The sequence below is a fragment of the Ochotona princeps genome, chromosome 33 (assembly GCF_030435755.1).
Source record: "Ochotona princeps isolate mOchPri1 chromosome 33, mOchPri1.hap1, whole genome shotgun sequence".
NCBI lineage: Eukaryota > Metazoa > Chordata > Mammalia > Lagomorpha > Ochotonidae > Ochotona > Ochotona princeps.
In genome coordinates, this window is record NC_080864.1 from 4432527 (window position 1) to 4493474 (window position 60948).

General features: G+C 64.9%; 8 protein-coding genes across 14 annotated transcripts; 4 read left to right on the top strand and 4 right to left on the bottom strand.

The window, feature by feature from the left end:
* Window positions 1–4348: 4348 nt before the first annotated feature.
* On the top strand, window positions 4349–29431 carry DOT1L (DOT1 like histone lysine methyltransferase). Of its 3 annotated transcripts, none has more exons than XM_058657596.1 (29): window positions 4349–4653; window positions 9191–9234; window positions 11517–11591; window positions 12541–12594; window positions 14194–14257; window positions 15187–15415; window positions 15902–15996; window positions 16275–16337; window positions 18342–18397; window positions 18744–18823; window positions 19317–19385; window positions 19512–19618; window positions 19742–19783; window positions 20399–20542; window positions 20653–20887; window positions 21475–21588; window positions 21856–21947; window positions 22058–22159; window positions 22256–22393; window positions 22482–22607; window positions 23115–23599; window positions 23689–23824; window positions 24082–24225; window positions 24544–24631; window positions 25084–25661; window positions 25783–25988; window positions 26598–26662; window positions 26808–27704; window positions 28029–29431. In XM_058657596.1, the coding sequence occupies exons 1-29, from the start codon at window positions 4573–4575 to the stop codon at window positions 28544–28546; spliced, it is 5127 nt and encodes a 1708-aa protein (XP_058513579.1). In that variant the 5' UTR covers window positions 4349–4572; the 3' UTR covers window positions 28547–29431. The 3 variants fall into 3 exon arrangements, with proteins under 3 accessions (XP_058513579.1, XP_058513581.1, XP_058513580.1); XM_058657598.1 differs by having other exon boundaries at window positions 4350–4653; window positions 26808–27497; window positions 28029–29430; XM_058657597.1 differs by lacking the exon at window positions 12541–12594 and having other exon boundaries at window positions 4350–4653.
* Window positions 29432–30682: 1251 nt separating this feature from the next.
* On the bottom strand, window positions 30683–32278 carry PLEKHJ1 (pleckstrin homology domain containing J1). 2 transcript variants are annotated; one of them, XM_058657601.1, is made up of 6 exons: window positions 32028–32278; window positions 31870–31937; window positions 31708–31774; window positions 31510–31600; window positions 31097–31124; window positions 30683–30991 (listed from the first exon to the last, which is right to left on the bottom strand). In XM_058657601.1, exons 1-6 carry the CDS (start codon window positions 32119–32121, stop codon window positions 30881–30883), a joined length of 459 nt encoding a protein of 152 aa, XP_058513584.1. In that variant the 5' UTR covers window positions 32122–32278; the 3' UTR covers window positions 30683–30880. The 2 variants fall into 2 exon arrangements, with proteins under 2 accessions (XP_058513584.1, XP_004595987.1); XM_004595930.2 differs by having other exon boundaries at window positions 31097–31160; window positions 32028–32271.
* A 166-nt stretch (window positions 32279–32444) lies between these two features.
* SF3A2 (splicing factor 3a subunit 2) lies at window positions 32445–36268 on the top strand. Of its 3 annotated transcripts, none has more exons than XM_058657600.1 (9): window positions 32445–32604; window positions 33886–34054; window positions 34137–34208; window positions 34455–34501; window positions 34712–34821; window positions 34928–34977; window positions 35051–35191; window positions 35268–35336; window positions 35458–36268. In XM_058657600.1, the coding sequence occupies exons 2-9, from the start codon at window positions 33929–33931 to the stop codon at window positions 36196–36198; spliced, it is 1356 nt and encodes a 451-aa protein (XP_058513583.1). In that variant the 5' UTR covers window positions 32445–32604; window positions 33886–33928; the 3' UTR covers window positions 36199–36268. The 3 variants fall into 3 exon arrangements, with proteins under 3 accessions (XP_058513583.1, XP_004595988.2, XP_058513582.1); XM_004595931.2 differs by having other exon boundaries at window positions 32446–32578; XM_058657599.1 differs by lacking the exon at window positions 32445–32604 and adding an exon at window positions 32652–32697.
* Window positions 36269–36593: 325 nt separating this feature from the next.
* AMH (anti-Mullerian hormone) lies at window positions 36594–38845 on the top strand. The gene is made up of 5 exons (XM_004595932.2): window positions 36594–37097; window positions 37192–37331; window positions 37425–37533; window positions 37625–37781; window positions 37874–38845. Exons 1-5 carry the CDS (start codon window positions 36698–36700, stop codon window positions 38742–38744), a joined length of 1677 nt encoding a protein of 558 aa, XP_004595989.2. The 5' UTR covers window positions 36594–36697; the 3' UTR covers window positions 38745–38845.
* Window positions 38846–38988: 143 nt separating this feature from the next.
* On the bottom strand, window positions 38989–41949 carry JSRP1 (junctional sarcoplasmic reticulum protein 1). Of its 2 annotated transcripts, XM_058657777.1 has the most exons (7): window positions 41861–41949; window positions 40676–40827; window positions 40437–40474; window positions 40156–40273; window positions 39905–40075; window positions 39552–39643; window positions 38989–39450 (listed from the first exon to the last, which is right to left on the bottom strand). In XM_058657777.1, the coding sequence occupies exons 2-7, from the start codon at window positions 40791–40793 to the stop codon at window positions 39067–39069; spliced, it is 921 nt and encodes a 306-aa protein (XP_058513760.1). In that variant the 5' UTR covers window positions 40794–40827; window positions 41861–41949; the 3' UTR covers window positions 38989–39066. The 2 variants fall into 2 exon arrangements, with proteins under 2 accessions (XP_058513760.1, XP_058513759.1); XM_058657776.1 differs by lacking the exon at window positions 41861–41949 and having other exon boundaries at window positions 40676–40883.
* Window positions 41950–43826: 1877 nt separating this feature from the next.
* On the top strand, window positions 43827–45513 carry OAZ1 (ornithine decarboxylase antizyme 1). The gene is given in 5 exon segments (NM_001289825.1): window positions 43827–44023; window positions 44514–44653; window positions 44835–45010; window positions 45093–45178; window positions 45294–45513. Coding segments are annotated over 5 exon segments (669 nt in total). The 5' UTR covers window positions 43827–43883; the 3' UTR covers window positions 45422–45513.
* A 311-nt stretch (window positions 45514–45824) lies between these two features.
* On the bottom strand, window positions 45825–48650 carry PEAK3 (PEAK family member 3). The gene is made up of 4 exons (XM_004595935.2): window positions 48501–48650; window positions 48301–48371; window positions 47675–48204; window positions 45825–46652 (listed from the first exon to the last, which is right to left on the bottom strand). Exons 2-4 carry the CDS (start codon window positions 48368–48370, stop codon window positions 45825–45827), a joined length of 1428 nt encoding a protein of 475 aa, XP_004595992.2. The 5' UTR covers window position 48371; window positions 48501–48650.
* A 1834-nt stretch (window positions 48651–50484) lies between these two features.
* Window positions 50485–57807, bottom strand: LINGO3 (leucine rich repeat and Ig domain containing 3). Its single transcript, XM_004595660.2, has 2 exons — window positions 57705–57807; window positions 50485–52591 (listed from the first exon to the last, which is right to left on the bottom strand). The coding sequence occupies exon 2, from the start codon at window positions 52543–52545 to the stop codon at window positions 50761–50763; it is 1785 nt and encodes a 594-aa protein (XP_004595717.2). The 5' UTR covers window positions 52546–52591; window positions 57705–57807; the 3' UTR covers window positions 50485–50760.
* Between the last annotated feature and the right edge of the window lie 3141 nt (window positions 57808–60948).

A 60948-nucleotide genomic window follows, 5' to 3' on the forward strand; every position in this document is an offset into this window, starting at 1 on the left:
GTTAGCAGGGGCTTAAGCTGCCGAGCCGAAGGAGTGTCCCTGTGTGCCTGTGTTAGACAGCCGCCGCCTGAGGTCACTTGTGTAGGTCATGGCGGGCAGGCTGGCCACCCAGAACTCTGCACGGGGATGCAGACCCTCTGTCTGGTGAGGACACAGAGCAGGCAGCAGCGTTGGTCTCCCAGTGTCCCGCCCTTAGGCTTGCTAATTCATTGTTTGCTGAAAGCGCCTGCCTGCCTGAATGGAGGAAGTGGTCCCTTTGGACCAGTTCTGAATGACCGCCATCCTGGAACCTCAGGGCCAGCCAGGAGCTCTGGGAGATTTAGATCATGGGGACTGCAGATTTCCTTGGATTAGCACTGGGAGGGTAGTACCTCCTGTGCCAGCAGGAGCACTGGACAAGAGCTGAAAAACCAGCCCGGACTGCCACTGCCTTCAATCCTCCTGGGATCCCTGCGCTGCCCTTAGCAACCAAAGCCTGCTTGCTCTCTTCTTCCCAGAGCTGGTTGGCTTTCTGCTGTTGGTCTGGTGAGCAGGCCTGGCCCTGGGGTGAAGTGGCAACTCCCCCAACTAGTTCTAGGGTTGTTCTACAGCACTGCCACACCTCCAGCCTCACCAAGATGTTCTCCTTGCCTTCCACGGTGTGAGTGACCGCACAGGAGGGCAAGCAGGGCAGGTGCCAGGGTCCTGGAATTCATTTTTTAAACAAGGTTTATTTATTTCTTTATTTATTTATATTGGAAAGGCAGATTACAGAGAGACAAAGAGAAAGAGAGAAATATCTTCGATTCCCTGGTTCACTCTCCAAGTGGCCGCCACGGCCAGAGCTGAGCTGATCCGAAGCTAGGAGCCAGGAGCCTCTTCCGGGTCTCCCACGCGGGTGCAGGGTCCCAAGGCTTTGGGCCATCCTCCACTGCTTTCCCAGGCCACAAGCAGGGAGCTGGATGGGAAGTGGGGCTTCCAGGAATAGAACCGGCGCCCATATGGGATCCTGGCACGTTCAAGGTGAGGATTTTAGCTACTAGGCCACTGTGCCAGGCCCAAAATAAATCTTAAAAAAAAAAAATTTAGGGGTAAAAGCAGCAGGTGGAAGACCTCTCTCCATGTCTCTTTGGCTTTTAAGCAAATAAAAGATAATAATGAATGACAAATAATTGGAAGAACTATTACCCTATTTTGCTGCAGGGAGGTTGCCTGGATTTATGAATCGTATAAACAAAACCCAATTAGATCTATTTTTAAACCTGAAAAGAAGTCATGACGTGCGAGCCTGGAGCCTCCCAGCATCCCACGTGGTGGGCCGGCTGACTGTGGGAGGAGGCTGCCATGGATTCAGGAAGAACCGGATTCGTTCTCCTACATTTGATCCCTCCCCCGGCGTTTCCTCTGCCAGCCCAGCCAGCTGGCGTCACTCAGGGAACCTGGGCTCCTGGGTCCCAGCAGGAGGAGGAAGTCTGGGAGGAATTTCCCACTGCAGTTCCCGCGGTCGAAATCTCCCGGAGCTCCTGGCTGGCCCTGGGGGTCCAGGATGGCGGTCATTCAGAACTGGATGGAAAGGACACATGGCAGAGGTGGAGGGAGCTGGACGCCACGGTCACCCCGGCGGTGGCCAGGAATGGCCAGTGCGTGCCGTTTCAGCACCAGGGACAGCTCCCCCACTGGGGCCCACACTGCACAACTAGGAAGAGCCAGGGCCACCCCAGGAGGGGGGCCACTTTAAGCTCTTCCACAGGGTCCTCACAGAGGATGTGTCTCCTGCCCACCGCGCCTTCCTCAGCTCCACCGGCTCCACAGCTTTCCCATGTACACAGCTGGCTGTCTATGGACCCTGTCTGTGCCCCAGCCATGGCTGCCCCTTTAAGTTTCTAGGACTTGATTTGAATCTCTGCAAAGCCAGTTCAACCACTGATCACATACTGGAATCCGGGAGCCTCTTCCGGGTCTCCCACGCAGGTGCAAGCTTCTAAGGATGTGGGCTGTCCTCTACTGCTTTCTCAGACCACAGGCAGGGAGTTAAATGGGAAATGGAGCAGCCAGGACGCGAACCAGCACCCATATGGGATCCAGGAGGACTTAGCCATTGAGCCGTCACACGGGGGCTCATTCAGGGGTTTTTAAGCAATCAATTACGAGAACACTGGTATACGACAGGAACCATCGAATCAGCCAAGCTTACGTCAGCACACAATACAAATTATCCAACTAACTGCAGTGTCTAGAAACACAGTCAGGGAGTCATTTTTCAGCACCACACAGTGTATTCAATCTGTAAGAATTACATTTCCTGGGCCCGGTGCAGTGGCCTAGAGGCAAGTCTTCAGCTTGAATGTGCCGTCTTCCTCTCTCTGTCTCTCCTTCTCTCTGTATTCCTGACTTTGCGATTACAGAAAACGATACGTCTTTAAAAAATAAATTTTAAAAGGCAAAAAGCAAAGATGGAGCTGCTGGCTTTGACCTGGCTGGGAACAAGGGCTGTTGCTACCACGTGGGCAGTGAGGCAGTGGCTGGGAGACCTTTTTGCTCTTGCTGGGTTTGAGTAGACCACACCCTTGCTTGTCCCCCAACCCACCCCCCGCCAAGCTGCAAACCCTTCCTCCTTTTCCCAGTGCAGTGTGCCACCCCAGCTTCTCGGGGCCCTTTGTGCCAGCCCCCAACTGGCCCTTCCAGGGCGCTGTGTTTGCCCCCTCCCCTCAAGCCTTCCACTCTGTGCCAAGCCTTCCACTCTGAGCTGCCAGCAAGCTGGTGAGGGGCTCTGAGCTGTCAGGAGGTGGGCAGGCCAGTGAGGGATTCTGCATTTTTGGGGTTCAGCATGACCGCCCACCCCCACAGCACAAGGACACAGCTGCCTCCCAGCCCAGTGCGGATTCTGTGTATTTTGGAACTCCAGCGGTGCCCCCCAGTCACAGCCCTTTCCCAGCACTCCCCCTCCTCCCTGGCAGTACTGAGTCCTCCCCCACGCAGAGCCGTGTGGCCCAGGGGTCCCCCCAGTAACAGCCTGGGGCTTGTCTAAGGAGTCAGGTCATCGCTGCTGTTGTGTTGTTGTGTGTTTGTGTGCGGGTCCAGGTAAGGGGCAGGTGGCAGGATGAGGGGTGGGCTGGCTAGTCTGTGTAGCCCCCTGCTGGAGACCCCCCCTGCTGCCTCCTGGGAGACCTTGCCAGTTTCCCAGAGTGCTTTCAATTGATACTACCTGCTCAGGAAAACAGCTGGTCCAGGCCAGGGGTTGAGGGCCTGAGATGGAGGGGGGCTGGGGAGGGTCTTCACAATGTGGCTTGCAAAAGTCAGCGAGTTTGGGGAGGACTCCCAAACAGGCCACGAGGCAGCAGAAGTCATACAAGGAGCAGGCATGGAAAATCACCCAGAAGAAATCTTCAGGGGTCAGCAGCTCCTGGCTTGAACTGCCCTCAAGGGCTTGTGGTTAAAGGCCGGCTGAGACCAGGGCTGGAGGGTGCTGGGCGTGGCCCAGGGGGAAGCAGCTTAGGTGGGACTGGATGGGCGAACACAGAGCTGGTCTCTACAGGGTTGCTCATTTGCATGGGAATGTCCTTAGTCCTGTGGGAAGAACCTGGACAGACACCTGAGGGGGTGGGAGTCTGGCTGGTTCTGGATTCTTTTCTGTTGGGATTAACCCTTGTGGTCACGCTGATTTGGGACTGGCAAGATGCTATCTATCTAATTCTAAAGTCTCAGCGAGGCAGGTGGGTGGAGGGGTGGGTTGGGTGAGTGACTTTTGGATTTGTAATTTGCCTCTGGGGCGGCCTTGGACCAGTGGTTGCAGTCCTGTGGGAGGAGGGCAGTGGATCCGTGGGGAGCAATTTCTTTCTGTGTCGCTCTGCGGTGGACTCGCCGAGCAGGTGCATGAAGGCAACCCCTGGATGTACACCCCACATTTAAGCATCCCCTCCCCGACACCTCCCATGGCAGTGGGTGCTGTCCCAAGCTTGGCGGCACCGTGCATGCTTCTGTTTAAGGCTCGAGCTGGGTACCTGGATGCCAACTCTTCTAAGAGGAATTTTTTTTCTGGGGACGAGGGATTCGAACTCACGAAGCCGCCGGCGCCCGCAGGGTTCCCCCCCGCCCACCCACGGGTTCCCGCTTCCGGCCGGCGGGAGCAGGCTAGGGCAGGCCGGGACGCGCGCGCGCGCGCGTGTACGAGCGTGCTCTCCTGACGTCCCCCCCACCCCCGCGTACGTCCGCGCCGCCGGGCGAAGCCAAGGGGCGGAGCGCCCGGGGGGTGTCGCGCGCGGCGCGGCGGGCGGGGCCGTTGGCGCGCACCGCCTCCTCGCGGCCAATCCCCCCCGCGCTCGCGCGGCCAGTGGTTCGGTCCGCCCCCCGGCTCATTGTGCTCGCTTCACGCCGGCCCAAGATGGCGGCGGCGCTGGAGGCCCCGGGCCTGTGACCACAAAGAGGGAGCCGGGGGCCGGACGGGAGTGCGGCGGCGGCGGGGGCGGCCGAGGCCCAGGCCAGGCGCCCTCCCCGCAGCCTCCCGCCCGCCCTGCTGCGCCCGCCCTCCCGCCGGCGGCCCCGCCCCTCCCCCGACCGCCCGCCTAGCATGGTGCGGCTGCCGCGCGCGCCGACATGGGCGACAAGCTGGAGCTGAGGCTCAAGTCGCCCGTCGGGGCCGAGCCCGCCGTCTACCCGTGGCCGCTGCCGGTCTACGTGAGTGTCCGCGTTCCCCTCCGGGCCGTGACCCCGAAGGCGCGGCTGGCCGCCGTTACCGGGTTCCACCGGGCCCCGCGTGGTGTCCCGCGCTGTCAGCGCGCACGGCGTCCGCCATTCCCTCCCGCTGGGGTCGTTTTTTTTAGAATATATGTATACATACATATATTTTAATTTCTTGGGGGTGGAGGTGGGGTAGGGAGAATCCCCGACCGCGCGGGGAGTCTGCTTCGAGAAGCGGGGAGTTCCTCGGGGGAACCCCTTCCCTCACGTGCAGTGGTCGGGGTCTGTGCGTTACGAGTCGGGAACTTGGAGAGAGGCAAGGGACTTGGGGACCCAAGTTGGGGGTCCCTGGGGGAGGTGGCATGGCTGGGGTCGGGGCGAGCGCGGAGAGGGGCTTCCCTTCCCTCCCGGGGGCTCCCAGGACGCGCGCGCCGGGCGGTGCGTGTCCGCGCTCGGCGTGTGCGGCGGTTCGCCCTTGGCTGCGCGCTGCGGGCGCGGGTGTGCGTCCTCGGTGGGGGCGCCCTTGGGTGGGGGAGCCTGGCCAGCGGTTTGCCGGAGGGGACAGGCCTGTCGGGGTTCCCACGCGCGTACTCCGTGTCCGTTTTCTGGGAGCGCGGGGGCGGGGTCTGGGCGGTCTGGAAGAGGAGGTGGCGCGCGCGGGGTTTCCTGCGTCCTGGGGGCGCACGGCGTCCGGCTGGCCCCGGAGCTGGCCCGTTCTGGTCGGGCAGCTGGAGCGGGGTACCGGGTCGTAGGGGTAGGACGGCCCAGCCGGCTCTCACACCTCAGATGGGGAAGCGTTTACCCGCGCGCGCGTTCCGCCTTCCAAACGCTTCCCCATCCCCTCCCGCCTGGTGTACAGCTTTCCTCGCGCGCGCGCGCGGCAGGACAAGTTTTAAGCTAGGTTTCGACTTAATTTTTCTTTTGGTTCACATATGGTACGGTCTTTTTTTTTTTTTTTTTTTTGGTCTGGGATCGTTTGTTTCTAAGCACAGTGCTCTCATTCATTGCTTTCTCTCCTGCTGTCTACATCGGCCCCGGGGGTGGCGGGGTGAGGAGCTGGGCCAGGTTGAGCGGGGACCTGGAAGTCCTTCCGGGTTTGCCCACAAGTGGGTTGTGGGCATGAGTGCAGTGGGCAGTGCTGTGTCCCGGCCAGCTGGCAGATCCCCTCCCGCGTGCTGTGTGGCCCAGAAGTGCTATTCCGGGATGGGAGTTGAGGTGGATTGGCAGGGGGCTGTGGGCAGTGGTCTCCTCCCACTGTCCGCCTGGCCTGACCTGAAGGAGTCCTGGTTGGCCCTGTGGCCAACGGTCACAGCGTCCATCCCACGGCGGGTGCAATGTGTGTGGGACCCAGCCCATTCATTCATGAGTCACTCGGGAAGCGCCTGTGAACTCCTGGCCCTGGATATGCCGAGGACAGTGTGCCTGGAGCAGGAGAGGGAGCCGGTGGCGTAGAGTCGGCTGCGGGGGCTTCGCCCATGACTCAGTGCTGCCGGGGCTCCTGGCCACGGAGCTCCCGCTTGCTCACGCCCCGGCGCTGGGCCAGCTGTAGACGGCCCGAGGGAGTAGTGGTTGCGGGCGGGCTGAGCCATCCCTGGCCGTCTGACTCACGCGCTATTTCGGTGGCTGAGCCCAGGAGAGGAGTGTCCCTACGCCGTGTGCCGGCTGTAGGTGGACTGGCCTTCAGCTGGCCAGCGTGGGCAGGGGGCGCTGTGGCTCTTAGCCTAGAGTGCTGAGGTGGGGGGGGTCCCCCAGCCTGGCTTCCCCGTGCAGCCCAGCCCTGTTGTCTTACTGATGTGTTTGAAAGGCAGAGAGAGAGAGAGAGAGAGACAGAGGCTCTCCCTGAAGGCCAGAGAGCCCGGAACTGCAGCTGGGGGGTGGTTGTTAACCTGGTCGTTAGCCGGGCTTCCCAGGAGCCAGGATTATAACTGCTTATTATTAGTCTTTTTCTTTTTCGAAGTTACCTAAAACAGAATACCAGAAAGGGGTGCATGTAGCACTCACTGGTTCATCTCCCGTGTGGGTGAAGGAATGGGCTGGCCAGCTGAGAACCAGGAACCAGACGCTCCATTCCCGGCTCCCGCAGGGGGCTGGGACCCCCAGCACTTGGGCCATCTTCCTCTGCTGGTTTCTCAGGTGTACCAGCTGCCTGGGACATGGAGCAGCACCCTACCTGAAGACTCGGGGGACCTCACTGGGCCAGCCAAGTCCCTGCTGGTGGATTTGCTCAGGGGCTAGTACCCCAGGGAGGCTCATTCCCAGTGAGTGAGCAAATCAGATGAGAGGAAGCTCCTTAGCAACTGATTCATTGATTTAACTTTCAAGATTTATTTTACTGAAGTCAGATTACAGAGAGCAGGAAAAGCAGAGAGGTCTTCCATCTGGGAGTGCGGGACGATGGCTACAACGGCCAGCCCTCTGCAGCCCGGAGACAGGAGCTTCCTGCAGGTCTCCCAAGCAGGTGCAGGTCCTGAGGACATAGGCCAGCCACTGCTGCTTTCCCAGGCCGTTGGTAGGGAGCTGAGTCTCAAGTGGAGCTGTGGGGACTTGAACTGGCGCCTCATGGAGTGCCAGCACTACAGATGGAGGAGTAGAGTGCTATGCCACTCTGCCGGGTCCCCTAACAATGTCTTCAACCAATAGTAGGAGGAAGTTCTGGTTCCAACACAGACTGTTTCTGAGCGCGCCCTTTCTGCCAGGACCCCAGTGGGGGCTCTGCATGAACAGTGATCCTGAGGACTGCTGGTGGTCACGCTGCCACGTGCGGTCCAGAGGAGCTCTGCACGTTCTCACTCCTGGGGAGTTGGGCCTGCCGATGCAGCAACTGGGCCCCCCCGGAGGCCAAAAGCTAGTAGTGGGCCAGTGAGGGGTAAGCCGCCCCGTGGCCCACCCAGCTCCTTGCCAGTGGCCTGGGAGGGAGACAGCAGGGTATGGCCCAGCCCTGGGCTCCTAGAAGCAGAGCACAGCGCAGCATTGGGCTCCTGGGGCGGTGGGGCACGGCCCAGCCCTGAGCTCCTGGTACCCAAGTGGGGAGCCCAGTGTAGTCCTTCATCTTTGGCTCAGCTGGGCTGAGACCCGGCTGTGGGACTGTTTGGGGAGGCCTGTCCCTTCTGTCAGATGCTCTTTGGAATAGGGTAAGTCTGTTTTAACAGAGTAAGATTAAGTGATGTCAGGAACAGCTTTGTATGAGAGCAGTGTGTGTATGTGTGTGTGTGAGCAGTGTGTGTATGTGTGTACTAGATCTGCAGTTGGATGGGTTGTTTGCACCTGGCCTGTCCATCCCAGCATGAGATTCCTGTGGACCTGTGTGGCCAGCGGCCCCTGCTTGACTCCTCTGCTTCCAGGTCCCCCCAGCTCATGCTCTGGGGTGGGTGCGCAGTGCCAGGCAGAGCCCCTGCTTCCCGCCTCCTGGCCTGGGGAACTCTCCTGTGCCAGGCCTTGCTTGGGAGCTGGCTTGTGGCCTGCCACGTCAGGCCGCGTCACCAGGCAGCGTCACCGTGTGACTGGCGGGGTATTTTTAGCGTGGGCTCTGCTGCATGCTGCTCCTGTGTCTGAGCCCCCGCAGGTCAGCACAGGCGCTGAGTGGGGGGGACGGCTTCCTGTGAGTCACCTGCCTGGCTGGGGCACTCGCACCACGCGTGCCTTTTTGTGTGTGGTCTCAGGCTCTGCCAGAGTTTCTCACAGGTGAGTTGGCAGAGTCTGACTCACCTCCTCAGCCCAGCAGGGCACTGGCGCCCCCCGGAGGCCATGGCAGCAGGGTTACTGCGAGGGGGTGACCAGCCCCTGTGTGCTCCTGGGCTGCCCTCCCCCTAGGGCTCTGCTGTGAGCCTGGACCTGCAGGCTTCACAGCGGATGGCTCCTGTGGGCAGTGCGTGGTGGGTGCTTGCGCAGAACTGTGGGTGTGGCGTGGGCCTTGGGGACCACAGTGGCTCATCCTGCGGGTGGCACTGGCCTCCACAGGAGGTATGCCCAGCAGGAGCTGACAGTGGCTGCTGCTCTGGGGGGTGGCATGTGGCTCCAGCCCAGCAGCTCCCGGCAGGCCTGAGGCCTCCTTCTGCCTCCCGCTGCTCATGTGGGGGTGCCAGCTGCTGTGAGCCTGGGGTGCCCCTTGGTGTGGACTGGGCAGTGATTTGCTAACGCAGTCCTCCACCTCCCGTCTCCCCTCCCTGTGGGTGTCCTTGTGGTGCGTGCTTTGGGTCGCCCTTCTGCCCACACAGAGGGCACGGGCAGCTCTGGGCTGCAGGTGGGGCAGTGCGTGCGCAGTCCACGCTTGGGGCCTGGGAGGAGGCTGTGATGAGCGCAGCGGGGGAGTGGACCTGGCCTGCTGTGGGCACCGTTCTGCCCCTGCTCTCAGTCTCATGGTCATGGCCCAACCCCATGGTGGCCACAGGCTGGGCTTCACATAGCCCTTAGACTGTCTCTGAATTGGGCCACAGTCACCTGCTCTAAGGATCCTGGGACATGTGGGACATGGGTGGTTTGGCCGGGTGGAGGGCGGCCCGTGGCCCTGACCTGTGGCCTCTGCTTTCTCTTGCAGGACAAGCACCACGATGCTGCTCATGAGATCATCGAGACCATCCGGTGAGTTGGCGGCCGGGTGTCCTGTTGGCCGGTCCTGTTGCTTGGGGGCCCCTGGCCACTCGCTGCAGCCTTGGCTTCCTTCCTGGGGACTGGGCTTTCGTCGAGGGCAGCTGTGGGCTGGTTGCTGCCATACCCCTTGGCAGCCTGCTGGGGCTGGCAGGTTCTGCGTTGGCCTTGTGTTGCAGTTGGGCAAGGTAGCTTGGTCGGGGAGCCACCCCTCTGGGTTCTGGTGCCCTGAGAAGTAGGTACAGAGGCCCACCCTGAGCCTGTGGGCGTGAAGGTTCTGGGCTGGCTGTGCTGCTCCACGGGGCTGTGGCCTCCCTGGGCGCCATGGAGGGAGACCTGGAGGAGGCCCGGCTAGTCAGTGTGCCCAGGCCTCAGCGTGAGGGGTGAGCTGGACTGCATGCCAAGCTCCCGGGGTGGTGAGCAGCCGCTGCTGTACTGGCCTGGAGGGGGGGCCCAGGCAGCTGCCAAGGCTCTGGAGGTTCCAGGCCCATTTCAGGGTTAGTTCCGTGTGCCCAGCCTTCCCGAGCCATAGCCCTCACACAGCCTGATGGGACACCCAGGGAACCTGCTCAGCTGGCTTGGGGCAGGGCTGCACCAAGCAGGACCCAGTGAAAGGCTGTGACGTGTGCAGAGTGGCCTGCTGCCTGCCATGTCAGAATTTGGGGTGCCGCAGAGCACTCGGCTGGCAGGACCATGCCTCTGCGGGGCCCAGTCCTGATTGGATCCATCTTTAAAGTGGATTAGGAGAGTGGGCCAGGGGCAGCCCCCGGCCGTCCAGCACCCACGGTGCTCCCTGTGTTCCCGCTGAGTGGCTCCACCACCCAAGGTCCCAGCTTTGGTTTCCCTCATCGAGGTCATGCTGCGAAGTTCTTGGATGATTAGTGTAGGTGTTGGCAGGTGTCAGGGAAGCCACCGGCATGGGGGGTCCTCGTCGGAGAGGGCTCTGGAGGCCCGCTGGGTCACTTCCCAAATGGTCACCGCAGCCAGGCCATGCCCAAGCGAAGAGCTGGGAGCTCCACCTGGGCCTACCATGTGGGGGTGGGTGTGCTAGTTTGGGGACCCTGGCCTGCTGGTTCCCAGTGTGCGTCTTGGCAGGGAGCTGGCGTCGGGGTACATGCGCTGGAAATCGAAGCAGGTCACCTCATGCCCCATGAGATGCTGGCCCAGCACTGGCAGGAGATGCCAGGACGCGCCAGGGCCTGCGTGAGGGGCCTGGTTGCTGTCGGTGCCTCGCAGCGCCTGTTGGGGATGCGGGGCTGTGGGTGCTTGTGTGCTGGTGGCTTTCAGAGCCGTGCTCTGCGCTGGCCTGTTCCCCTGCGCCTGCCTGTGGTGTGGGCCTCCTTTGCTGCTGCCTGAGGACTTGAACTTAGAGCAGCTGGGTGAGTGCTGGCCAGCGCTTGTTGGCCATGTCCCTCTCCTCTCTCCCAGTGACGGCCATTCATTCCCGTTGGCCTGAAGGGCACAGGGACAGAGGCAGGGCTTGTGTCATGTGCTAACTTGCTCCCCAAATCCCTGCCCTAGGCAGGGGCAGACCGGGTCAAGGCCAGAACTTTGAGTCTCCCATGTGGGTGGTGGGGTCCAGAGACCTGAGCCATCATCTGCCGCCTTCCTGGGGAGCTGACCGGAAGAGAAGCAGTAGTACTCCAGCTTGGCCTCTGATCCAGGGTGCAGGCACCCCAAGTGGTCACTTTGCCCTTGGCCCCTCACTGCCCATGCCTTGCCACATTCAGAACGTTTTATTGATTTGAAAAGCAGAGAGACAGACAAGCTGTCCACGTGCTGGCTCCCATTCCAAACGCCCGTGGGGGTGGCCATCCCACACAGCGTCACCGGAGCGTGTGTCAGCGGGAGCGGCCAGTCAGGATGGACCTCCAGCCGTCTCCCACGTCACAAGCCGCATCTCACCCCTGCCCCCTTCACGGTTACACTCGGGCTGGGGGTGGTTATGGGTTTGTTTAAGATTTATGTATCTTTTATTTCTTTGAAAGGCAGGGTTACAGAGAGACAGGGAGACAGATCTGCCGGTCTATTCCCAGATGGGCACCGTGGCCTGCGCAGTGCTGAGCCAAAGCCAGGGACCTGGAGCTTCTTCTGGGTCTCCCCTGTGGGTCCAGGGCTCCGTGGCTTTGGGTCTCTTCTGCTACTTTCCCAGGCCCCAGGCAGGGAGCTGGATGAGAAGTGCAGCAGCCAAGACAGGCGCCCCTATGGGATGGTGGCAGGTTAGCCTGTTGCTCTGGTCCAAACGCCGACCCTAGCCTGGTGTGCCCGTGTTGTAGGTGGGTCTGCGAGGAGATCCCAGACCTCAAGCTCGCTATGGAGAACTATGTACTCATCGACTACGACACCAAAAGGTAAGAGGGTCTCCCTGCCTGCTGCCCCAGTCCCACCGGGAGTGTGCCCGGCCTGCCCCGTAGCTCTGGCATGGGCCGGGCGGGAAAGCTGGCCAATTCGGCCCAGTGGCCAGTGGCTGTCCGTGTCTGCATTCCCTGGCCTGACCTCTTCCTCCTGGAGCCCCAGGGTCTCGGCAGTGTCTGGCTGGAGTGGGACAAGGGCCCCTCTGGGCTGCTTTCCTGTGAGAGGAGAAGCCTGTGGGGTGTGCCTGTGTTGACCACCCCACTGCCTGTTCAGGACTTGACCCCCTGTGTGTCTCACCTTGGCTCTGCCTTGAGCCAAGTGGCCTCCCGGCGAGATCCCCAGGGCCCTGCAGGGGCAGGACCACCCCGCTGAGCAGGTGCCACTGTAGGCTCTGCTGTGGGCAGGCAGGGACCCTGGTGACGTGTACTGCATGTTGGGGGGGGGTCCAGGTGTGAGGCTGTGGCTGGGGTGTGGTCCTGCTGCCTTCTGTGTGCGAGTGGACGTGTCCTAGCAGCCTGAGGGCCTCGGACATTGCCCGGGTGGGGCATGGTTGATGATTGGCAGGCCCGGTCTGTCCGGGCCGGGCCGGAGCAGTAGGTGCCCTGCGGCACCCTAAGTATGCTTGCACAGGCCTGGGCCAGAGACCCGCATGCTTGCTGATGAGTGTTGGCTCCTCCTCATCTGTTTGGCAGGCAGAGGGTTGCGGGGAGGGAGACCCACAAATGCCTGCTACAGCCAGACCAAGGCCCAGAGCTATAGCCCCCTCCGTCGTAGGAGGCCAGAGCTGGGGGAAGCCTGTGAGCAGCAAGCTGGGCAGGTGGCCCCGGGGGGACTGTAGGCCACACCTGAATAGGGGCTGTGGGCGTCCCACGGGCCTGCCCCCAGACCCATCTATTGATGTTTCCTGCTTTGAAAGATGAATTCTTTTATATATTTATTTGCAAGGCAGAGAGGCAGAGCGATCTTCAACCCTCTGGTTCACTTCCCAGATGGCGTCAGGTAGGTCCGGGCAGGCCAGAGTCAGGAGCTGTCAGGCCGGTCAAGGCGCCCACGCAGGAGCGTCCACAGGGAGCAGCCGGGGCATATGGTGCCCTGTGCTCCACCCACCAGGCCCCCGAGCGGCACGCCTGTACATCCACCACAGATGGCCCCACAGGGATGGTGGGACCCTAGCACGGTCTTCCGCTGCCCCTTCAGAGCTGGGTGGTTTGTGGGCATTTAAAGACGTGAAACCCTTGCCTGGGCCTGGAACTGCCAGGCAGGACACTGTGGTTAGGAGCTGGTCTCCCTTCATGCCAAGAGGTACCGCAAAGCGAGGGAGCAGCAGGGACCTTGAGGGCAGGTAGCCCAGGGCCTCTGCGAGTCCATGGTGCCTGCAGGAGCGGGTCCCTGGAAGTTGACAGTGGGGGTGAGAGGCGGGACATGGGCGAGTGAGGTGCGGCCCGGGCGCCAGGGGTGTGGCTGGGTGGCTGCTCCCAGCTGAGCAGTGTGGATGAGGGGACTCCCCCCAGGTCTGAGGGGCGGGATGGATTTGGAGCCACTCTAGTGTTGGGTTTCTGATGGGCTTGGCTGCCAGCCTTCCGCTGTCCTGGGGTTCCCGTCACCCTGTAGTGGGGGTCTTCTTCCCAGATCACTCAGGCCTGTTGCCCAGGTTCTGTTTTTAGCTGCAGCCACCACAGAGCGGGGCATGGGGGACAGACCTTGTCCCTCAGCCCTGGAAGGACCAAGGTGGGCAGAATGCGGGGATGGGCTGCCTGCAGGAAGAGGCACTGACTGCCTTGCTGTTGCGTGGGGTGTCTTCTGGGCCCTGGTGCCTAGTGAGAGGTCACCCCCACCCCTTCCCTGGCCCTGTGGCCTTGGTGTGTAACTGGGCTGTCCTGGGCCTGTCCTGGGAGAGCTGAATGAAAAGGAGTGGTCAGCTCCGCCCCGCCTCTGGCTCAGACCCCAGCTTCTAGCTTGCGGGGCTCCAGGTGGCCTTGGGGCAGCTCAGGGAGCTGAGCCCTATAGCTGTACGGGAGGACTGCTCGGTTCCCCAGCTTCCAGCTCCAGTCTGACCCTGCTTCTGGCTGTTGTGGCACTTGGGGAGTGACTGGGAGGTCCGGTCTCTCCGTGTGTCAAGGCGATGGCCTGACATCTTGGGGAGAGAGATGGTGCCCTGCCCTCGGATCCGCATCCTCACTGCAGGTCTGACACTCGGCTGGCTCTGCCCAAAGGGCCGTGCCCCGTTGGTGCTGTGGGACCCCAGGATGGCCTCTGGGAGCCCTGACTCCTAGGGGACCCCAGTCTGGGGTGGAGTGTCCTGTGTGGGCACCGTTGATCCGGCTGCTTGGCGATGGGGAGGCCCTGGCCGTGGGGGAGCTGTGTGGAGCCTTTCGTACCTGGAGTTTGGCTGAGGGCTTGCACCCGCCCACCAGCCCCAACTCTCCATCCCAGTCAATGCCGGCTGGAGTGACTGCAGCCTGAAAGCTCGGCCGGGGCCTCATGGTCCTGGGCTATGCATTGGCCCTGAGGCCTCCTTCCCAGGGGAGAAGCTAGGGCTCCTGTGAGGTCCGGCCGTGTGGGGGTGCCCGTGACCAGCGCCCTCCCCTGCTGTTTCAGCTTTGAGAGCATGCAGAGGCTGTGCGACAAGTACAACCGTGCCATCGACAGCATTCACCAGCTGGTAGGTGCTGGCCCTGCCCCCCGGCCCCCCGGCCCCCCATCCCTGCCCCTGGACATGGCAGCTCTGGGTGGAACCCCTGGCTGGCAGTGTGGGAATCTTGGCAGCTGGTCTGTGACCTGGCCTTGTCCACTTGCGGCCCAAGTGTGGGTGCGCTGTGTGCTCTGCAGGCTGCCCCAGCCAGCCAGCCTGCCTGTCTTTGGGAGAGCCATCTCAGTGGGCTCGGAAGTGCCCTGTGGTGCTGGGAGGGAAGCTGCCCCTGGGGGTGTGCCTCCATGGCCTGTGGGGCAGAGGCTCCTGGGCCCCCTGCTCCATGCCCAGGCTTGACGGCCTCTCCGACCCACTGGCCACCTTCTCGCTGCTGCTGTCGCCTGTGGTAGCATGGTGGGGGCCAAGCATGGGGTCTGACAGCACAGCATGTCAAGCTGCTGTAGCTTGGGCTTCCTTGTGGCTCCTGGCACGGAGGTGAGCCCGGGGCTGGAGGCCTGGGCCAGCTGTAGCCTGCTCCACACTGGGTAGCCATCATGGCAGGAGCCCTATGGCCCTGACCACAGTGGCGGAGGAGGAGCTTGCTCCAGTCCTGGGTGCTTGCTTAGCTGAGCGAGGGTTTGTGCTTCCGGCACAGAGCATGGCAGGTGGCGCCCGGAGCCCTCACCGGAGCTGGGAGTCACAGCGCTTGCTGTCTCCTGGACTCCGTTCTCCCTGGGCTCCATGGGACTTGGGCCGAGGCAGGGCCTGACTCTAGGGTTGTCCCCACAAGCAGCTGTCCCGGGATGTGGGAGATTGGTTAGCAATGAGTAGTCCAGTCAGCATCTGAGGAGGGGCAGAGCTGTGGGTGAAACTGGCAAGCCACACTCGGGCACTGGCACCTACTCCCTGTGGCATCCCCAGGCTGTGTGTGACAGCTGCATCCCACACCCCCTGTTCCCTAGTGGAAGGGCACCACCCAGCCCATGAAGCTGAACACGCGGCCGTCCAATGGGCTGCTGCGGCACATCCTGCAGCAGGTGTACAACCACTCGGTCACCGACCCCGAAAAGCTCAACAACTACGAGCCCTTCTCCCCGGAAGTGTACGGCGAGACCTCTTTTGACCTGGTGGCCCAGATGATTGACGAGATCAAGATGAGTGAGGACGACCTGTTCGTGGACTTGGGCAGCGGTGAGTGAGGGCTGGGCCCCCACAGCCAGCTGGTCCCAGGTGTGCGTGCCTGTCTGGAGGGGCCGATGGCTCCTTGGCCCGAGCCCTGGGGCTGAGTGTGGTTGCCCATGTTGGGCACTGCCGTTCCTCAGTGGCATGCTTGCATTTCTGGGCATTTCTCTGGCGTGGGCGATCCAGGACCTTGTCACCCAGGACCCAGAGGCACAACCGACCACACGGGGCACGCAGCTGTGCCTATAACGTGGATGTGGCTTTCTCCCATGCCCCCGGCCAGCGGGCCTCCCCTGTCAGGTTGCAGGTCACGCGGGGTGGTGCCTGAGCTTGTAAATCAGCTGTATGAGGGTGCTATGTGATGGGAGTTGGGCCTGGGCAAGGGGCCCCCGAGCAGGGTGTGGTGTGGGGGCCACGGACACTGTCTGCGGGTGACCAGGTGGGGCCTTGCTGCACACCCTGCCCCGAGGCTGATGTCCACCTGTCTGCCTGAAGGCGTGGGCCAGGTTGTGCTACAGGTCGCCGCGGCCACCAACTGTAAGCATCACTACGGCGTGGAGAAAGCGGACATCCCGGCCAAGTACGCGGAGGTGAGTGCCCCGGGGGTTCGAGGCAGCCAGCCGGGCCAAGGGCGTGGGCACTCCCAGCCCGCCGGGGCATGTTGCTGGTGCCCCTTCATCAGGGCCTCTGCCCTCCCCCCGTGCCTGAGGGCATGCTGAGTGGCGGGGGATGTGGCGTCTGCATGATGCCCCAGGTTTGCAGCGCTGCGTGTTGAGCAGGACAACTGAGGGGGGGGCTGTGCGTGTGGGGGGAGGGGCTCCTGTGTTTCCCCTGCCAGGGCCTTCTGGAACTTTCTGTGTCTTTGCAGACCATGGATCGAGAGTTCAGGAAGTGGATGAAATGGTATGGAAAGAAGCATGCCGAATACACAGTGAGTGCCCTCGCGTCACGCCCCGCGGCCACCACCGGCCGTGCAGACAGTGCCCACCCCCAGGGCCTCTCCTGACCAGAGGTCACGTGGCCAGGGGCAGCCGAGGCTTTCCAGCGTCATTGGCCTCATGGCGTCACCCTCTGTCCCCCTCCAGCGGCTGCCTTGCTGGCGGGGATCAGCTCTGCTTGGGGCTCTGCAGGAACCAGAGCTTTTGGGGGATAGGCAGCCAGGGGGTTGTCATGTCACTTTTGTGGTTTCTCTGTAAAAGCCCCCTAACAGTGCCCTAAAACTGCTCTGTTGGCACCCGCCCTCCCTGGCTCGGGCCGCCTTGCCTCTCCAAATTTGCAGTCCTGTGGCGTGCAGCCTTTGCAGACGGGCTCTGTGTGCCCAGGCACTTGACATGGCAGCTGCCTCCATGTCTTCTTTAACGCAGGTGGATGGGAGTGGAGTGACAAAGACAGCTTCCACCTCCTGCCTTGTCCCCAGGGCCTCCCGCTTGGGTACCGGGCACCCCCGGCACTGAAACCAGTGCCACTGCCTCCCTGGGACTTCCGTGGGGCTGATGGCCCCTGGAGTGACCAGGACCCCCAGTGGGCCTTGGGAAAGCGATGGCCGCCCCATGCCCCAGGCTCAGCCCTATCGGGAGCTGGGAGGGTAGATCCTGGCTGTCCCTGCCCTCCTCTCGGGAGCTTTGTGGGCTTGTCTGGACTGTGCCTGGTGGGTGCACGGCTAGTCCAAGGACATGTGCTGCTCAGGGCAGCCAGGCAGGCCAAGCCGGCCTGTTGGCTCATGTGTGGCGTGGGTTCCCAGACACAATGCTGCTGGATCCCCGAATGATTCTCGCGTGCTGAACAGACGTGGCTGTGGGCCACCCTGGGCCTGGCAGGGTCAGGGTGTACGTGGTGGAGAGTATTTGGCCCTGCTTGGGGCCCTTTGGGTGTCTGATCTTGTAGGGTTTAGGGGTTCCCTTCTCCTGCCATTTGGGTTCCGGCTAAAGGGTTTCATTTCTTGTGGCCTCAGCGAGGGGCCCCGTCAGGAGTTGGCCACGTGGACAGCTCCTGTGGGAAGCTGTGTCCCCAGCGGAAGCCTGTGTAGCGGGCATGCACTTGTTCTCTGCCCTACCTCCAACTCTGGAGAGAACAGAAGGCTAGCAGGGACCACAAAATAACCCCTCCTGTTCCCCTAGCTGGGTTGTACTCCCCCAGCCGGGTGCCCCCAGGCTGGCTGCCCTCGGCCCGAGCTGGGTCCCCTCTGGGCACAGCAGTGACCTGCGGGCTCGCGGCTGGGCACTTGCTGTGCACCTGGCCCTTGGCAGGTGCTCCATGCCCATAATCCGGCTGAGGGTCCCTGGGCACCCTGGCCCCTCAGTGCTGCAGCCGCACCTGCAAGCTTGGGGTCCTCTGGCCCTGCAGCTCCGACATGCCCCTGGCACCCCACAGTCCATTTCTTGTCCCTGTGGAGCGGCCTGGCCTGGACAGCTCATATCAGTGGCCCATGGGGCCTGTGTGTCCCCTAGTGGGGTGTCCTGAGGGCTGCACGCGCTTTTGGTATGTCTGGGTTGGTGGATGTGTTGTCATTTCTTCTGACGTTTGCTGTGGAGTGGAAGGTGCTGGCCCTTGCAGCTTCCCCTGTTTTTCGAGGCTGCAGCTTGGGGCAGGGCGGAGGACAAGAACTGCTTGGCAGTCGAGGCCACAGCGTAGTGCTAGTCCACTAGGGGAGTCACTGTGAGGGCGGGCCCGGGGCTGACGGACAGGCTCACTTGGTGTCAGCATTTCTGCCATGTGGCGTCACCTGTCCTCCATCCTCTGTCCCCAGCGTCCCTCAGTCCCTCAGCCCCCAGCGTTCCCCATCCCCTCAGTCCCTGGGGTCCCCTGGCATTCCCTGTTCCCCATCTCAGCTCCCGATGTCCTCCATCCCCTCAACCCCTCAGCCCCGGCGTCCCCCATCCCCTCAGGGCCCACGCAGGCCGTGCAGGAGCGAAGCTGTTCGCCTTGTGTCTTGCAGCTGGAAAGAGGCGATTTCCTCTCAGAAGAGTGGAGGGAGCGCATTGCCAACACGAGGTACGGGCCGCAGCTGCGCCTCTGTGGCCTGCTGGGTCTGGGCCCCGGGCTTGGACTGCTCTGTGGGCCGGGCAGCCCCCGTGGGAGGCCGGGGCTCTGTGCTCTGTGGGCCGGGTAGCCCCCGTGGGAGGCCGGGGCTCTGTGCTGTGTGGGCTGGGCAGCCCCCGTGGGAGGCCGGGGCTCTGTGCTGTGTGGGCTGGGCAGCCCCCGTGGGAGGCCGGGGCTCTGTGCCGTGTGGGCTGGGCAGCCCCTGTGGGGGACTGGGGCTCTGTGCTGTGCGGCCCAGGCAGCCCCCGTGGGTTCCAGCCCTGGGCGCAGGCACACTCACCTGAGCCTTGTCTTGCAGTGTCATCTTTGTGAATAACTTTGCCTTTGGTCCTGAGGTGGACCACCAGCTGAAGGAGCGTTTCGCCAACATGAAGGAAGGTGAGGTGCCCACACCCAACCCCCCGCCTGCCGCCTTGTTTGGGTTTGAAAGCAGAGTGACAGCGAGAGCTGCTCGCTACTGTTGGGGGTGATGGCTGTGGCAGCCAGGCCGAGTGCACCAGGCACTCCACACGGGTGTCCCACGGGTGCTGGGGCTGCCACCTGCTGCCTTAGCAGGGGCCAAGTGGGACATGTGGCGGCACCACTGACCCTCTCCAGTAGGACGCCCAGGAGGATTTGGGGTCCCCAAGAGTCTCCGGGTAGCCTCTGATGGACTGTTCCCGTGCACTTGACACCTGCGTGGTCTGTTTGGCCTTGTGTCACGTGGTTCTCAGCTTTGGTGTGTCCATAGCACCCAGGGCTGCTCGCTGGGGCAGGCCTCCTCCTCCAGGCAGCCCTGTACCCTCCCACTCGGACACACTGGACAGGCCTTCCCAGTCCTGGGTCAGGGGCCACCCGGGCACCCGCATGCTGACTGGCGGCTCTCCCCCAGGTGGCAGGATCGTGTCCTCAAAGCCCTTCGCGCCTTTGAACTTCAGGATCAACAGCAGGAACCTGAGTGGTGAGAGCTGTCGCTGTGCCTGCCCTGGGCAGCGTGGGCACTGCAGGGCACCCAGGGGGCAGGCCCTGAGCAGCCAGGGCTGAAGGGCCCGCGCTCCCCTCACCCAGCGCCCCCTGCTGCCCGCAGACATCGGCACTATCATGCGCGTGGTGGAGTTGTCCCCCCTGAAGGGTTCCGTGTCATGGACAGGGAAGCCAGTGTCCTACTACCTGCACACCATCGACCGCACCATAGTGAGTGGCCACGCGTGGGGAGCCTGCTGCCCTGGGCTGCACCAGCCAGGGACCCTGCGCGCAGCTGTGGCCCGTTTCCTGCCAGGGCCTGGCCTCATTCTGTTTCTTCATCTTTCCTTTCAGCTTGAAAACTATTTTTCTAGTTTGAAAAACCCAAAACTCAGGGTAAGTTCCTGGGCCTTCCCCTGTTGGTGGTGTGGGTGGGACGTCCCCAACCCTTGGCATGTCACCTGCACCCGGCCTGGGGTCTCGGCCTCGCAGCCTTCCCCCAGCACCGGGACATGAAGACACATCCCTGCGTGTTTCTGCATCACACATGCTGCTCTGTTCGTGCGTGTCCATCTGTGTCCTACCTTGACAGCTGGGGTGGGTGGCCCCCCCGTACACATAGCTGTCTCCATTAGTTGGGGTGACTATTGGAGTCTTGCTGGCTCGAGTGAGGGTTGTGAGCTGCCCGGTGCTGTGTGGTGCTCGTGGACCCCCCATCTGGCTGCTGCCCTAACACCCCTTGCATTTTTCTGCTGTGTCCCGTGCGCAGTGCTCCAGCACTCAGAGCTCAGAGCTAGGGCTGCACAAACCTGCATCCCTCCTGGCACTTTCTGGGCCATTCTATTGAGGCAGCCTGCCCAAGGCCCTGGGATAACCTTGCTCTCAGGATGCAAGACGCAGGCCTGCTGTTCTGGGTGCTGTCTGCTTCATGTGGGATCGGAGGTTAGAGCAAGGGGCAGTCCTCAGGTCCCAGTGCCTGAGTGTCCTGCTGGTGCCTGCCCCACTCACCAGGAGGAACAGGAGGCCGCTCGGCGCCGACAGCAGCGGGACAGCAAGAGCAACGCCACCACCCCCACCAAGGCCCCCGAGGGGAAGGCGGCTGGCCCAGCGACAGCAGCAGCGACAACAGGGGCTACCGCAGCTGAGGCCCCTGCGGTGAGTACCATGCCCGCCTGGCCCTAACTCCCCTGCCCTCATGGTCTGCCCTGCGACTGGCCCCCGCTCCCCTGCCCTCACAGCCTGCCCTCTGCCCGCTCTATGCCCAGGACTTTGGTGCTGAGGACGAGAAGGCAGGGGTGACCACTGTCAAGAAGGCCTCTCCCTCCAAGGCCCGCAAGAAGAAGCTGAACAGGAAGGGCCGCAAGATGGCCGGCCGGCGGCGTGGGCGCCCCAAGAAGCTGAGCGCCGTGGACCCCGAGCGCAAACCCCGCAAGAGCCGCGCTGTGTTGGATGCCCTGCACACCCCGGCCGCCCCTCCCACCGCCCCTCCCTCTCCCCAGGGTCAGTGGCTGTACCACGCTCATGGCTCTTGGTTTTCCTTTTTTTAAAAAGATTTATTTGTAAATTCTTATTGGAAAGTCAGACACAGAAAGAGGAGGAAAGACAGCATGATCTTTCTTCCGCTGAGTCAATCCAAAGCCAGGAGCCAGGAGCTTCTTCCGGGTTTCCCACGCAGGTGCAGGGTCCCAAGGCTTTGGGCTGTCCTCCACTGCTTTCCCAGGGCACAAGCAGGGAGCTGGATGGGAAGCGGGGCCACCGGGATTAGAACCGGCGCCCATATGGGATGCTGGCTCATGCAAGGCGAGGACTTTAGCTGCTAGGCTACTGTGCCAGGTCCTTGGTGAAGATTTGTTGTGTTTAGCTGGAAGGCACAGAATGAGGGCGCTGTATCCCATGATCCATTGTCCTCCTGACCACAGTGACCGCAGCTGGCCCAGTTCACCTAAGCCCCCAGCCTTGTCCAGGTCCCATGTGGGTGGCTGGGACCCAGACATCTGGGTCTTGAGGGTGTCTGGGGTCCGGGGCTTGGGGCATGCCCTCAGGGCTGCAGCAGGTCCATGATGGACGGGCTCCTCTCTCCCGCACAGAGCCGTATAGATCCCCTCACAGCCCATTCTACCAGCTACCTCCAGGTGCGCAGCGACTGCCCCCAAACCCGCTGCTCACGGCGCCCACCCCACCCGCGCTGCAAAAGCTGCTAGGTAAGCTCCTGGGGTGGGAACACTTGGGTGCCAGGAGGGCAGCCGAGGCTCTGAGCATGCCTGAGGCAGTGGCTGTGGCTGTACTAGCTCCGTGCTTTGCTCAGGACCACCCCGCTGCCACGGGAAGGGCCCACGGAGGTCCTGGTGCTGGGCTTGCTGCCAGGGCGGTCCTGTACCCTGAGGGGCGGAGTTGTCTTAGGGCTGGAGGTTGTGGGGCCCCACGGCCTGTGCCCTCTGTGCCTGCCAGCAACTTGCCCATCTGTGCAGAGTCCTTCAGGGTCCAGTACCTGCAGTTCCTGGCCTACACCAAGACGCCGCAGTACAAGGCCAATCTGCAGCAGCTGCTGGACCAGGAGAAGGTGGGTGTGGGTGCGGTGGTCTCCTTCCGCCTGTGCCCAGCTGCACCCAGGCCATGGCCTCTGGTGGAAGGGGCCCCACCCCAGGGCTCACCCCTGTTGCTGTCCTGCAGGAGAAGAAGGCCCAGCTGCTGGGCACAGCCCGCCAACTCTTCAGCCACTGTCAGGCCCAGAAGGAGGAGATCCGTAGGCTCTTCCAGCAGAAGCTGGATGAGGTAGGGGCTGGCTCCCGCAGGGCCCTGACCCTGGGTGGAGGCGGGTCGGTGCGCCACCCCTGCTCACGGCAGGTGGGTATGTCCCCATGTGTCTAGCTGGGGGTGAAGGCCCTGACGTACGACGACCTGATCCAAGCCCAGAAGGAGATCTGCGCTCACAACCAGCAGCTGCGGGAGCAGTCGGAGCAGCTGGAGAGGGACAACAGCCAGCTCCGCAGCCAGAGCCTGCAGCTGGTGAGTGGGCCGCCCCAGGGCCTGCTGCGGCCAGCTGTGATGGGCCTGCCGGGGCCAGCCCTGACCACCCCTGCTCCCGTGCCTGCAGCTGAAAGCCCGCTGCGAGGAGCTGCGGCTGGACTGGGCCACGTTGTCTCTGGAGAAGCTGCTGAAGGAGAAGCAGGCCCTCAAGAGTCAGATCTCGGAGAAGCAGCGGCGCTGCCTGGAGCTGCAGGTGGGCGTCGGCCAGCTTCCTGGGGCACGGCTGGGCGGGGCTGCAGCTGCTTCCTGGCTCGGCCAGACTTCCTCTTTCCATGGGACACCTGTGTGTGTGTGTGTGTGTGTGTGTGTGTGTGTGTGTACTGTGGGACACAGGCCTGGGGGTTCAGGTCCAGCCCCACCCCGGCCTCGGCATGCCAGCACGACACAGGTGGCTACTGAGGAGCGAGGGCAGGCAGGGACCCGCAGTGCAGGCCAGTGTTGGAACCTGGAACAGGAGGCACCGAAGTGTCGCCTTGCCTGTGCTCGCCACAGTTCTGTGTGTGACCGATAGGTGACTGTGTTTGTTGTCGCACTGAAAAGGTGGACCTTTTCACATACCTATCCCATATGTACCCAGTAGTCAGGGGGCAGCTGGCACCTCCTGGGTCCTCGTGTGTGTGTGTGTGTGTGTGTGTGGAGCTAGCTGGGGCCGGGGGGGCAGCTTGCCTGCGGCCTCAGCAGCCCACCCCTCTTGCCGCAGATCAGCATCGTGGAGCTGGAGAAGAGCCAGCGGCAGCAGGAGCTGCTGCAGCTCAAGTCGTGCGTGCTGCCCGACGAAGCTCTGCCCCTGCACCTGCGGGCCAAGGGCCCGCTGGGCCGCGAGCTGGAGGCCGAGCCCAGCCGCCTCCATCTGGAGCTCGACTGCACCAAGCTCTCGCTGCCTCACCTAAGCAGCATGAGCCCCGAGCTGTCCATGAACGGCCATGCGGCCGGTTACGAACCTTGTGGCGCCCCGAGCCGGCCTTCATCCAAGCAGAACACGCCCCAGTACTTGTCCTCACCGCTGGACCAGGAGGTGGTACCCTGCACCCCCGGCCTCGGCGGCCGGCCCCGCCTCGACAAGCTGTCAGCGTTGGCCCTGCCTGAGTGCACAAGGCTGTCCCCAGCCAGTGTGGTGCTGCGGAGGCACCCAGGCCAGGAGCACCCGGGGCCGGCCAGGGCTGCTGCCAGTGAGGCGGCCCCAAGGTGAGTGCCCAGTAGCGCCCGCCTGGGAGGTCAGGCCAGTCCAGCCCAGGGTGGGAGGGGCTCCCTGAGAACCTGGCCATTTGTTGCAGGGTGGAACATGCCAAGGAGAACGGCCTCCCCTACCCCAGCCCCTGCCTGTCCAGCGGTGCCAAGCTGAGCCCTCAGGACCCGCGGCCACCGTCGCCTGGGCCCATGCCGCTCCTGGCCGAAAAGAGCAGTGAGAAGGTGTGGCCCTCCCCCTGCCACCCTGTCTGGGACCTGGGGTGTCCTGAGCCAGGCAGCAGGGTTAGCCTAGGCGGGCTCAGGCTTCAGGGCCCAAGTTGGGGCCTCCTGGTAAAGGAGGGATCCCCCACCAGAGGGCGCTGTGGGGTGCAGGTGGGGCAGGGCCTGGCTTAGGGAGCTTCGGAAGGGGGTCCTGGGCTGTGAGGGGGCTCCGCGGGCTGGGCTGCAGGGGCTGGCTGAGTGTGGCGCCTGTGGCACAGGGCGTGAAGGAGCGAGCCTACAGCAGCAGCGGGGACACCATAACCAGCCTGCCCATCAGCATCCCACTGAGCACCGTGCAGCCCAACAAGCTGCCCGTCAGCATCCCCCTGGCCAGCGTGGTGCTGCCCAGCCGTGCCGAGAAGGTGGGTGTGGGTGGGGGCGCCCCTCTGCTGCCAGAGAGTGGAGGGCGGAGCGAGGGACGTGGAAGGAGCATCCTTCCACTGGGCCACTCCAGGTGGCCACCACAGCCGGGGCTGGGCCTTGCCCCTGCTGGCCTTGCCTCGGCTGTGCTGGCTGCAGGTGTCTTGTGTATTCTTTGTTCAGGGTCTCCCTGGGTGTGCTGGGGGCGGTGAGGCAGGGTTCCTGGGAGCTCCTGTGCCCCGAGTCACCCAGAGGGGAGGTCCGTGTACTCGCAGTGTGGACGCAGACCCACCGAGGCCACCATGTGCTTTGCCCCGCAGAGGAGCACCCCCAGTCCCGTGTCGACGCTCGACAAGCAGATTGGTGCTAATACCCACAGCGCGGGGAGTAAAGGCCTGGCCCCGACAGGTACCGCCCCAACCCTGGCTGTCCCGCAGGACCAATGCCTTTGGGTTTTCTGGCATTCAAGATGCGTGTGTCAGAAAGGCATGGTTGGGGAGCGATAGGCAGAGAGGGTTTCCATCCATCAGGGCACTCCCCAGACAGCCACAGCGGCGGAGCCAAGGAGCCAGATCTCTGGCCAGCTCTCCCATGTGGGTGCAGGGGCCCAGCATGTGGAGCTGCCCACACTGGCCTGTGGCTCCATGCCCCTGTGCCCAGGAAGAAGCAGCCCCAGGCTTTGCTGGCTTTGCTGCCAGCTAGTGGCCTGCTCACCCCAGGCCACAGCTCTGGTGGGGTCAAGCTGTTAGCATCCCTTTCTTGTGGGACCTCCCAATTCCAGAACCTAGAACATTCCAGAAACATTTGCAGGGTGGCCTCCCATGTCCCTGTCTGCTCTGAGACCACTATCCCTGCTGCAGGTTTTGCCTATGCGGGCTCGGTGGCCATCACAGGGCCCCTGGGCGGAAGCCCAGCCCCCCTGATACCCGGAGGAGAGCCTGCTGCCTTCGACGAGTCCTGCAGCTCCAGCAGCCTCTTCGTGGCTGTGGGCTCCCGCAGTACCACCCCACAGCACCCGCCCCTGCTCGGCCAGCCCCGCACCTCTGGTCCTGCCTCTCCCGCTCACCAGCTTGCTGCCAGTCCCCGGCTCGCTGGGGCTGTCCAGGGCGCTGTCCCCGACCCCAGCAAGGGGGAACTCCCCTGTGATACCGGCTTCTCGGATCCCGAGAGCGAAGCCAAGAGGAGGAGCGTCTTCACCATCTCGTCTGGCGCGGGCAGTGCCAAGCAGTCACCTTCCAACAAGCACAGCCCCTTGACCTCCGGCCCCCGTGGTGACAGCAGCCAGGGCCACGGGCAGGACAGACGCAAACGTGGCCGCAGGAAGCGCGCCTCAGCCGGGACCCCCAGCCTGGGGGTGTCCCCCAAGCGCCGGGCACTGCCATCCGTCGTGGGTCTCTTCACCCCATCCTCAGGGTCCCCCCTCAACCTCAGCTCCATGGTGAGCGTGCAGCAACACCCAGTATCCGGGCTGGGGTCGTGGATGGGTGGTGTGCTGCCCAGGACCAGGCCCTGTGTAGGCCTGACCTCTCTCCCAGCTTGCCTTGTCCCCGACCTCTCAGGTCAGCAACATCAACCAGCCCTTGGAGATCACCGCCATCTCGTCCCCCGAGAATTCCCTAAAGAGCTCCCCGACCCCCTACCAAGACCACGACCAGCCCCCCGTGCTCAAGAAGGAGCGGCCCCTGGGCCCCCCCAATGGGGCCCACTACTCCCCACTGACGTCGGACGAGGAGCCGGGCTCCGAGGATGAGCCTGGGAGTGCTCGGTGAGGGGCCGGGGCAGCCTGGCGGTGCTTAGGGGGTGGGCTTTGAGAGGTCAGGTTGGCACAGCCGTGGCCAGGGCAGTTCCCGGTGCTCTGTACCCACTGGGTGTAGCCTCTTGCGTGGTGCCGGCTTCCAGGTGCGTCTCATGGAGCCTCACATCCTCAGAGTTTCACTTATGGCCTGGTCGAGTAAGCCCCGCTGGGGTCAGCCCTTTGTGGCCACTGTCACCCTCGCTCAAACACCCTGGTTGGGTTCCATGTGCAGCCCACATCGCGCCCCTTCAGACCCCTGTTCGCCAGCGCTGAGCTAGCAGTCCGGTGGTGGGGGGGGGGGTCCTGCTGCCCTCACAGGTGGGGCAGGATTCCCTCTCCAGGTGCTTGGAGTTTGCTGGGAGGAATTATGCAGATAGATTATTTGAAAGGCAGAGATGGTTCAGACCTTGGCTTGCTCCCCAGGTGCTGGTGACAGCCTGGCCAGGGTTGGCTGGGTGGAGACCAGGCATGCTGGCAGGGTCTCCCCAGGGCTGCAGGGGCCCCGGCCAGCTGCCTGGGGATGAGCCTGCCCCGTGGGTGCCTGGGGTCAGCCCCTGAACGTCTTCCTTTGCCTTACAGAATTGAGAGGAAGATTGCGACAATCTCCTTAGATAGCAAATCTCCCCCAAAAAACTTGGAGAATGGTGAGTCCCGAGCCCTCCCTGCCTCTGGCCGGCAGCAGTGACAGGGCTGGCCTGCGGTCGCCCACAGCATGCTTGCCGCTCCTGCTGTGGGTGCGCCCCAGGTCCCCAGGCACTGGGGCCTCAAGCCTGCGGCCTGTCTCCCCAGGTGGTGGCCTGGCAGGGAGGAAGCTGGCTCCCGCCAGCGAGCCGGTCAACAGCAGCAAGTGGAAATCCACCTTCTCGCCCATCTCCGATGTGAGCCTGACCAAGTCGGCCGACAGCCCACTGCAGGCCAGCTCCGCCTCGAGCCAGGCCTCCCTGTTTGCCTTCCGCCCGGCCCTGGATGAGCCAGGGGCTGCTGAGCCCAAGTTGGCCACCCACCCCAGGAAGAGCTTCGCCAGCTCCTTGGCAGGGGCCGACGGACACAGCCCAGGGGCCCACCCTTCCAACAGCTTCGCACTGGGCCCGGGCCTGGCCTCGGAGCTTGGCCTGCATGGGTTCAGCGATGGTGCTTCTCTTGCCCACAAGGTCCCCTCGGACGCCAACCCTTTCTTCACCAAGAGGCAGCTGGAAGGCCTGGGCGGCCTCAAGGGCGAGGGCGGCCCGGCCAAGGAGCCAGGCGAGCCGGGCCTGTCCCTGTGTGGGCCCATGGACAAGGCCGGCCCCCCCCACGGCAGCAGGGCCGGCAAGGGGCGGGACCGCGACCACGACGGCAAGAATGGCCACAACCTCTTCATCTCTGCGGCGGCGGCGGCGGCGCCCCCCGGCGGCCTCCTCGGCGGCCCTGGCCTCGTGACGGCAGCTCCAGCGGCAGGCAGCTCGGCACCCGGCGGCCAGGCGCACCGCCCCTTCCTGGGTACTTTTGGGCCTGGGCCACAGTTCATGGGCCCCATGTCCCTGCAGGCCAACCTGAGCTCGGTGGCCGGCTCGTCCGTGCTCCAGTCCTTGTTTGGCTCTGTGCCGGCCGCCGCGGGCCTGGTGCACGTGTCCTCCGCTGCGGCCAGACTGACCAACTCCCACACTATGGGCAGCTTCTCCGGGGTGGCAGGCGGAACCGTCGGAGGTAGGCAGTGGCGCCGCCGTGCCCCGTCACTTTGCTTCCTGCACAGGCGGTGACGGGGCCGGCTGGTGTTCGGGCCCTGTGCCCGCCAGCCCCTCTCTCCATAGTCCTGACGACTGACAACGGCTGCCGGTGGCGGGCTCTGTCCTAACGTGTCCCTCTTGTTTGCAGAAGTCTGTGCCGCATGTAGCTAGGGCAGCTCGCGGTCCTGGCCTTCCTTGCCCCCCCACGGGCTCCCCAGGACCGCGAGCCGCAACCGCCCCTCCGCTGCCCTGGGCGCCTTGCGTGCGTGCACCTCAACGCTGACTCTCTGTCTCCTGTCTGCAGGTGTCTTTAACCACGCGGTGCCTCCCGCCTCTGCTCATCTGTTTGGAGCCAGTGTCGGCAGTGGGGCTGTGTGTGGCAGCGCCCCGCTGGGCCTGAGCCCGCTGCAGGCCGAGATTCGGCCCCCCCCTCCGCCAGCCCCGCCCCTGGCCCCCGCCCCGCCGCCCCCTAACGTGGCCTTGCCTCCCACCCCAACGCTGCTGACCGCTAACCTGGACCCCGTGCTGCTGCAGAGCCTCACGCCCGTCCCCGTCAACATTAACCATGTCTTCCTAGCTCCTGCCTCAGCTGCCTCTCTGTCTCCCACTAACCCCTCTCTCTCTGTCAAGCTCACGCCACTCTCGCATAAGGTCTCCCACCCGCCCTTCTCGGTGCACCCGCAGCCTCTGCCCCGGCTGGCCCTGGCACAGGCCGTGCCCGGCATCCCGCAGGCCAGCTCCACGGGCGCACCCGCTGTGTGGGTTTCTCTTGGCATGCCGCCTCCTTATGCCGCGCACCTTTCGGGGCGTAAGCCGCGCTAAAGAGCTTGCTTAGCTAGCACTTCCTAGGTTGTAAGGTAAGGCTGGAGCCAGCCCAGGTGCCCCTCGACACTCCCCCGGCTCCCTGTACGAGGAGGGCCGGGGTGCGGCGCGCCTGCTGCGCCAGGGCAACTAGCCGGGGGGACCTCGGGGCCCCAGTGGGCAGCAGGCAGGTGCCCGGCTGCATGGCAGCCATGCTCCTGGGACACAGACTGCGGGCAGGAGGAAGCCCTTTGGTCCACGAGGTTGTGGGCACCAGCAGGCCCTCGCAGTGACCGAGGGTCTGGTGCAGGGGAGGCACAGACCACCAACAGTATGGACAGCTGGAGTGCCCCAGCGGGGCCTGTGCTATGGTTGGTGGTCACATGATGGTGGCCTTGGAGGATGGTCCTGGCCCAGCCCACGCGTGGCGCTGCCTAGGTCTCGTCCTGGGTCTCCCTGGTGAGGGGACCTTTCTGGATGAGTCCCCACCCGGTGGGGCAGGGTGTGTGGGAGCCAGGCTGCCAGGATCGTGGCAGTTCTGGGTCAGCGCTGCCTCTGGGCTGCGCCTGCCCGGCCTGTTGGAGAAGCCATGGAGGCTGGGTGGCCGCGGGTCCGCTGACCGGGCAGACCCCTTGGCAGGTAGCCGGCCATGGAGCCTGGCGCTGCCCTGTCACAGCCCATGTCCACGCTCACAGGACACTGCGCGTCCGGGCCTGGGGCCCGGGCCCTCTGCCAAGCTGCTCACGGCCTCTTCCCCCGCTGTGCCTACCTGCAGGTAACTAAGTTCTACCTCAACCGCGACCTATGCAAGGATGGTGTGGACCAACGCGCCCGGCGGCTCTACTGTGAATGGCACCGGCTGCAGTGGCGCCGGTGGCCCAGCGTGTACTGTCGATCGTTTCCGATCAAGTATTCACCGCTTCCCGAGGGACCGGGTCCCACTGAGCACGCCCCGGATGTGTGGGAAGGCCGGCAGCCCACCCGGTGCTATTGCCATGGCTGCCCTGCCCCCTTGTCCCCAAAGCTGTCCCACCCGCCCGCTCCTCCCGAACCAAAGGCTCCCCCTCCTGGGGAGGGGCTGCTGGCTGCCCTGGCCCCCTCCCCTGGCGGGCAGAGTCCCTGGGTGCCTAGGTGGGCCGGGCACCCAGCTCAACCGGGGCGGCGTGGCCGGCCTGTGTACAAGTGCATTACTCGCGGTCCTCGCTTCCCGGGTGGGGGGGCGGGATGCCGCGAGGTCCCCAGTTGGAGGGAGTCACTGCAGGTGACAGTATTTTATAGAGATGGGATGAGAGTTTATACGTTTCATAGGCTTGACTGCATTTATTTTTAGATTGTATAATGCACAGTGAACTTTAAAGAAAGTGTAAAGATGTAAAGAAAAGGGGAAAATACTTTATTTATTCAAGTGCACAAACACGGTGCTGGCCTCCGGGCCGGCCCCCACCCGGCCCCCTACCTGGCTCCCCACGGGCCCCAGGGGACCCCGCTCTGTCCCCTCCCCATCCCCCCGAGCAATAGTCAAGTTCTGAAGATGGTGCTCGTGGCGCGGTCTGAACCGGCCCCCCCAAGTCGGTGCTCTTGGCTCATAGGTGCTGCGCCCCGTGCCTGCCCTCCCCCGGGGTGGGGTACCCCCCTTGGACATCCCAGGGTGGGCAGTAGCAATGTCACATGTGGCAGGGCCCTGGTCTAGAACAAAACACTGTACCCCACCGCCAGCAGCGGCGTGCCCTGTCCTGTCGGTGGCCAGCCACATGTGGGTGACCTCCCTGGCCACCAGGAGCCCTGGGGCTGCGCCGCGTCCATTGCCACCCGGGCCCTGGCCCCTGCTCAGGGATCGGTGGGGAGTCCCTGGTGGCCTGGCCGCCTGGCCTCAGGGAGCTGCTGGTCAGTAGGAACTCACTCTGTCCGACTTATTTAAGACCCACTCCCCCCTTATTTATCTCCCGTGCTGGGAAGCCCTCCTGGGTGTGGTGGCTGTTTCCGCCTGGGCTCTGTGGTCTCCGAACCCCCGTCCATTGTCCCCACCACCACCACCGCACTTTGTCATGTAGCCGCTGTTAATAAAGATGGTTTTCACTTGCGTCTGGCCGGAGCACAGCTTTTTGGGGGCCTGGGTGGAAGGGAGCTTGCCTGGTGCCTCATTCAGTCCATCCCGGGTGGGCTCGGGCAAGGTCCCTTTATTGGAACACAAGGAGCTGGGGACTCTGGGGCAGGGGGCCTAACTGGCCCCTTCACAGCACACTCTGGCATCTACATTCAGCAGGACTGGGGTGCACACGGCACGCCAGGGCCTGAGGCATTTGAGGGGGCCGGGAAGCCAGAGACCCCCCCTCCTCCCCAGGGGTCCAGGCAGAGTCAGCCCAGCACATCCAGCTGAGAACTGATGCCTGCTGGCCGCCCGTCCCTGGGCAGACTGCTCAGCTGGAACCGGGCCTCCTGGGATATGCCAAACTGCTCCAAGGGGTCCTGTGGGGGTGGGGAGGGGCAGTGGTGAGCCCAGGCGTGGGGACAACCCCCAACATACACACACACACACACACACACACACACACACACACACACGGCACCCACCTTGCCTGTCATCTTCTGAATTTCATTCCTGTAGAAGATGAGGCTCCTTCGCATGAACTCGTAGCTGCAGAAGAGTGAGCAGGGCATTGGGTCTGACCCTGCCCCTGGTGCCACCCCTGGCCTGCCCTCCCCACTGCCCCCGGTGCCCCTGGTGCCCCAGAGCCTCCCAGCCCCACCCATGGCCCTGCTGCCCTGCCCACTGCCCCACCCACGGCTCTTCCCTGCCCCCTTCCCTTGGTGCTGCCTCCTAGTCCTGCCCTGCCCAGAGCCTCCCAAACCCACCCATGGCCCTGCCACCCTGCTCACTGCCCCTGGCCCTGAACACTGCCCCTGGAGCCGCTCTGCCCTGCCCCCAGTGCCCCCAGTGCCCCTCGAGCCTCCCGCCCCACCCACGGCCCCCCGTCCTGCCCCACCTGGCCCGCCGCAGGGCCTCCGTCCACTCCTGGCACTGCTCCTCGCTGCAGCACTCGAAGTGATACTTCCTCTCCGGGTCCTCCACGAAGCCTGCGAGGGAGTGACCTCTGCTGGGTGCCCGCTGGGCCCCACGCCCCCACGCGCGAGCCCGGCTCCGGGTGCACACTCCCGCACGCTGCTGCCTCCGGCGCACTCACCGAGCGAGAAGCTCCGTGGCTCTTCGCGCGTGACCCGGCAGCGTTCTAGAAGCAGCGCGCCGACGGGCTGCGGGGAGGACGCGCGCGGGCCCGTGAGCGCCGAGCCGGGGCGCCACCGCCCTCGGCCCGCGGACACCCCCACGCCCGCCCCCCGGGACCGACCTCGGCCTCGTCCGGGCGGTAGTAAAAGAGGAAGTTGACCACCAGCTTCACCAGGCGCCGCTTGAGCACTGCGGGGACACAGCGGGCTCAGGGCGGCCGCGGGCGGACCCTGGCGTCCCAGCGCGCGCGTCCCGGACCCCCCGCGCGCCCCCGCTCACCGCTGCCCTTCTTGGGGCCCCGCATGCCCAGCTCGGCCGCCATCTCGGCCGGCTGCCGGGACAGCGCCTGCAGCTCCTTCTCGTTGTAGCGCATTGCGCCGGGGACGACAACCGGGAACGCAGGGCGCGAACGCACGCCTAGTTCCGAGCCCTCCCGGCCACCGTCCGCCCGAGCCCGGACCAGAAAAGTCCCAGTATGTGGTCCCGGCTAGCGTCAAGGCGCCTGCGCGCTTCGGGCCGGCCATTCTCCACCCCCCTTTCACCCCACCCACCCGTGACCGCGGCGTAGTGACCTCCGCGCGTGCGCAAGCCGGCCGAGGGGGGGGGCGGAAGGCAGGACAGACCACGTGACACTCGGGGAACCTACCCGAGTCCACGGAGACCGCTATGCGCAGGCGCACCTCCCGCCCGCCCGGCAACCTCGGGCATGCGCACACGCGGGAGCCCGACGCTTGGCGGTCTCCGGAAGTGCTTCGACCACCCGCGACGCGCATGCGCACCGAGGAGTCGTGGCGGTGGGCCTAGCGGCGCGGCGAAATCTTCGGGCTCGAGTGAGGCGCCAGGCTGGCCGGGGGTGGTGGGTGCCGAGGGGCGGGTCCCGGGCGGGCGTTGGCGGGTTCCGGGGGGGCGCCGGACAGGTCTGCTATCGCGGCTGAGGCCTCGGGCTCGGGTGAGGCGCCGGGCGGCCCGGGGATGGCGGATCTCCCCGAAGGCCTCCGGGCGGGCGGCCCCGGTGCCCACACTCCTCCCTGGTCCCCATACCTTCCCGATCCGCCCATTCCTCCCCGGTGCCCACACTCCTCCCCGGGGTCCCCGGGGTCCCCATTCCTTCCTGGCTCCCCCATCCCTTCCCGGTCCTCCATCCCTTTTCTGGGTCCCCATCCCTTCCTGGGGTCCCCTCCTGCACCCCCGGATCTCTGCTCGGGGATCCGTTAGGGCCACGCTTGCCCCCTTCCCGTGGCCCCGGGGCCGCCTTGGCAGATGGCTTTGGGGTCCTGGGGATACCCTTCACCCCCGGTTGCTGCTGGAGCGGGGCCCGGGATGCAGGGTGCAGCTCCCCAAAGGTGGCCCCGGTTCCCGCCAAGAAAAGCCAGCTGTGGGAGCTGCGCCTGCTCCATTGTCCTGCTGCCCGCTGGTTCGTGAGGCCTGGAGAGCTTGCCCAGCACCCGCGTGGGGTCTGGGTGGGCAGTAGGGTCCTGCACACCCCCACACACCAGCTTGTGAAGGACAGTGGGGAGCAGGATGCGGCGTTGGACACAGCAGCCGCAACCCCCAGACACCCTGGGCCCCCAGGAGGCTGTGGACAGGGTCCTCCCATGCTCCCACCCCCCATCCCCTGGTCCAACTCCTCCGCAGCTGGGACGAGGCCCGAGGAATGCATGTCCCCGCTCTTGCTTTGAGGCTGTTTCTGGGATAGTGGGTGTGGGTCCTGGCAGGTGGGGCCCTGGGTCGCCCTGCAGCTCCCTGCTGATGTGCCTGGGAACCCCCAAAGGTGGCCGGAGCTCCAAGCTCTGTCTGGTTTGACTCTGCTGGAGTAACAGGGAAAGGCTTTTTGCTTTCTAGCTCATTCCCCAAATGAGCCCTGTGACCAAAGCTAGGCCGTGTGCATCCAGCTCTGTGACAGGGGACATGGGCAGGCTGGCTGAGGGAACACCCTGGGCCAGGGGTCCCTAAGGCAGCTCCGGAGGGCGCTGGTGCTTCCAGCTGCTTGGCCAGAAAAGGCCACACTGCTGCCTGATAACCCGCCCCGCGTTCCCACCCTGGGCTGCTGCGGGCCCCTCAGAGTGGCTCCCTGTCCCCTGTCCGCGTCCACGCTGTCCTGGGGGAGACCCTGCAGCGATGGCCCTTCTCTTCCCAGCTGCCCCAGGTCTCGAGTGTGCTAAAGTCGCCCAGCCTTCACCATGGACTTCCAGCACCGGCCCGGGGGCAAGACGGGGAGCGGGGGCGTGGCCTCCTCCTCCGAGAGCAATCGGGACCGCCGGGAGCGGCTCCGGCAGCTGGCCCTGGAGACCATTGACATCAACAAGGTGGGTGCCCAGGGCCCCCAGAGGGGTGGGGAGGGCACGGGCAGGGCTCCCATGCTATCTGACGGTGGCCCTTTCCTCCCAGGACCCCTACTTCATGAAGAACCACCTGGGCTCATACGAGTGCAAGCTCTGTTTGACACTGCACAACAATGAGGTGCGTGCACAGCTGGCTGGGGCGCAGGGCTGCCGGCCAGGGCACAGGGGGCGCAGGGCTGCCGGCCAGGGCGCAGGGGGGCGCAGGGCTGCCGGCCAGGGCGCAGGGGGGCGCAGGGCTGCCGGCCAGGGCGCAGGGGGGCGCAGGGCTGCCGGCCAGGGCACAGGGGGCGCAGGGCTGCCGGCCAGGGCCCGGCATCCAGTACTGGGCTGCTGGCTCCACCTGAGCCGTCCACTTTCCATACAGGGCAGCTACCTGGCCCATACGCAAGGCAAGAAACATCAGACTAACTTGTGAGTACTCCCAGCATGGCAGGTGGGTGGGGTCGGTGCCAGCCCCTGCCTGCTCCCATGCAAATTCTGTGCACCCCATGCTGTCACGTCGTAGATGGGCCCCTCAGTCACTGAGGGGAAGGCCCTGCCCGGGCACCCGGCCAGCGGCCTGGGCGGCCTTGCCCACCTGCTTGTGCAGGGGCTGCAGCACCGGCTCTGTGCCGCCCACAGGGCCCGGCGAGCGGCCAAGGAGGCCAAGGAGGCCCCCGCCCAGCCAGCGCCTGAGAAGGTCAAGGTGGAGGTGAAGAAGTTTGTAAAGATTGGCCGCCCGGGGTACAAAGGTGAGCCTCAAGTGCAGGGGCCCCTGCCCTGGAGGGGGGCTGGCTCCAGGGGACAGTCCCCCTGCGGGGGTGGCCCTGTCCTCAGCGCCTGCCTGCTGTCTTGCAGTGACTAAGCAGAGGGACACGGAGGTGGGCCAGCAGAGCCTACTGTTCCAGGTGAGGGGGGCCCCCAATTGGGGAGATGGGGGGCCTGTGCCCAGGGTGCCCCTGACATGCCTGCGTCCCACAGATCGACTACCCCGAGATCGCCGAGGGCATCACGCCACGGCACCGCTTCATGTCGGCCTACGAGCAGAGGATTGAGCCCCCGGACCGGCGCTGGCAGTACCTGCTCATGGCCGCCGAGCCCTATGAGACCATCGCCTTCAAGGTAGCATGGGCTGCACGGCTGGGCTGTCCCCGGGGGGCCCTGCCGGGCATCACCCCAAGGCTCCCTGTCTCCCCAGGTGCCGAGCAGAGAGATCGACAAGGCCGAGGGCAAGTTCTGGACCCACTGGAACAGGGAGACCAAGCAGGTCAGTGAGCAGCGCTGGCCCAGCACCCCACCCGGGGACCCCACAAGCCCTGCATCCCTCACCTGGGCCCCCCACCCGAGGGCCTCCTGGCTAATCCCTGTTCTCCCGTTGGTTCCCCCAGTTCTTCCTGCAGTTCCACTTCAAGATGGAGAAGCCGCCGGCCCCGCCCAGCCTCCCTGCTGGGCCCCCCGGAGTGAAGCGGCCCCCGCCCCCGCTGATGAATGGTCTGCCCCCTCGCCCCCCACTCCCCGAGTCTCTGCCCCCACCCCCACCTGGAGGCCTGCCCCTACCCCCCATGCCACCTGCAGGGCCTGCACCTTCAGGACCTCCTGGGCCCCCCCAGCTGCCCCCACCAGCGCCTGGCGTCCACCCTCCAGCCCCAGGGGTCCACCCACCCCCTGCCCCTGGGGTACACCCTCCAGCCCCAGGTGTACACCCGCCAGCCCCAGTGGTCCACCCCCCAACATCTGGGGTCCACCCCCCAGCTCCTGGGGTCCATCCCCCAGCTCCTGGGGTCCATCCTCCAGCACCTGGCGTCCACCCTCCAGCACCTGGCGTCCACCCGCCTGCCCCTGGGGTGCACCCACCCCCAGCCGCAGGGGTGCACCCCCCGGCCCCAGGCGTCCACCCACCGGCCCCTGCAGTTCACCCCCAGGCCCCCGGTGTCCATCCCCCGGCCCCCGGGATCCACCCACAGCCTCCTGGGGTTCATCCTGCAGCTGCTGGAGTCCACCCCCAGCCCCCTGGCGTCCACCCCTCCAATCCTGGGGTGCACCCTCCGACCCCTATGCCCCCAATGCTGCGGCCCCCTCTCCCCGCCGAAGGGCCGGGCAACATTCCTCCCCCTCCTCCAGCCAACTGAAAAGCTGCAGGCCCCAGGTATCTTGTCAGGCCCTCACCCTGCCTGGCACCCCGTTTGTACTGCTCCAGGTCTCATTAAATGTTTCCTATGTCAAGCCGACTGGTGCGTCCTTGCTGTGTTGGGGAGATCATGCCCACTGGCCAGGAGCAGGCTGGGGCCCGCTCCCCAGGGAGGGGGTGGGCACAGCACACTGGCCACGCTGCCTCCTCTGCCCACGCGCGCGCAGCCTGCTGTTGTCCGCCTCCAGCCCACACTTCCTCTGTTTTCCCACCCAGCCCCTGGTCAAGGCTCATCTCCAAGGTCACTGGCATGCCCGGGGCCACCATTGGTGCAGATAGGCACCCGCAGGAACAGAAGCAGCCCTGTGAGGAGGCCACTGCCCACCGGGCTCCCAGGGGTGCTGTCCCCCAAGGTCACACGTGAGCCGAGGCTCCAGCCTTCCCCCCACATTCCATCCTGGCCCATAATAATCGCGGCTGCGGGCTCTGCAGCACTCGCCATGCCTGGCCTGTCCCTCGCCCTCCTGCTGCTGGTCCCAGGGATGCTGCTGGGGGCTGGGAGCCCCTGGACAAAGCCAGCCGCCAGCCCTGGGGCACTCAGCCTGGATGAAGGCTGGGGCTGGCCGCCCAGCAGCGCTGGCAATCCCCAATGCCTGGTGGCGCTGAGCGGGGGTGTCAAGGGGGGCCCCAGACCCCTACGGGTGGTGGGTGCCCTGAGCAGCTACGAGACCGCCTTCCTGGAGGCAGTGCGGGGGGCCAGCTGGGGCCCCCACGACCTGGATATCTTCGGCGTTTGCAGGCCAGGGCCTGAGCAAGCCACCATGGCCGCCCTACAGCAGCTGGCAGCCTGGCTTGGGGAGCCCAGGACTCAGCCGCTGCTGGTCTTGCACCTGGAGGAAGGTACGGGGTGGGAGGGGGACTGGGGTCTCCCCTGCAGAACAGGCTGGCTGGCTCCAGTGGCACAGGTGGCCCCTGTACCCCACCCCTGCTGCAGTGACGTGGGAGCCAGCACCCACCCTGAAGTTCCAGGAACCCCCGGCCGAGGCTGGCCCCTCTGGGCTGGCACTGCTGGTCCTGTACCCTGGGCGTGGCCCTGCAGCCACCATCACAGGAACTGGGCTGCCAGGTGCCCAGGTAACCAGGGACCGAGGGGGCTGGGGTGGTGAGAAGGGTGTGAGAAGGGTGTGGCAGCGCCCTAACCCAGCCATGTGCACCCCACCTGCTCAGAGTCTCTGCCCGTCCCCTGACACCCGCTACGTGGCACTAGTTGTGGCACAGCCTGCAGATGCCTGGCATGGCTCTGGCCTCACCTTGAGCCTGCGACCCCGTGGAGACGGTAGGGCGGTGGGAGAGGGCCGGGGCGGCTGGCTGTGGGGGCAGGGAGCTCTAGGGGCTCTGCCCTGAACCAGCCCACATCACCTACCTAGGGATGCCCCTGAGCATGCCTCAACTGCAAACACTGCTCTTTGGAACGGACCCTCGCTGCTTCACACGGATGACCCCGGTCCTGCTCCTGCTGCCTCGGTTCCAGGCACCACTGCCTGCTCACGGCCAACTAGACACAGCCCCCCTCCCGCCACCTAGGTGCGCCTGGGCCCCTGGAACAGGAGTGCAGAGCCGGGTGGGAGTGATGCCTCCTGGCCTCTGCCCCCAACGCCTCCCTCTGTGGCTTCTAGGTTGTCCCTGGTGTCCGAGGAACCGCTGCCCAGCGCCGACCCCTTCCTGGAAACGCTCACGCGCCTGGTACGGGTGCTGCGCGGCAGCCAGGTGCCAGCCTCCCCGCCACGCCTGTCCCTGGACCCGGGTGTGCTGGCGGGCTTCCCACAGGGCCTGATCAACCTGTCAGACCCTGCGGCGCTGGAGCGCCTGCTGGAGGGCGAGGAGCCACTCCTGCTGCTGCTCCCACCCTCCGACGACCCCTCCCCGGCCTCCCCTGCCCAGCTGCGGGGCTCCCCGTCGGCGGCGCCTTGGGCTGAGGGCCTGGCGCGACGCGTGGCCGCGGAGCTGCAAGCCGCAGCCGCCGAGCTTCGAAGCCTCCCGGGGCTGCCGCCCGCAGCCGCCCCACTGCTGGCCCGCCTGCTGGAGCTGTGCCCAGGTGACCCGCGGGACCCTGGCGGGCCCAGAGGTGCCCTGCGTGCGCTGCTCTTGCTGAAGGCGCTGCAGGGCTTGCGCACCGAGTGGCGCCGTCGAGAGCCCCGCGGGCAGGCGCGGGCACAGCGCAGCGCCGGGGCAGCTGCCGATGGGCCGTGCGCGCTGCGGGAGCTCAGCGTGGATCTGCGCGCCGAGCGCTCCGTGCTCATCCCGGAGACCTACCAGGCCAACAACTGCCAGGGCGCGTGCGGCTGGCCGCAATCAGACCGCAACCCGCGCTACGGCAACCACGTGGTGCTGCTGCTCAAGATGCAGGCCCGAGGTGCCTCCCTGGCGCGCGCGCCCTGCTGCGTGCCCACGGCCTACGCGGGCAAGCTGCTCATCAGCCTGTCCGAGGAGCGCATCAGCGCGCACCACGTGCCCAACATGGTGGCCACCGAGTGCGGCTGCCGGTGACCCTGGCGTCATGCGTGGACTGCTGTCCTTTCCCAGGGACCCACTGAGCGCTCCCAAACATATATATTCGGACCCCACCGTCGCCCCCCAATAAAGATGAGCAAGCACTCGGCTAGGGTCTCCATGCGTGTTTGGAAGCCCGTGGGGGGGGGTCTTCACTGCCTGATGCCCGCCCCCTCCCCCGTCCCCGTGGTTAAGGCGCCGGATCCCAGGGTGCACGGGATAAGGAAGCAGCCGATGGAGGGAGCGGCCTCTGCACGCGCTTTATTTTGCTGGAGTCCAGAGGGCGCCCTGGGCTACGTGCGGCACTACCACGTCGGGCTCAGTCCCGCCCCTTGCCTGCGCGGGGCTTCCGGCGGCCCAGGAGCCGCTCCTCCAGGTCGGATCGCCTCGGGGAAGGCCGGGCGTGCCTCTTCCGGTGCCCGCGGTCTTCGGAGTCGCGCACCTCCCAGCGCCGGGGCAGGGCCTCGCGGGGCGCGCCGCTCTCCCTGCGCGGCCTTTCCCTGCGCGATTTCTCCTCTCTGCGCGGCCTCTCCTTCCCCCGCTTGTCCTTGAGCCCTCGGTCTGCGAGGGGCGTGGGCATCTCCCCCGCAGGCCCTTGCTCGGCGGCTCCCGGGCTGCCGGGAACCTCGGGTCCCTCCTCCGCCTCCGAGTCCGCTTGGGGCGCGGGCGGCGCCGTTGGGGGCGCCAAGACAGGGGGCTTAGGCTGCAGCAGGGACAGTGTATGATCCCAGGCTCAGCGCCCACCTCCGCGCTCCAGCCCCCACCCGCTCACACCCCGCGCGGTCACCGGAGGGAGTGGCTCACCGAGGTCACCGCTGGCTCCTTCCTGGGCGGGCTCGGTGGGACCCAGGGCTCAGGGACAGGCGCTGGGACAGTTGCCTCTCCAGCCACGGCATCTGGAAAGGGGTGGGGTTGAGGGGTCCCCGTGGCAAAACGCGTTAGCAGGGGCACACACCCTTGGTTCATCCCGGCCTGGCCCTTGCCCGAGGTCGGCAGGGGCATCCCCCTGAAACTTTTTTTTTTTCCCCAAACGAAGTGGTCTGTGTTCTAATCTCCTCTCTGAAGGAAGGGGTGCAGGCCCTCCCTAGGGCTGGGTGTACCTGGGGACCCAGGGGAACGCACAGCCCCCGCCCCCTGCACCCGGGCCCCGTGCTCACCGCGGCACAGCTGCAGAGCCGAGCCCAGCAGCGCCAGCAGCGAGGCGAGCGCCAAGCACTTGTTGATGGACACATCTCCCCAGGGCAACTCCTCGCCGCTGGGCACGGGCGGCGGCGGATGCGGGGGCGACGTGGCCTGCGCCTTCTTGCGTGCGGGGGCGCTGCGCGGGGCTGCCGGGACAAGCGCGGGTTGTGTGCCGGTGTCTGGGCACGGGGCCGTTCCGGGGACCCCCCCACCCCCCCCTACGTACTTGTTCCGCCTTTCGGCCTCTCCCTTCCGGGTCCTAGGGCGCCCCTGACCGCGGACTCCTGGTCTGTCTTCCTTATTCTATCGTGCCCGACGCTGTCCGCCCCCAGCTCCTGAGAGACCTGGGAGAAACCGCCCAGACCCCCGCTCGTTCCTGGCCCCTGACACTTGGAGGTCCCAGGAACCTGGAGAGTGGAGCAGGGAATGGGGGAGGGGCCTCTCCGGAAGTTGCAGATGAAGCGGGGGTCCCCTGGAAACCCCATCCATGGGTCCTCCGCCACTCACCGGGGGACAGCTGCCCGAGTCAGCCCGCCTGCGAGACCCTGTGGCAGGAGGGAGCAAAGTGAAAATCAGGCTGGGAGGGCGCCCCGCAGCCCTGCCATCTAGTAGGGGGTGGGTAGGGCACCGAGGCACTTGCAGCATTGGTGGGGGCGGCGGGGAGCGGGTGGGGCAGGACTCCTTCGCGGAGTCAGCCTGCCCACTCCACCTCCACAAGGTGGGCCACCTGCCTCAGCGCCGGGTACCTGGAGCCTTGTTTTCCTGGGCTGTGCCCGGGTAGGCCTCAACCAGCACAGAGAGCTCCTCCCCGGCTGGGCAGCTGCCCAGGCCTCCGTCCAGTTCGTCCAAGGCTCTGGTTGTCATGGAGACTGGAGCAGCACCGGGGGTCCAGGGCCACCTGGGGGAGTATGGCGGGGCTCAGGTTCTCCCCAGCTCCTTTGGATAAACCAGCACCTCTCCGGCTCCCCCCCCTCCCAGCCCTGGTTGGACTGGGGGCCTCTGGTTCCCCTCTTGCACTTGGCCCCTCTGCTGGCCTGGCCCAGTTAGGCACCTGCTGGACTACTTCCTCCCCTCCGGTCTTATCAGAGAGACCCTCCAGGGGCCACACAGCTTCAGCCAGAGGCCTTGGGCTCTCTTTGAGGCCAGGGGTTATTTTTATCTGGTGCCCAAGGCCAGCAGGCCGGCTGGCCAGAGGGTGACCCAGCCCTCCCCAGGCCTCTGCTCCCAGGAGTCTCCTGCCAGACCCTCCCCTCTGGGACCCTGTGAGCCAAAGAATTCAAGTCCCCCATACCCAGAACGCACCGGGTTCCAAACAGGTGAGTCCCTGGAGCCCTCCACCCAGGCCTCCCACCCAGCCCCTCTTACCCCACAGACACAGCGCTGGGCCTGAGGAACTGGACTGGGCCAGGAAGGGTGGCCCTGAGACTGACTGACAGCAACAGGTGTCAGACAGCTGAGCACACCAGCAAGGGAAGGCCCCAGTCCCTTGGTGGGGAGGGGCCGGGGGGAGCAGGAGGGGCAGACTCAGGCCTACTGCAACACACATGGGTGGCTCTCCACTGACCACTGTGGGACAGAGGGGAATGGGGCTGGAGGGTCTTAGACTGCCCCTCCCCCTACTGGCTCCTCCGCCCCCCCCCCCCCCGCAGGTGGGGCTCAGATAACCATCCTGAAGCGCTTTCTGGAGGGAATGTGGCTCAGAGGTAACAGACACCTACTGTAGCTCCTCCCTTCTGCAACTTGCCCCCAGTCCTGGAGAACCCCTTCACTCTATTCGCCCCCAACTGCCAGCCCAAGGGGATGCAGCCGGGGAAACCCTGCAGGAGGAAGCAGCAGGAACACGTGCCCAGCCCAGCCAGGCCACTGCTTCCCGGTCACCACTGTGGTCCTTGTGTCCTTGCTGACGCTTGGACAAGGTATGGTCAGAGCACCTTGTGCTCTAGCCTGGATTTCCTTGCTCCCTTAGGGACAACGGTTCAAGTCCTGGCTGCTCCACTTCCAGCTGCTTGCACTGGGGAGGACAGCAGGTGCTGGTCTAAGTCCAGGGGGTGCCCCCCCACCCGTGGGAGACCAGGATGCGGCGCAGGGGCTAAATCCTCGCCTTGTACACGCCTTGTAGAGCATACACACAGGCGCAGGGTGGGGCCAAGCCTGAGATAACCAACCCCTACCTCCCCCTGACAACAATGCAAAGTGAAGTGAAACCAACCCATGCCTAGCTGGGTGGGCCCTGTCCCCTTGGGGTGGTGTTCTGAGAGAGTGAGGGAGTGCGCTGGGGCTTAAGGCCCGTGGCAGGCAGGAGGCACGGCCCAGGCCTTATCTACCCGCAGCAGGTGCGTGTGTATGTGTGTGTGTGTGGCCCAATGCCGACTGTTGGAAGCCTGCCTGGATCATGATGCCATGGGCCACCCTGTTCACTTCCCGAGTTGTGGACCCAGGAGCCAAAGGCTTTGTCAGTTACGGGGCTCAGAGCCGGCTGGAGCAACTGATCGGCTGACCGCCTGTGGGATATGCCCTTAATTGTTGACTTTTTAAAAAGTGTTGATTTACAGAGAGGAGGAAAGACAAAGATCTTCCATCCTCTGCTCACTCCCCAGGTGACCGCAGTGGCTGGAGCTGTGCTGAACCGAAGCCGGTAACCTCTTCCTGGTCTCCCGTCCTCCACTGCTTTTCTAGGCCACAGGCAGGGAGCTGGATGGGAAGCGGGGCTGTCAGGACATGAACCAGCACCCAGATGGGATCCTGGCGTGTACAAGGTGAGGATTTAGCCCCTGAGCCACAGCGCCGGGTCCCTAATGGATGATTTTAAAACTTTTAACAACGTGTTTATTCATGTGAAAGACGGAGCCACAGAAAGAGTATGGACCACCTGCTTGTCACTCCCAAGAGCCGATTGAGCTCTTGGTGGACTCGGGGAGCCCGGAGAGCCATCCAGGAGCCCCCCTAAACCTGAAACCCCCTACACGCCCATGTGGACGTGTTCTCCACCCACGACCCCAAGCACAGGCCTGTCCTGGGGTGGGGAACCTGCTGGGTAGCGGGGTCCCTCACCCACCCAGCCACCCACCCAGCCACCCATGCCCATGCGAGCCCCCTAGGGTGCCCCTGCCTGCTGTGGCATCACGGCTTTTTTTTTAATCTCTGCTTTTTTTTTTTTATCTTTTTAAAGTATGTTTCCTAAAAACATAAAGCAGGAAGTGAGGTATTTGTACATGAGCCACCCTGGGCCCCGGATTGCTTGGGCGTCTCGCGTCCCCGGCTGAGGGGACTCAAGTTTGCCCCCCACTCGGGGTGTCCTGCACTTGTAGCGTTTGTAAGATCTTTCTGGAACATTGTCTACTTCAGTCTCACGAGGCCCCAATGTCCTCACTCCTACCAAAAACGCTTTATGTAGCTTAATTTTTTTTTTTTTTTTTTTTTTTACTGAAAGGCCGAGCCAAGACAATTACTATGGATGACGACAGAAAAGGGGGTTTGCTGCTGCTGGGCTTTGAGAACGGGGGTTCGGGGCTGAGGCGGCGCGCGAGGCAGGCAGCCCCCTAAGCGTGACGGGGTCCAGATGGCCGCCAAAACAAAAACACACAAAAAAAGACAAAAACAACAGAACGGGGCGCTCGGTTCCACAGCGGCCGTGGGGGCGGGGCGCGCCGCGCGTCCCCGGCGCCTCGGAGGCTCCGCCCCTCCCGCCCGCGCCCGCGCGCCCGGTGACGCCAGCGGGTAGGGGGCGGGGCCCGACGCGTCCTGGAGACCAATCATTGGCAAGCATTGAAGCCCTCGGCCAATAGAGCGCGCTGGAGGGCGGGCACTGTTTGTCGTGCGGCCGCGTTCCCGGCGGCGTGCGGGGCGGGGCGTGCGCGCGGCGCCTATAAAGGCGGGCGGCGGCGGCGGCGCCATTTTGCGGCAGCGAGCGGCGCGGCGCGGAGGGTTTGCGGGTTCGGGATCCCCGGCGGCCGGATGGTGAAATCCTCCCTGCAGCGGATCCTCAACAGCCACTGCTTCGCCCGCGAGAAGGAAGGGGATAAACGCGTCGACGCCAGCCGCACCATGCCGCTCCTGAGCCTGCACGGCAGTAGCGGCGGCCGCAGCAGCGAGAGGTGCGCGCCCCGCCCCCACGCGAAGCTTCTAGAAGCGCAGGCCGTGGGGGGGGGGGGAGCGCGAGGCCCGCCCCTTGGGGGTGGGGTGCGAGGGGAGCCCCGCCCTGGATGGAGGGAGCCTGGCGGGGCTCTTCCGCGGTGCGACTCCCGGGGAAGAGGGGTGAGGTCAGCTCGGGGGGCTGGGGTGCGAGCTCGGGGGGCGTGGGGGTCCACTTTGGGGCGCTCAGGATGGAGGGGTGAGGGCAGCTCAGGAGTCGGTGGGTCCACCCTAGGTTGCAAGCCTAGCATGGAGGGGTGAGGTCAGTTCAAGGGGCCCTTGGGGTTCGCGTGCTGCACCAGGAGCCTCCGGCCACCCGGCGGGGCGGGGTGAGTCAGGGTGCTCAGGATAAAGAGGTGAGCTCAGAGGGGTGCAGGGGTGAGGTTAGCTTGGGGTGCACGCTGCTCCAGCACCCTTCGGGCACCCCGCCAACTGGCCGCGCCCCCTGTGCAGGGCCCCCATCCCCGGCTGTCGTCACCTCGGTCCAGGGCCTCGGTGGCGTTCCTGATGTCCCTCACCCACCGCTGAAGATCCCAGGTGGGCGAGGGAATAGTGACAGGGATCGCAGCCCTTCGGCCGAGCTCTGCTACTCGGTGAGTGCCATGGGGTCCCCGGTTGTACCGGGGTGCAGGGGTCCTCCTGGGATGTGCCAAGATGCCAAGGTCCCGCCTCTCGGGGTGTGTTGGGGTGCAGGGGTCTCTCCCTGGGTGTGCCGCGGCCCTCCTGCGGTGTGTTGGGGTGCCGGGCCCCCCACGAGCTGAGCCACCCCCGCAGGACGAGCGGCTGACCGTGCACGAGGAGGAGCCGCCGTCCAGCGGCGCGGCCCGTGTGCTGAGCCTGCAGACGCGCCTGGCAGAGGCCCGCGTGCTGAGCTGGCGCGCCGTGCTGAGCGCCGACGGGCTCTTCGTGGAGCTGCCGCCCGGAGCTCTGCCCGAGGGCAGCAAGGACAGGTGGGGACCACCAGACTGGGGTGTTTGGGGGGCTGGGCGGTGACCCCTGACCTAGGCCTGATCTCTGACCTGCGGCCCACAGCCTGGCGCTTGTGCTGGAGTTCGCGGAGGAGCAGCTGCGCGTGGACCACGTGTTTATCTGCTTCCCCAGGAGCCGAGAGGACCGAGGTGCGGGGCTGGGGGCGGTGGGCAGGGATGGGCCCTGAGGACCCAGGTGTGGGGCTGGGGGCGGTGGGCAGGGCTCCCCGCACCCGCAGGCTGACCGACCTGCTCCGCCCCACAGCCACCCTGCTCCGGACCTTTGGCTTCCTGGGCTTTGAACTGGTGAGGCCGGGGCACCCACTGCTGCCCCGCAGACCGGACGCCTGCTTCATGGCCTACACCCTGAACCCGGAGGAGCCGCCCGGATGAACGTCCCCTCCCGCCCGCGGGGTCCTCGACGTTTAATATTGTGTTTGTGATACCGAAGTGTTTGCTTTAATCTAAATAAAAGTTTATATTTTACTTGGATTGATCTCTGGCGGTGATGTCATCATGGAGGGTTCCCCTCCAGTCCAACTGGGTGGGCGTCGTAGACCTCACGGGGAGACTCGGGAAAGGGGCGTTCGGCCATGGCATCCCCAGGCTTTACTCCAGGAGACATCACAGGGGCCCCCCCCAGGACAGGACACGCTCTGTGGGGAGAGCAGGACCCTGGGCTCCTGAGGGCAGTGAGGTACGTCCACCGAGTACGGGGACAGGCCCTAGTGTGTGCCCGGTGCAGGGGCGGGAAACTGCTTTCCAATCCTGCTGGGTTGCTGACCCTGGGACTGAGTTAACGGGGGTAGCGGGTGCTGGAGCCAGCTGGGCCAGGCTTTGGCTCAGCGCAGTCCAGCAGCTCCAGGGCCTGGGCCAGTGACTCCTCGGTGGCTTCAGTCAGGTACTCACAGCACAGCCAGTCCTGCAGGTCGGGCCCCTGCCCGCGGGTAGCCAGCTGCGCCAGCTGTACCAGCAGCCAGGCGCGGCGCACCTGCAGCCAGGGCCCCAGCGGCACCCCGGGGCCGCGCAGCTCCAGCCCGGGGCCCCAGAGCAGTGCCTGCAGCGCGCCCCGTGTGCGCGCCGCGGAGGGCCGAGCTTGGGGCAGTCGGGCGGCCAGGCGCTGCAGGCCCCTGGCCAAGGGTGAGGCCGGGGACAGGGTGGGGCCCAGCAGGTTGTGGAGCAGGCGGCCTAGCTGGGGTGCGTGGGCACCCGGGGGTACCGGGGGCAGCTGGTGGACGCAGCCGAAGTCAGCAAGCAGCAGGCGCGGCGGCCCCGCGGGCGCACAGCCCCTCGGTGCCGCCAGCAGCAGGTTCTCGGGGCGCAGCTCGGCCAGCACCACGCCCCGTGCTTCCAGGCACTCTAGGGCAGCAGTCAGCTGCAGCAGGAGCAGGGCCACAGCCCTGGCCAGCTCCTGGGGCCGCCGCGTGCCCACCTCCTGCAGCCACCGAGTGGCCGTGTCCTCGGGCACCTCGGCCACCAGCGCCGCGGAGCCTGTCCAGGGTGCTGCGGGCAGTGTGCCCGCGGGAAGCAGCCCACACAGCCCCTGCAGGTTGAAGTGAGGCGACAGTGAAGCCTGCAGCTCCAGGCCTCGCGAGTGGGCCGCCTCAGCCCCCGGCTTGGGCACCTGTGGGCGGAATGGAAGGGGCCATGAGGGCCTCAATGCAGCCTGCACCTCATGCCCCCGAGCTCCCTGTGGACCGTGTTTGAAGGTCACATCCCCTGTGTGCCCAAGGGCAGCCTCCTGCTGAGCACTGGGGAGTGCAAAGAAGCTCTCCCTGCATTCTCTTAAGCTTGCTTTAGGCCAGGTTGGGGTGGGGAGGACGATAGGTGGGCATGGCTCCACATGGCAAGGTCAGCCCGCCCGGTGGATGGGCAGCAGCCGGACAGTAAGGCCCCTCAGGAGGAGGGACCTGGGGAGCTTGAGGCTCGGGACGAATGCAGCAGGTGAATCCATGACATCTAATAAGCAGGCAAGTTCTAGTCCCGGCTGCTTCGCTTCCCCTCCAGCTCCCTGGTCATGCACATGGAAAAGCAGTCGAGGATGGTCCAAGGTCTTTGGGACACTGCACCCACATGGGAGACGCAGAAGAGGCTCCTGGCTCCTGGCTTCCGATCAGCTCAGCTCTGGCTGTTGCAGTCATTTGGGGAGTGAATCACTGGACAGAAGATCTTTCTCTCTGTCTCCCCTCCTCTCTGTATATCTGACTTGGCAGTAAAAACAAATAAATCTTTATATATTTAGTTCTGTGGGAAAGTGATGGGATCAGGGAGGGAGTGTGAGGCCTAACCATGGTTCAGCCCGCTAATGCAGCAGCCACGGCTGGGCCCGCTCCATCCGGGTCCTCCATGTGGAGGCAGGGGGATGGCTCCAGCACTTTCCCAGGCACATGTGCAGGGAGCTGGACAGGAAATGGAGCCCTCGGGATTCAAACCTGTCTGCCTGTAGGAATGCTAGCACCACAAGCTAGCTGCTGCTTAACCCTTTGACCATAGTGTGGGGGTCCCCAAGCCGAGTTTTCACCATGGCGCCACCGCCCTCCCTGAGGTACTACTTGATGACTTGGTTGGGTGTGGCAGCTCCTGGGGTGGATTGCAGGACCCCCAGAGGCATGGGGAGGGGAAACGGCAAGACCCCCGGAAACTCACCTTGGCTGCTACCACATGCCAGGCGTCCTCCAGCACACGAACCACACGGTAGTAGCACGCATCACCGCTCTCCAGGCAGGGCGACGTGTCTAGCAGGCGGAAGCTGTGGCCGGGACTGCAGGGTCCAGGTCGGCCCCCTGTGAGCCGCGCCCGCAGCTGCGTGCGGATGCCACGGAGGCCGTGCAGGTGTTGGGCGGTCAGTGCCGCGTGCACGGCCACGGGGCTGTGCAGGTCCTCAAGGCAGAAGCCCAGTGCCAGCTCGGCCACACTGGATGTCAGCTCCACAGGGGCCCGCACCGCTGGCCCTGCCTCGGCCTGGCTCTTGTCCACACTGTGAGCTCCCAGCAGGGGCCTTTGGGCGTGTCCTGCTCGGCTGGAGCTGGGACCAGGGGCAGCGCGTGTGGGCAGGGACTGGGTGCGGGTCAAGGCCTTCCTGGGCAGCGGTGGGGGCTGTAGGTTGGCGCCAGAGAGGGATCCAGGAGTCCGGACACGGCCAGCCTTGGAGGGCAGCAGGTGGGCCCGCACCTCTCCTGGGGGTGAGTCAGGGGATAGGTGGTTCAGCCCAGCCCAGCTGTCCCCCACTTGCATGGCCACCGGGTTCCCCACCCACACCTAGATCAGCTTACCAAGGTTACCGTAGGTGGGTTCTGTCTGCTGGGTGGGGCTGTTGGCCTCAGGGGTCTGGGCGTTGCTCATGCTAGAGGGGTTGGGGAGGGGAGCTGGGCTTGACTGCTGCTGTGTGACCCCTGGCGGTCACCCCTCAGAACCCAGCCCTCACCCTGCTGGCCACTGCTTGCCCTCAGTCCTCCCCACCCAGGAGCCCTACCTGGCACACACCAGTAGCTTTGCAGACTGACAGTCAGCAGGGCCAGCCTGGCCGGGCGGCCCCCAGAGCAGCAGCCGGCAGGAAGCTTACGCAACGCTGAGACCGCAGGGGCCAGGCTGGGCACAGCACTTCCCCATCACATCCCCACAGGGCCGGATGGTGGCCAGGCACTCCTACCCCCAGCCAGGGCCCCTGAGCCTGGGCCCTCCCGGCTGGCTGTGTGCCCCCGCGTGGCCCCCACCCCCACTAGGCTCCCCACACTCCACTTCCCTCAATGCATTTGTTCTAAGAATTCCTGGGGAGGGGGTGTTGGTACAGCATGTGATGCCAACATCCCGTAGGGGCACTGGTTCGAGTCCCAGCCGTTCCACTTCCCGTGGTCCAGCTCGCTGCTTCTGCACCTGGGAAAGCAGTAGAGGATGGGCCAATTGCTCGGGTCCCCCCGCCCACAGGGGAGATATGGATGGAACTCCTGGCTTTAGCCTAGCCCAGCCCTGGCTCCAGCTGGTGTGAGCTAGGCCTGGCCCTGCTGAAGCAGAGTGGGAGAGCAGTGTACCCCAAACTCACAGCAGGAATGGACGGCAGGTGTGTGGCTCAGGGAAGCCTGGCCGAGACATTGGGGTGTTAGGTCCCGAAACGCCTGGACATGCTCAGCCCAGGCCATGGCTTTTATTGTCAGAGAAGCTTCAGGGTGTCCAGCACTAGGGGTGCAGGGGACAGGACAGCGGCTCCCCGCTGGTTCCGGCCAGTGTCAGCCTCGGCACAGGAAGATGAGGAGCACCTTCGGCCTCCGGACACGTCCATGCATCGCAACTTCTCTGCTCTTCCCAGCTTAACATGGGGAAGGGACTAGGAATGAGTTAACCCCACACACACCCTGCCCAGCCCTGCCTGTGCGGGGGGCACTAAGGGCCTGGGATTTTGCTATTAAATCAGTATCATCTTTATTTGATTCCAGTCACAGCAGGAAAGGAGAGGGTCGGGGTGGGGGGCTGTGTTTCACGCGGAGATGGGGGTGGCCAGGGGTGGGGACACCCCAGTGTTCTGCCAGCTCTCCCTTTTGCCCCAGGTTCTCATGCAGCTGAAGGCACTTGGATGTCATTTTTGGGGGGGCCCTTGGGGAGCTGCAGCCTCCAGGTTCGGGGCACACCCTGCCAGGCGCTGCCCTTGGCTGATCCCCGGGCAGGCCATAGGGACCCAGGAGCCTAGGTGACCTGGTGCAGCCTCCGACCCACTCTGCAAAAGAAACTGATGGTCCTGTGGGTGGGCCGCCCACGGATCGCAGGGCATGGAATGGCGGGGTGCTCTGAGCCTCCCATGGTCCCTGGGGGCAGCTACGACGCTTCCCGTCCCCCATCCCAAGGCCAGAATCCCACACTGCCAAGAATGGGCTGCTAGACCCCAGACTGGCCCTGCCCACTCACCCCCCAGTGATGGGGGTGGAGCTCAGCAGTGATTCTGTCAGCATCCCCTGGGCCTGAGCCGTAACCCCCACCCCTGTAGGGCACCTGGGCTCTGTCCGGCCTTCCGGTGGGGAAGCCTGGCACCAGGCGTTGCTTCCCATCCCTGACCCTGCAAGGACCCCCAGATGCAGATAGGAGGTCAGTAGTGCCACCATTGGGGGCTTGTGGGGACCCCTCAGGGTCAGGATGACCATGGGGATAAAGGGAGGTCTCTGAAGCTGGCCTGGAGAAGGGGACACCCCATTCATCCTGCTCCTGGGCCAACACAAAGTGGGGCTCACCTCGAGGTGGCTGGGGGTGTGGCTCCTCCCCAGGGCAGCCCCAATGGGACAAGGGCCTAGTGTGGGCCATACGTGTTCCTGGCATGAACTATGTGTCCTTGGCATGCACTGTGGTCCTGGGCCACCCCACGTGCCCCCCCATCTACAGTGGCAATCTGGGCCTGGCCTCAGGGCCAGCTGGCTGTGAGCCGTTTATGGCATGTCCCATGCGACCAGCGTGGACTCTGCATGAGAGGTGTGGGTGGCCAGAAGCCACTTCCCCATCTGGACTCCCCCAGGAGCGAGTTTAAGGGGGACGGGGGTGGGGCAGCAGCTTGAACCTCCTGGGTGTTGTCAGCCTGGGGGTGGCAGGGGTCTCTGAGCGCAGCCCCCCAACTCTTCACTGCCCCCGCCCCAGCTCAGGCTCGCTCAGGGAACCCTTGGAACCTGCGGTTGGACCCGCCTGGGAGCCCCAGCCGCCGCCCTCCCCTGCCCACCAGGGGTGGATGGGACAATGCCCAGGTGGCCGCAGGCCCCTCAGATCATCTTCATGTTGAACTTGCGGGCGCCGCCCTGGCCCGCAGCGGCGGCGGGGCCATCCACCTTACGGAAGGAGTACTCCACGGAGAAGTTGTTTTTGTGCTGGCCGCGGCCGCGGCTCCAGGCAAAGAGCAGCAGGAAGCAGAAGAGGACGACGCCCAGGAACGTGATGCAGCCCATGGCGGTGGACACCAGGATGGTGGTGAGGTCCAGCGGGAAGCGTGCTGCCAATGCCTGCGTCTCGTTGGCACCTTTGCCCAGGCTGCCGTTGGCGGTCGGTTCTGGCTGCACATCCAGTGTGGCAAAGTAGGTGTCGTTGCCGCCCGCGTTGCTGGCCACGCACGTGTAGGTGCCACTGTCCTGCGGCCGCACGTCGGCCAGCTCCAGTGTGCCCCCAGGCAGCAGGCGCGCCCGGCCCGTGCTGCGCGCCGTCACCACCCGGTGCTGTGGCGTCACCCAGGCCACAGTGGGTGTCGGTTCGCCCTCGGCGCGGCACGCGAAGCGCACGCGCTCGCCCGCCGCGGCCGTGACACGCTGCAGCCGTCGCTCGCGGATCTTGGGCTTGTGACACACGAAGTACTCGAAGAGCTCGGCGTCGGGCAGGCTGCGCAGCGCGTCGCCGCGCACCTCGGCTGGTGTGGCGCAGGCGGGCAGACGGCCGTCGAAGTTGAGCGTCTTGCGGCGCTGCACGATCCACAGCAGGCGGCAGTCGCAGGCCAGCGGGTTGCCGTCCACGCGCAGCGTCTCCAGCGTGTTCACCGAGTGGAACGTGCTCTCCTCCAGCGTGGACAGCAGGTTGTTGGAGAGGTTGAGCAGGCGGATCTGGCGCAAACCCACGAAGGCCTGCGGCTCCACCACGGCCAGAAGCGCACCCGCCAGGTGCAGCTCGCGCAGACGCACCAGGTCGCGGAAGGAGCCGCGCGGCACGGCGCTGATGGGGTTGTGCGACAGGTTGAGGCAGGTGAGGTGCACCTGGTGGCGCAGCGCGGCGGCCGGCACGCGGGTGATGTTGGTGTGCGTAACGGACAGAGAGGTGAGGTTGAGGCCGTGCAGGCTGCCCGCGGCCACTTCCTCCAGCAGCGGCCAGTTGTCGATCTCCAGGTGCAGCAGGCCCGGCAGCCTCTGGAAGTTGTGGTCCTCCAGGGCAGCGATGGCCAGGTGGCGCAGGCGCAGGGCGCCCAGGCCGCGCAGGTGGCCAAGCGCCTCGGCCGACAGCGCCGTGAGGTTGCAGCGCTCCAGGGTCAGCTCCTCCAACGCCAGCAGCCCCGCGAAGGCGCGGCGCGAGATAAACACCAGGTGGTTGTCACCCACCTCGAGCCTGCGCAGGCTGCGCAGGTCCTGGAACGTGTAGTCCAGCAGGATCACCAACTTGTTCTCGCTCAAGTCCAACAGCGTGAGGTTGTCCAGGCGCGTGAACACGCCGGGCGGGATGAGCTTGAGCTGGTTGCCGCGCAGGCGCAGCACGCGTAAGCGTGGCAGGTTGGCGAAGGCGCCCGGCTCCACGTGCGCGATCACGTTGAGGCTGAGGTCCAGTTCCTCCAGGGCGGGCAGCGCGGCCAGGTCACCCGGGTTCAGGCAGCGGATGCGGTTGCGGCTCAGGCCCAGCACGCGTGTCTCGGCGGGGATGCCCTCGGGCACGGCGGTGAGGCGGCGGCGCGCGCACGCCACGGCGCGGCTCTGCGGGGCGCACTCGCAGCGGGCCGGGCAGCCGGCGGCCAGGGGCGGCGCGGCGGGCAGCAGCAGCAGCAAGCGCAGGCTCAGCAGGTGCAGCCAGCAGGTCATGGTGCGGAGCCTGGGCCTAGGGCCACGCCAGCATCCTCCTGCGCACCTACGGGCAGAGGCGGCGTTAGCACCGGGGCGGCCCCAGGAGCCCCGAGGATTATATGATGGGACCCTGGGGACGCCGTGCGCAAGGAGACCCAGGCACAAAAGGCCGTGCTGCATGGGCTCCACAGGGACAGGAAGTGGATCTGTGATCCTTGGGTTGGAGATGGCTCTTGCTTAGGGATTCTTTGGGGTGATGGAATGTTCTGGAATTAGTGGTGCTGGCTGCGTAATCTTGTAAATGCACGGAAGGCTATGGAATAATTTGCTTTTAAAATGTTGAGTTCTGGGACCTGCACGGTAGCCTAGTGACTGAAGCCCTCACCTTGCACGTATCAGAATCCCATATCGGCACTGGTTGTAATCCCAGCGGCCCTGCTTCCCTCCAGCTCCCTGCTTGTGGCCTGGGAAAGCAGTGGAGGACGGCCCAAAGCCTTGGGACCCTGAACCCGCGTGGGAGAACTGGAGGAAGCTCCTGGGTCCTGGCTTCGGATCAGCTCAGCTCCGGCTGTTGTAGCTACTTGGAGAATGAATCAACAGATGGAAGCTCTTCCTGTCTCTCCTCCTCTCTGTGTATCTGACTTTGAAATAAAAATAAATACGTCTTTTTTTAAAAATAAAATCAAACATTGGGTTCCAGGTTGGGCGTTTGGCCTGGTGACTAAGACGCCCAGTGTCCCACAAGGCCTTGAGAAAGAGTTGGCACGGGACATATAGTGTACTGGAGGGGGAGTGTGTGGAGGTGGGGGGGGAGTGTGTGGAGGTCGGTTGGGAGGGTCGTCAGGGGCAGGGGGCAGGGGACCGTGCCAGGGTCTTCACTGCCGGTTTCTGCACAACCCCGGGGATGGGGGTTGGGATGGGGTCCAGGAAGCCGTGCACAGCTGCTGGCCCTGCCCACGCCCCTCTGCAGAGCTGTGCCCTGGGGCCGAGTGATAGCTATTTCTAGCATTGTCATTGCTAAAGTCCCCCCTCCGCACCCGGGTTCCCCAGCTGCCCCCATCCCTACCCCTGCAGGTTCTCTCAGCCCAGCTGGGCAGTGGAGGGCCAGGCCCTGGGGTACCCATCTGTCACAGCACCCTGCTACCACCCTGACTCCCAACACAAGGGGAGTCTGTGTCCGTCCTGGGCAGACACGGTTCAAACCGGGCCACACTGGTTCAAACCGGGCCACACTGGAGTAAGGGGGGCCCTGAGGGCACAACCAGTCCTCTGGGTCCCCCAGCCTGTGGCTCCCTTCCTGTCCTGACCCTCGCCCAGGGTCAGGAAGGGGTCAGCAACAAAGAAACAAACCCCAAACTGAGCTGAGCTCTATCAGTGGGGGACTGGGTAGTGATCTGTCCCCCTTAACTGCTGGGGTGCCGGATGACACATGGGGTGGAGGAGGCGGTCAGGGAGCTAACTGAGGTGCCCACCAGCAGGGGATCCAGTGGGCTCCTGCAGGACCTGGGGTGCAGGGGGTGGGGAAGCTGTCCCAGTGGCAAATGCAGCCGAAACGTGGTTCTGTAGGGGAGTCAGCAGGGCCTGGGGTGAACCTGAGGGCCATCAGCAGAAGTGGGGTACCCTGGAGAGACACGCCCCAGGAGAACACCAGGTGAGGAGACGCCTGTGGGACGAGCAGCCTCCAGCCAGGGTTGCTGCTTTCTAAGTCATTCTCAGAACAGCCCCAGACCCCTGGCTCCCTGGCATCCCCCATCGGGTCATGTGTGGTCTCCGGGGAGGGTCCCTGTCACTCATTTGACCTGTGGTCCAGGTTGGGCGTCCCCAAGGGGCAGCGGGCACTTAGCCCCCAGGGCCGACTCCTGGCAGCATGGCAGCAGCAGCAGGGCTGGCTTAGTTCCTGTGTCATGCCGTGTCCCCTGAGTGTGACAGACAGCTCTGGCAGGGCCCGCCCCTTCCTCCCGCCTCCTCGCTCACTGGTTGTATCCAGTTGTGGGGGCAGGGGTTGGGGGGGACACCTTTCCTGGCCCCCTCGGTTTTGGCTTCCCCTGGACAGCCTACTTTCCTGCCTGCTCTGAGACACAGTGCCTGGCCCAGGCTCTGGACAGCCCCTCTGGACTGCCCCTCTCCCGAGCCGGCGGTCACCTGGCTCCATGGATAGCGACATGGAGACCCGATGGCGCTCCCGGCTTCTGCTAGGCCCAGCCCTGGCTGCTGAGGGCATCTGGGGAGTGAGCCAAGGGCGGGAGATCTGTGTGTGAAACCAACAAACATTTTAAGACATGCACTAGGGCCCGGCACAGTAGCCTAGTGGCTAAAGCCCTCACCTTGCATGCAACAGGATGCCATATGGGCGCTAGTTCTTGTCCCGGCAGCTCCACTTCCCATCCAGCTCCCTGCTTGTGGCCTGGGAAAGCAGTGGAGGATGGTCCAAAGTCTTGGGACCCTGCACCCGCGTGGGAGACCCGAAAGAGGCTCCTATCTCCTGGCTTCGGATCAGCTCAGTTTTTGCGGCTACTTGGAGAGTGGACCAGTAGATGGAAGATCTTTCTATCTCTCCTTCTCTCTGTAAATTTGACTTTCCAATTAAAAATAAACAAATCCTAAAACAAAACAAAGCAGACCCAGCCTTCCCTTCCTTCTGGGCCTGGGGGGGCACAGGCAGAGTTCAGGGTGTGGGGAGGAGCTGGGCTAGGTGACTGGGGGTTGGACACCCCGGGATGGGGGACCCTGACACTCGCCCGAGCCATGGCAATGGGGGTGTCCTGACTGAGTGAGGTTTCTGGTGCAGGCCCCGGCTGGGCGGCTTCATCAACAAGCCTCTCGGGGACAGGGGTGCCCCTTCTCTGCCAGGGACCTCTAGTTCCAGAAATTTCTGTCACCCCATAAAGCAGTTCCTTGTCTGCATCCCATCCCCCAGCACAGCCTGTGGACATGCTCTGGGTCCACTTTCTGTTTCCTCGGCTCACCTGCCGTGGACAATGGAGCCACACCCATGTGCCTGGTGATTGCCCAAGGGTCACGCCAGCTGGACAGAGAGCGAGCCCACAAAGACCCACCACGCCTCATGCCCTTGGTGTGAGCCAGCCAGGCAGGGGTGTGAGGGCACAGGGCAGAGTTTGGGGGTCCATGATGGGGGAGCAGGAGCCAGAGGGGCTTGAGGGTGTGGAGAGCCCCTGGGAAGGCTACAAGAGGGTGTGACCCCAGCTCTGTATGCACACGTGACCCTGTACCCACCTCCCCCAGACACACACCAGCCTGTGTGGAGTGGACACCAGTGGGGGCAGGCAGAGAGTCAGGGAGGGAGCTGCTGCGGGGCAGGGCAGGGCGAGGGCTGGGGGCCTGGTTGGGTTCTGACCTGGGACAGCAGCATGCCCAATGCCTAAGGTTTGGGCACCGTATCAGCCAGAGCTGGGCAGTGCAGGGCCGGGACTTCACCCGGAGCAGGGAAGGTGGCCGCTCTTCTGCCCCATTTGCCAGGAAGCTTGGGAGAGCAGCCCGTGTGCCCTCCCTGACGGGCAGCCTCCTCTAGGGTTCAACCACGCAGTACATGCTGTACACCCTCAGGCCATGTGTGGGATCCCACCCCAGGGCAGGGGGCTCAGGAGGCTGGGGGGTTGGGAGCACCCCCCCCAGCCACACACCCAGCTCTGTCCCCAGGTCCACAATCTGGCAGTGGAGCCAGGGGCACAGCGGGAGCCTGCCTCCTCTGGCCCCCACATTTGAACTTCTCTGTGGTATGTGGGAGTCTGCTTTTGGGGACACACCGGCACCCCAGGACGGATGTGCCTGTGTCCTACATCCAGGTCCCTAGGGGGGCTGCCAGCCGTGACTATTCATTAAGCCCTAATTAGTTTCCATCTGCTGTGGGTCTGGGCCAGCTCTGGGGGGAGGATGCTGGGGGCTCCGACCCACTTTCCTTGACAGCATGTTCTAGTGGGGAGCCCTTTGAAAAGAGGGACAGTATGTCAGACTGACCAAGGAAGCTTCTGGAACCCAGATCCATCCCACTCATCCCAGCCCCTGCTGCTCCAGAATCCACAGGCGGGGTAGTGGGTGGCTTGTGGGGAGCACCCTGTCACGGGGCGCTGACTCAGGAGGCCCTGGAGGTGACAGCGCCTACAGGAGGGGTGCGAGTGTGAGCCTTGGGTCAGCGGCATGTTCCCACGTGGTTAGGAGGTGCGTGGGGATACCCACCCTGTATGTGTGTGTGGGTTGATACTCTGGCTCACCCACTCCACAGACGGGAACATGGAGGCTGCGACCTCGCAGCACCTGCTGGGCACTAGCCCCGCGTGGGGGTGACTGCGCCTGGGCTCCTGCGAACCCTCAAAGGGTGGGCAGCTGAAAGCCATGGAGGTGAGGGGGTGGGCAGTGTTCAGGTGTGGAGGGACCCCACCCCCGCCCCAGGCGCTTGCCCCTGTGACACCCACATGGCTCCACTAGGGGCTGTTTGTGAAAAATGCAGATGCCCGGGCCCACCCGGTCAAGTTCAGATTTGGCAGAATGAGGGGAATGGGGACACATGGTGAGAAGGCGGGGGAGGGGGTGGAGGAGTAGCGCAGCTCCGAGGGTTGTTCTCGCACCCACAATCCCCCAACTTGTTGAATGGGGCTCCAGAGGCCGGCAGCGCCCAGGCTCAGACTCGGGGGTGGGGAGAAGGCTCCCCCCCAGCGCTGCTGTTACTTGGCCCATAGAGCAGGGGGCTGGCCTGTGCAACCCCAAATCACTCCCCACCACGCGTCTCTAGCGCAGGGGCGCAGGCACTTGTGCTGCGGACCCGACTCCCCAGGGGTGGACAGGTGACAGTGAGGAGCGGGGTTGCGTTACACCCCCAGATCCATTCAGCTCCCACTCCCGCCCCCACGGCGGAGGGGCGCACCAGCCCAAGCGTCCCCGCTGCTGAGGGGGCCGAGATGGCCACAAGGCTCCGTAACCTAGGGGAAGGTGGGGATCCTGGTGTGGGCAATTGGTCCCCAAACTTTCCAGGGGTGAACAGGGCAGGGGGTTGGTGACAAGGGACGACACGCGCAAGAGGGGCGCGCGGGCGATTCACCTCCTCCCCGGCCGGGGCTGCGGGTGCGCGTGGGGGGCTGCGGGTGCAGGAGCCCGGAACGCGGACTCTGGGGTCCCCCCGGCCTGCAGGTGCGCCCTGCATCGGGCCTCCCGCCTCCACTCACCTGAGCGGCTCCGCCGCGGACTCGGCGCGGGCTGCGGCGCGGGGCCGCCCGGAGCCGACTGGAGCCTCTGCTTCCACGGCCACGGCCGCCGCCGCCGCCTCCCGGCTCCGCCGTGCGCGCCCGCGCCGCGCGCCCCCGCCGCCTGCCTTCCCCGCGCCTGGCTGGGGCGCGCGCGGGGTCTGCGTGCTTGCTGCTGCGGCCGCAGGTGTGCGAGCACACGTGGGCACAGGTCGGGGCTGCGCGCCTCCAGTGGGGCTCCTTCTGGAGCATGCCCCTTCCGCCACTGCACCCCAGACCGGCTCCCACCCCGTGTCCCCAGCCGCCTGCCTCAGTCCTGTCCCCAGGTGGCCCCGGAACTTGTTTTCAGGATCCAGTCTGTTCCCATGCCTGGGGGAGTCCCTGCTGTTGTTCAGAGAAGCAGGGGGGGCCTCCCAAGCTGCGGGGCGCTTGGCACCCACGCGGTTCCCTGTCTGTACTGCCGCCCGCTGGCCCCAGGGTTTGTCAGCTGTGTGAACCTCAGTGTGTGTGTGACCACAGGAACCCCAGGACGCAGCCTGCCCAGTGTCCTATTGGGAAGTGCTCATCCCTCGGAGTTGGGGTGTTCGTCCCGGATGAGGGCCTGGCTGCTGCTGCTGCTGCTGCGGGAGCACCCCGTCTTCCCCCCCTCGCCCTGCGTCCTCCAGCCGCTCCCTCCGCGGCACTGGCCCGCCATCCGCGCAGCCACCTGTGACTCAAGCCGCTCCGCTCCCAGACTGTCGCGTTGGCCCGAGGCCCAGACACCGCATCCGCAGGTCTGGGCCCTCCTCCCAGCCCTTCCCCCAGCACCCCGCGGAAGGCGCTGGCCCCCTCACGCGCCTGGACCCCTCTCCTCCAGCCGGGGGCAGGGCGGTCACTGCCGCTCCAGCACACCTGCCCCTCCCCGACTGTCCGGGTACGGCCTGGCCTGGCTGTGCACCCGTATTGTGTGTGTGGGGGTGCCTTGCAACTTGGGGCTCCCTCTCCATGAACCGAGGGTGACAAAGGTCGTTGTGGCTAAAGGAAGTGGGGCTAGGCTGCTCGCCCCAGGCGTCTACCCAGCCCGCCCCACCCCTGCCAACTTCTGCCCCAAGGCCTGGCTGAGGTCCACTCATCCTTAGGTGCCCTGTGGATGCTGCCCCAGGACGGGCATTTTGGTCCTGGGGGTTGGGAGGAAGCCCCCACAATCTTTATTTCTGCCTGACCCGAGGGGCCTACCCCTACAGCGGGTTCCTAGCCACCCTGTGGGTATGTGTGGCTGCCAGCAGGGAGAGTGACTCTCTGGCCTGGCCACCTGGCTGCTGGTGACCTTGAGGTGTCCCTGGCCCCCCCACCCTGCTCCTATGGGTGGGTACCTCCCAGAAGGCTGCCCTTCAGCAGGGAGAGTATGTGTGTGGGCAGGGGCGGGGGTGTTGCCGCTAGAGGTTACAGCCTGCCAGGCTGGCACCTGGTTGCCAAGGTTACGACCACCTGGGCTGGGACGTTGCCATAGAGATGGGCCACCTTGGAGAAGAGGCCGTGGGAGGGGCGGGGAGGTGGCTGCCCTTTCAGAGGACATCCAGGGTAGGGGTGCAGCAGAGCTAGGCTCTCCCCAGCTGGCGTGGTTGCCACTGCGAAGATGGGGACTCCCTCCTACAGCTCTGGCCTGGCAGAGGGGGGCTCCAGGCTGGTGTATTGACAAAAGCCAAGGATCGTTGGGCTGGTCAGCGTGGACCGAGCTCCTGCACCCACCTCTACCCAGGACACGTGCCATGCGGGGACCTCTGCCAGGTGTTTATTATGGAACCTTTGAGACACATGGAACGGGGCGACAACATGGTAACCCCCCACCTGCAGCCTGGGCCGCCGTGCTAGACAGTGCGGTTCCAGCACAGCAGCAGGTCAGTCACCCAGGACACCCCAATTCTGCCTCGCAGGATTCGAGCCCCGGGTCCTCTGTAACCTTGGGCCTTTGCACCCACGGGGGAGACCTGCAGTTGGGGGCCCAGGCCCCGTGGGGAGCTGCGTGGCCCACCGGGGCTCTGGCCAGCTCTCCTGCCATCTCCCTTGTGTGTTGGGAACCTGGCGGCCAATTCCCATGGGGCTCGTTGGCTTTGGGCCAAGTGTGCCTCACTGCAGGATGGAACCTCCTCCGGCCCCCAGATCAATCCCGAAGGCATCAATGGGACATAGAGTGAGAAGATGGGGTGGGGCGACCCCAGCACTTGGGGGTGTACAGCTGGGGAGGCATGGGGTGGCATACCTGTTGTCAGGTATGAATGGGCAGGGCGTGGGAGAGGGTCGGCACGCGTGGGCACCTACTTCCCACCCCCTGTGCCACTGTACTCCCACCGGCCCCTGCCCCCTTGTGGGCACAAACAGCCTCCTGGCCAGTGCTGCACACCTGGCGGCCCCGGGCCGTCACTCTGGGCACATGCTGACCCCTGCTGGCTGTGGCTGACACAGGCAGGGCTGGGGAGCTGACCTGGTCCTGCACATCTTGGGGCCCTCTCCCAGTCAGCTGACACTGAGGAGACCCTGTCACCAGGGCCAGCTGCAGGGGCTGGGGTGCGGACTCCCTGAATTGGCTTGGGTGGGAGCAGACCTGAGGCAGGAAGGCAGCTGACCAGGGCGGCTGCCTCCTCATGGGTCCCCTCCCTGGTCCAGGTTTCTGCACTCTGGTGGGGTGTGTGGGAGGAGGTGGCGGCCCCCGGCTGAGGCCTGCAGGGTACCAGGCCTTCTCCAGCCTGGGTTCATGTCCCTGTGACCAGCGGGTAGGGAGGATAAGAGCCACCTGGGTGCGGGGCTGACTGACAGCAAGGTCTTCAGTAATGGACCTGCAGTGGGGTGCTGTCCAGGGTGTCTTGCATGGGTACGGGGTCCTGCTGGGGTCTGTCTGCCTCTCCCAGTCCATGCGGACTTCCCGTGGCACCTCTCAGAGCGGGCCTTCCGTGGACAGCAGCCAAGGGTTCAGGCCGGCATGTGGAAGTCGTGTGCTGTGACTGCGGGCAGGTACAGCACAATTGAGCTCTGTCCCAGCCGGAGGGCAGAGGCCTGCGCTGACCACGGGCAGGGAGCTGGAAGGATGCAACCAGGGCAGGGTCTGGAGGCCATGGGGGACTGCCTGGTGGGGGATTAGCAGTGTTGCCATGGCTGCTGCTGTCCCTGCCCCCAGTCTCCCGGCCAACACTCCCCTCCCCCGCATCTTTTTCTAGTTCCAGTTCTCTGGCTCCTTCTAAAATATTAAAAC

Excerpts from the sequence above, each read along its gene's own strand:
- LINGO3 (XM_004595660.2), bottom strand. The coding sequence starts at position 52,545 with ATGACCTGCTGGCTGCACCTGCTGAGCCTGCGCTTGCTGCTGCTGCTG.
- PEAK3 (XM_004595935.2), bottom strand. The coding sequence starts at position 48,370 with ATGAGCAACGCCCAGACCCCTGAGGCCAACAGCCCCACCCAGCAGACA. Across the intron at positions 48,205-48,300 it reads ACCCACCTACGGTAACCTTG|GAGAGGTGCGGGCCCACCTG; the intron begins GTAAGCTGATCT and ends ACTCACCCCCAG. Across the intron at positions 46,653-47,674 it reads GGCATGTGGTAGCAGCCAAG|GTGCCCAAGCCGGGGGCTGA; the intron begins GTGAGTTTCCGG and ends TTCCGCCCACAG.
- PLEKHJ1 (XM_004595930.2), bottom strand. The coding sequence starts at position 32,121 with ATGCGCTACAACGAGAAGGAGCTGCAGGCGCTGTCCCGGCAGCCGGCC. Across the intron at positions 31,938-32,027 it reads GGGCCCCAAGAAGGGCAGCG|TGCTCAAGCGGCGCCTGGTG; the intron begins GTGAGCGGGGGC and ends GTGTCCCCGCAG. Across the intron at positions 31,775-31,869 it reads ACCGCCCGGACGAGGCCGAG|CCCGTCGGCGCGCTGCTTCT; the intron begins GTCGGTCCCGGG and ends TCCTCCCCGCAG.
- AMH (XM_004595932.2), top strand. The coding sequence starts at position 36,698 with ATGCCTGGCCTGTCCCTCGCCCTCCTGCTGCTGGTCCCAGGGATGCTG. Across the intron at positions 37,098-37,191 it reads GGTCTTGCACCTGGAGGAAG|TGACGTGGGAGCCAGCACCC; the intron begins GTACGGGGTGGG and ends CCCCTGCTGCAG. Across the intron at positions 37,782-37,873 it reads GCCCCCCTCCCGCCACCTAG|GTTGTCCCTGGTGTCCGAGG; the intron begins GTGCGCCTGGGC and ends TGTGGCTTCTAG.
- JSRP1 (XM_058657777.1), bottom strand. The coding sequence starts at position 40,793 with ATGACAACCAGAGCCTTGGACGAACTGGACGGAGGCCTGGGCAGCTGC. Across the intron at positions 40,475-40,675 it reads CCAGGAAAACAAGGCTCCAG|GGTCTCGCAGGCGGGCTGAC; the intron begins GTACCCGGCGCT and ends CTCCTGCCACAG. Across the intron at positions 40,076-40,155 it reads GAGGCCGAAAGGCGGAACAA|CCCCGCGCAGCGCCCCCGCA; the intron begins GTACGTAGGGGG and ends TTGTCCCGGCAG.
- SF3A2 (XM_058657600.1), top strand. The coding sequence starts at position 33,929 with ATGGACTTCCAGCACCGGCCCGGGGGCAAGACGGGGAGCGGGGGCGTG. Across the intron at positions 34,502-34,711 it reads AAGAAACATCAGACTAACTT|GGCCCGGCGAGCGGCCAAGG; the intron begins GTGAGTACTCCC and ends TGCCGCCCACAG. Across the intron at positions 35,337-35,457 it reads GGAACAGGGAGACCAAGCAG|TTCTTCCTGCAGTTCCACTT; the intron begins GTCAGTGAGCAG and ends TGGTTCCCCCAG.
- DOT1L (XM_058657596.1), top strand. The coding sequence starts at position 4,573 with ATGGGCGACAAGCTGGAGCTGAGGCTCAAGTCGCCCGTCGGGGCCGAG. Across the intron at positions 20,543-20,652 it reads CCGCAGCTGAGGCCCCTGCG|GACTTTGGTGCTGAGGACGA; the intron begins GTGAGTACCATG and ends CTCTATGCCCAG. Across the intron at positions 22,608-23,114 it reads GGCGCTGCCTGGAGCTGCAG|ATCAGCATCGTGGAGCTGGA; the intron begins GTGGGCGTCGGC and ends CTCTTGCCGCAG.